Source organism: Hylobates moloch, unplaced genomic scaffold (assembly GCF_009828535.3).
Source record: "Hylobates moloch isolate HMO894 unplaced genomic scaffold, HMol_V3 SCAFFOLD_19, whole genome shotgun sequence".
NCBI classification, from domain to species: domain Eukaryota; kingdom Metazoa; phylum Chordata; class Mammalia; order Primates; family Hylobatidae; genus Hylobates; species Hylobates moloch.
Genome location: NW_026652294.1, coordinates 36,223,928 through 36,286,389, shown reverse-complemented (window position 1 = coordinate 36,286,389; position 62,462 = coordinate 36,223,928). Strand labels below are relative to the sequence as shown.

Genomic DNA, 62,462 nt, shown 5'->3' with positions numbered 1-62,462 from the left:
CCTCGGCCTCCCAAAGTGCTGGGATTACAAGCGTGAGCCACCGCTCCCGGCCTAATTTTTGTATTTTTAGTAGAGACGGGGTTTCACCATGTTGACCAGGCTGGTCTCAAACTCCTGACCTCAAGTGATCTGCCTGCCTCGGCCTCCCAAAGTTCTGGGATTACAGGTGTGAGCCACCATGCTCAGCCACAATGTTTATTTTTTTATGTCTGGCTTGCTTCACTTTAGCGTCGCCTCCTCAAGGTTCATTCCTGGTGTAGGATGTACCAGAATTTCCTCTCTTATTAAGGCTGAATAATATTCCGCTGTATTTTTTTTTTTAATTGAGACAGAGTCTCACTCTGTCACCCAGGGTGGAGTGCAGTGGCACGATCTCGGTTCACTGCAAGCTCTGTCTCCTGGGTTCAAGTGATTCTCCTGCCTTAGCCTCCCGAGTAGCTGGAATTAAAGGCGCCCACCACCATGCCAAGCTAATTTTTGTATTTTTAGTAGAGACGAAGTTTCACCATGTTGGCCAGGCTGGTCTCGAACTCGACTTCAGGGTGATCCACCCGCCTCGGGCTCCCAAAGTGCTGGGATTACAGGTGTGAGCCACCACGCTCAGCCTCCATTGTACTTCTATAACCACATTTTGTGTCTCCATTCACTCATTGGTGGATACTTGGGTTGCTTCCACATTTTGGCTATTGTGAATAACACTGCTATGAACATGGATGTACAAATATCTCTTTGAGCTCCTGCTTTCAATTCTTTGGAGTACTGACCCAGAAGTGGAATTGCTGCTGGATCACATGGAATCCTAATTTTTGAGGAACTTCCATACTGTTTTCCATAGCAGTTGTGCCATCTTACATGCCCACCAGGAGTGCACAGGCAGATTCTCTGTCTCTGTCTCTGTCTCTCTCTCTCTCTCTCTCTGTCTGTGTGTGTGTACGTTTGGTAGCCATCCTAATGGGTGTGAGATGCGGGCATAAGGGCCTCTTGTCTGGTTTAACAATTAGCCGATGAAGGGATGATGGCCGCCATCTGGTGGTAGAAGTCAGAATGTTTCCAACCTTTTGGCAATTTATAATTTGTACTGAGCATCCCAGGACGACTCTGGATGAAGGTAGAGGCACGGTTTGGCAGCACCAGCCAGGCTGTAACTTTTTGAAACTCTCTTCAGTTCAGTGGGTACTGAAGTGGGTACTTTTTTTTTTTTTTTTTTTTTGAGACGGAGTCTTGCTGTGTCCCCCAGGCTGGGGCGCAGTGGTGCAATCTCGGCTCACTGCAAGCTCCGCCTCCCGGGTTCAAGCGATTCTCCTGCCTCAGCCTCCCCAGTAGTTGGGATTACAGGCGCGCCTCCACGCCCAGCTAATTTTTAGTAGAGACAGGGTTTCACCATATTGGCCAGGCTGGTCTCGAACTCCTGACCTCGTGATCCACCCGCCTCGGCCTCCCAAAGTGCTGGGATTACAGGCGTGAGACACCGCGCCCGGTTGAAGTGGGTTCTTCTCCCCACTCAGCTTTGGGAGTGACAGGGCAGAGACCGTGGGCAGAGCTCCCCAGACCTTTGTTCATAAGGCCCTCAGGGCCTCCCTGGCCTGGAGAATATCAAAGGCTGCTCCCGCTCTAGGGGGGCCCTACCTTGTGGCTTTGCCTTCATCTCAAAAGCCAAGAGGCTTCCTGCCCACAGAGTCCCTGGGATCCAGCCTTGCTTTCTGCCTCCTCCCTTCCTGGCTGTCCCTGACGCAAGCCCTGAGATCTCTCACATCAAAGAAGTTCATTGCCAAATTCATCAGGAAACCCAGGTTATAGGTAACAATCTAGCAGTGGAAGCTCTAGTATCTCTCAGAAATATGAGGGCTCTTGTTCTTGGTCTACAAACTGCTCCTGAAGCCCCTTTTCTATCAGAAGTTCTACTGACCTGGCCAGGCAGGGTGGCTCATGGCTATAGTGCTAGCTATTGGGAGGCTATGGTGGGAGGCTCGTTTGAGGGCAGGAGTTTGAGGCCATGATCATGCCACTCCACTCCAGCCTGGGCAACAGAGTGAGACCATCTCAAAAAAAAAAAAAGGTGTGAGCAGTGGCTCACACCTGTAATCCCAGCACTTTGGGAGGCCGACGCGGGCAGATACAAGGTCAGGAGATCAAGACCATCCTGGCCAACATGGTGAAACCCCGTCTCTACTAAAAATACAAAAAAATTAGTCAGGTGTGGTGGTGCACACCTATAGTCCCAGCTTCTCGGGAGGCTGAGGCTGGAGAATCGCTTGAACACAGGAGGCAGAGGTTGCAGTGAGCCAAGATCTCACCACTGCACTCTAGCCTGGGCAACAGAGTGAGACTCTGTCTCAAAAAAAAAAAAAAAAGTTCACTGACCTGCACTTCTTTCGAATTTCTCAGCCTCAGCCATCTCTCATAGAGAGAGAAGTTTGTGTTTCGTCGGAAAGCTGTGCAGTATATAAACTCTAGGGCAGCATCAGGGACTGGTTTTGTGGCACCAGGGACTGACTTCATGGAAGACAATTTTTCCATGGACCAGGGGCCAGGAGCAGCAGAGTATGGTTTCAGGATCATTCATGCACATTATATTTATTCTGCCCTTTATTTCTATTATTATTACATTGTAATTATAATGAAATAATTATACAACTCACCGTAACGTAGAATCAGTGGGAGCCCTGAACTTGTTTTCCTTCAACTAGACAGTCCTATCTGGGGATGATGGGAGATAGTGACAGATCATCAGGCATCAGATTCTCATAAGGAGCGCAGAACCTAGATCCCTGGCATGCGCAGTCCACAATGGTGTTCGCACTCCTATCATAATCCAATGCCCCTGCTGACCTGACAGGAGGCAGATTTCAGGTAGTCATGCAAACGATGGGGAGAAGCTGTAAATACAGATGAGGCTTCGCTCACTCACCCAACACTCACCTCCTGCTATGCAGCCCAGTTCCTAACAGGCCCTGGACCCCTGTTCTAGAGGGTATCTTTCTGGGTTATCTGATCTCAATTCTCTGTAAAGTATGGATGACTGATAGCAATGCAAAAATAATTCTTGTTTATAGAGATGAATATTCTGTCTGGTCCTATAGAAGTTGCATTGATTTTCTTCCCCACCCCCTTTGTTAAAAAACAATCCGCTTAACATTTGCTCGTCCTGTTACCCAAATGAACTTGGGTCGGCCTGCCTGACCCAGCAAAGCTAAAACACTGGCATGAGGATCGCAGGCAGAGAAAGTGGGGCATTTATTACAGGGTGCCAAGCAAGGAGAATCTGGCAGATCCTGCTTAAGATTTGAACTCTCTGATGGCTTACAGACAAAGGTTTTTATTTTTTATATTTATTTATTTTTGAGGCAGGGTCTTGCTCTGTCACCCAGGCTGGAATGCAGTGGCACGATCTCGGCTCACTGCAACCTCTGCTTCCCGGGTTCAAGTGATTCTCCTGCCTCAACCTCCTAAGTAGCTGGGATTATAGGCATGCGCCACCACACCTGGCTAATTTTTGTATTTTTAGTAGAGATGGGGTTTCATCATGTTGGCCAGGCTAGACTTGAACTCCTGATCTCAGGTGATCCACCCGCCTCAGCCTCCCAAAGTGCTGGGATTACGGGTGTGAGCCACCATGCCCGGCCAGGCAAGGGTTTTTAAAGGCAGAGAGGCAGAGGTTACAGGCAAAGTTGTAAATCAATACATACAGGCTATATATTGATTTTCCCTAAAAAGGAGGGACATCTCAAAGGGAGGGAGACCACAGGTCATAGGTAGGTTCAAAGATTTTCTGATTTGCAATTGGTTCAGGAGGCGAAGCTTTATCTAAAAATTTGGGGTCAGCAGGAAAGAATGTTAGCTTTGGCTCCTGGACACGACTTCCTCTAGGCCCCTCAGGAAGAAATTTAGAACAAAGACCAGAAGTGAGAGTTCAGTTCTCAGCTGCCCTTATCTGAAGTCTACGGGTGAGCAGATCCATTTGGTGGGTGTCCGGATTTCAGAAAAACAACTCAGGGACATGGGTAACAAAACATCTCCTCACTCTAACTTCCTTGGCTATTTTTTGTTTGTTTCTTGTTTTGTTTTGTTTTGTTTTTTGAGACAGAGTCTCGCCCTGTCGCCCAGGCTGGACTGCAATGGTGCGATCTTGGCTCACTTCAACCTCCGCCTCCCAGGTTCAAGCAATTCTCCTGCCTCAGCCTCCCAAGTAGCTGGGATCACAGGCGCCCACCACCACACCTAGCTAACTTTTTTTGTATTTTTAGTAGAGACAGGGTTTACCCCGTGTTGGCCAGGTTGGTCTTGAACTCCTGAACTCAGGTGATCTGCCCTCTTTGGCCTTCCAAAATGCTGGGATTACAGGCGTGAGTCACCGCACCTGGCCTTGGCTATTGTTTTAAGCTATTACCTTCTTATCAAGTTACTCATTTACTTCTCAGGGCTAGGCTAGGTGCCTGGAATTTTCTTTGAAGGAACTCAAGATTTTCCTTTATTTCCATGCTTAAAAGGGCTCTCAGGCCCCTAAAACAGGTCCTTGCTCTATCTCAATTCGTTTCAATCACCTTGATTTATAAATGTTACCTGGTTTTTGGATTTTCTTTTAAACCTCTTAAAACATTGGCCTTCTTTTTTTTTTGGACAGGATCTCCCTCCGTTGCCCAGACTGGGGCAGCTTTCTTCCCTCATTGATTAATAAGTGGAATAAAATTTTTTTTTTTTGAGACAAAGTCTTGCTCTGTTGCCCAAGCTAGAGCACAGTGGCTCGGTCTCGGCTCACTGTTCAAGTGATTTTCCTGCCTCAGCCTCCTGAGTAGCTGGGATTACAGGCGCCCACCACTGCGTCTAGCTAATTTTTGTATTTTTAGTAGAGACAGAGTTTTACCATGTTGTCCAGGTTGGTCTCGAACTCCTGATCTCAGGTGATCCACCCGCCTCAGCCTCCCTAAGTGCTGGGATTACAGGCGTGAGCCACCATGCCTGGCCTACTTTAGTTTTTTTCTTTAGACGGAGTTTTCGCTCTTGTTGCCCGGGGTGGAATACAATGGCGCAATCTCGGCTCACCGCAACCTCTGCCTCCCAGGTTCAAGCAATTCTCCTGCCTCAGCCTTCCCGAGTAGCTGGGAATACAGGCGCCCGCCACTGCGCCCGGCTAATTTTTTGTATTTTTAGTAGAGACGGGGTTTCACCGTGGTCTCGATCTCTTGACCTCGTGATCCGCCCGCCTCGGCCTCCCAAAGTGCTGGGATTACAAGCGTGAGCCACCGCGCCCGGCCGAGACGGGGTTTCTCTATGTTGGTCAGGCTGGTCTTGAACTCCCGACCTCAGGTGATCCACCCGCCTCGGCCTCCCAAAGTGCTGGGACTATAGGCGTGAGCCACGGCACCTGGCCTACTTTAGCCTTTTTCAAGAAAGAATTGGTACCAGGGGCAGGAGAGAGGGGACAATGGTTACGGTGTTTCACTTTAGGAAGATGAAAAAGTTCTGGGCTGAGCACAGTGGCTCACACCTGTAATCCCAGCACTTTGGGAGGCCAAGGCGGGTGGATCACGAGGTCAGGAGTTGGAGACCAGCCTGACCAACATAGTGAAACCCCGTCTCTACTAAAAATACAAAAATTAGCCAGCCACGGTGGTGGGGACCTTTAGCCCCAGCTACTCGGAAGGCCGAGGCAGGAGAATTGCTTGAACCTGGGAGGCGGAGGTTGCGGTGAACCGAGATCGCGCCATTGCACTCCAGCCTGGGCAATAAGAGCGAAACTCCGTCTCAAAAAAAAAAAAAAAAAAAAAAAAAAGATTAAAATAAGCCTTATGGTACGTACATTTTACCATGATTTTTTTTTTAAAAAGAAAACAATTTGCTAATTTTGTCATGAGCGGTACAAGGTTACAGATAACCAGGTCCATGTGTGTTTGTGTCTTTCCACAGTGTCAGGCTTTTACTGATGCTACTTAAATCACAAAAGCCACAGGCTACATGGAGTTCCCAAGGAGGCAATTCTCCTTAGTACTTCCCATCACTCAGTAGTCAGCTGCGGGCACACAGGCTCCAGCCAGTCCACAATAAATAAGTCAATATTGCAAACCGTACAGAATAACATACTTAATTGATATATAAGTGTTACGTAGTAAACATCCCACGACAAACAAAGTAACATTTAACATCAAGAGGAAAAAGAGGAGAAAGGATTAAGGAACCAGTCCAGGGGGAGCAGGAAGACCAAAGCAGTCCCGGTCTGGTGGTCTGGTGGTCTCTGGGCCCCATTAGATGTTGCAAGGAAGAGTCTTTAATGTGGCCGAGCTTTGGGGGTCAAATGCTGAGTTCTTTTGGTTTGTTTTTTGAGACGGAGTTTCACTCTTGTTGCCCAGGCTGGAGTGCAATGGCGTCATCTCGGCTCACCGCAACCTCTGCCTCTCGAGTTCAAGTGATTCTTCTGCCTCAGCCTCCCAAGTAGCTGGGATTACAGGCGCCCACCACCAAGCCCAGCTAATTTTTGTGTTTTTAGTAGAGATGGGGTTTCACCATGTTGGCCAGACTGGTCTCAAACTCCTGGCCTTGGGTGATCTGCCGCCGCCTCGGCCTCCCAAAGTGCTGGGATTACAGGCATGAGCCACCACGCCCAGCCAAATGCTGAGTTCTTATCATCAGTGATGATGATGAGTTATGGCTATTTAGAGCTGCTAGAGGCCTGCTTTGTTTTCTTCTTTTCTCTTTTTTTTTTTTTTTTGAGATGGAGTCTTGCTCTGTCGCCCAGGCTGGAGTGCAGTGGCATGATCTTGGCTCACCACAACCTCCACTTCCCGGGTTCAAGCAATTCTCCTGCCTCAGCCTCCCAAGTAGCTGGAACTACAGGCGAACGCCACCACACCTGGCTAATTTTTGTATTTTTAGTAGAGATGGGGTTTCACTATGTTGGTCAGGCTGGTCTCCAACTCCTGACCCTGTGATCCACCTGCCTCGGCCTCCCAAAGTGCTAGGCTTACAGGCATGAGCCACTGCACCCAGCCAACCGAGGCCTGTTGTTTTATAGTTAGAGTCCTCTGATGAGAACTGATGGTGGAAGAGTGTGCTTGTTTGCATCTTTATCTGGTTGGATGCAGTCTTTTTTTTTTTTTTTAATTTTTTTCTTAAGCAAAACATCTTATCCTAGTTGGCAAAGTGCTCTATGAAATATAAAATGGAATATTTTTCTTTTTTTTTTTTTTTGAGACGGAGTCTCGCTCTGTCGCCCAGGCTGGAGTGCAGTAGTGCAATCTCGGCTCGCTGCAAGCTCCACCTCCTGGGTTCACGCCATTCTCCTGCCTCAGCCTCTCCAAGTAGCTGGACTACAGGCGCCCGCCACCACGCCCGGCTAATTTTTTGTATTTTTAGTAGAGACGGGGTTTCACCGTGGTCTCGATCTCCTGACTTCATGATCCGCCTGCCTCGGCCTCCCAAAGTGCTGGGATTACAAACGTGAGCCACCGCGCCCGGCCAAAATGGAATATTTTTCTAAGATGGAGTTAGTTACGTCAAAGGTGCTCTATACAAGTTTGAATACTTTTCTGGTGGGTTCCCACGGGGAAAGCCAAAATTAGGCAAGATTTCACAGGTTCTCAGAGCCTGAACCTTTTTTAGGGTGTGTGATTTTTAAAAATAGACCTTCTTCCTCCTACCCCACCCACTCAGTTCTCAACCAAACAACAAACAATGACTGTGACCTCACCATTGATAAGGTTTCAAGGACCAGAATAGAGGAGATGGAAGGAGACTTGCTACTGTTGTGTAAGGATTGTTTTCGTAGCAAATGGTGGCAGCCTTCCTGGAACTGGCTTAGACATAAACAAAAAGTACTGAGGCCAGGCGTGGTGGCTCACACCTGTAATCCCAGCACTTTGGGAGGCCAAGGTGAGCGGATCACCTGAGGTCAGGAGTTCGAGACCAGCCTGGCCAACGTGGTGATATCCTGTCTCTACTAAAAACTACAAAAATTAGCCAGGCATGGTGGCTCACACTACTATCTGAGTAGTCCCAGATACTCGGGAGTCTGAGGCAGGAGAATCGCTTGAACTCGGGATGGGGAGGTTGCAGTGAGCCAAGACTGCACCACTGCACTCCAGCCTGGGCAACAGAGTGAGACTCTGTCTCAAAAAAAAAAAAAAAAAAAGGTACTGGGAGGATCCTGCAGGTGTTGAAGGGTGTATTCACTTCCTGTTTCTGCTGTAGCAAAATATCACACGTTTGATATTCTCTTACAGATCTGGAGGTGCTAAAGCTCAGCAGTCTGAAATGTGTTTGCAGGCAGGTTCTTTCTGTGGGCTCTGGGGAAGAACCTATTTCCTTGCCTTCTTCACCTCCTAGAGGCCGCCTGCATTCCCATGTGGCAGTGGGGAGTGAAAATCGCAAAGTGGCAGCTCTGACTGAAAACAATGTGATTGGTAAAGAGAGTGGGCAATGCGGGGGACATTTTCTCAAAGGAAAGGATTGCTTTTCACCAAAGAGGGAGTGAAGGCCTGGGAAGGCAAGATAACAGGTGTGCACTCAGCTGTGATAGAGAGGCCGACCAGGTACGCTGTTTGCAGCAAAATGGGTGTCATGCTTTGCCCCTGGAGGCGTGGAAGTGGGGCAAGAGGGTAGAGAAAAAGTTGTTCCAGCCACCACGGATGTGTAACAAGTTACTCCAAATCTTGTTGACTTAAAATAGCCACTTGGTTTGCTCATGATTTTGTGGGCCAGGAATTTAGACAGGACTGAGCCCAGCAGGTCTCACTCAGCGTTTCCCTAGCAGCTGCTCAGATGTCATCTGAAGGCCCCACAGGGCTGGACGTCCAAGCTGGCTCACTCACACGGCTGGCACGGGCTGTGTCCTGGTAGCTCAGCTGGGGCTGCCAACCCAGGGCTCTACGTGGCTTCTCCAGCATGGCGGGGTCTCAGAGTAGCTGAACTTCTTATGTCGTGGCTGGCTGGCTTCCCCCTGCCCACTGAGTGGGAGTCTTAAGAGGACGAAGTAGAAGCTTCATAATTTTTTTTTTTTTTTTTTTTTTGAGACGGAGTCTCACTCTGTCGCCCAGGCTGGAGTGCAGTGTCGCAATCTCGGCTCACTGCAAGCTCTGCCTCCCGGGTTCACGCCATTCTCCTGCCTCAGCCTCTCCGAGTAGCTGGGACTACAGGCGCCCGCCACCACGCCTGGCTAATTTTTTGTATTTTTAGTAGAGACGGGGTTTCACCGTGGTCTCGATCTCCTGACCTCGTGATCCACCCGCCTCGGCCTCCCAAAGTGCTGGGATTACAAGTGTGAGCCACCACGCCTGGCCAATTTTTTTTTTTTTTTTTTGAGACGGAGTCTCACTCTGTTGCCCAGGCTGCAGTGCAGTGGCCTGATCTCGGCTCACTGAAACCTCCAAACCCTGGGTTCAAGTGATTCTCCTGCCAGCCTCCCGAGTAGCTGGGGTTACAGGTGCCCGCCACCGCGCCCAGCTAATTTTTGTATTTTTAGTAGAGACAGGGTTTCACCATCTTGGTTGTTACACGCCTCTGTATAAGAGACCACCTGAGCAGGCTTAGTATGAGCAACAAGGCTTTTTATTCACCTGGGTGCAAGTGGGCTGAGTCAGAGAAAGGGTCAGCGAAGGGTGGTGGGAGTGGAACTGGTTTTATAGGTTTGGGGTAGGTAGTGGAAAGTTACAGTTAGGGGCAGTTTTTTTGGGCAGGGGAAGAATGTCACAAAGTGCATAGTCACAAACTGGGAGGAAGTCACAAGGCAGGATATCACAAGGTGGATGGATTAGTTAGGGTAGGGCAGGAACATATCACAATGGTGGAATGTTGCAAGGTCGGTTAATCATTAAGGCAGGAACTAGCTGTTTCGTCTTCTTTGGTGGTTCTCCTGTTCTCCAGGCTTTGTGACTCCAGGAGGCCTGTAACGTGTGGGTCACAGGGGTCACAATGGCTTGACCATGGTGTAGCCCGTTCAGAGGACCTTCCATTGGCCAGGTTGGTCTTGAACTCGTGACCTCATGATCCACCCACCTCGGCCTCCCAAAGTGCTGGAATTACAGGCGTGAGCCACCGTGCCCCGCCCAAAGCTGTGTAATTTTTTATCCTCAAAAGTTAAGCAGCTTTCCTTCCCCTACAGTCTGTGTTATAAGTGAGTCACTAACGTCAGCCTACTTTCGAGTAGAGGGGACATAGATTCCCACGGCTCAATGGGAGGAGTGTCAAAAAATGTATGAGCATATTTTAAAACCACTGCAAAGTATGTCATGGGGAGAATGTCCAGAGGAGAGATGACTGAGTTGGGTTAAATTGCCAGGCCAGGCACAGTGGCTCATGTCTGTAATCCCAGCGTTTTGGGAGGCCGAAGCAGTAAAATCTCTTGAGGCCAGGAGTTTGAGACCAGCTTGGGAAACATAGAGAGACCCCCATCTCTACAAAAAATTTAAAAATTAGCCAGGCGTGGTGGTGCATGTCTATGGTCCCAGCTCCTTGGGAGGCTTAGGTGAGAGGATCGCTTGAGCCCAGGAGTTCGAGGCTGCGTTGGGCCATGACTGCACCACTGCACTCCAGCCCGAGTGACAGGGTGAGACAGTCTCAAAAATAAATGAATAAATAAATAAATTGCCAGGCCACAGAAAATGGTTAAGTATTACAATTGGTAAATCATAAGAGTTATGGTTGATGTGGCTCCCAGTCGTTGAGTGGTAGTGGGGCTAGTGGACTCATGTTTGGGAACGAAGAGAGAAGGTTCAAGAGTGAGAACTGAAATCACTGCTGTCTCCCCATCCCTGTCCCAGGGGAAAATCCATTGCCAGCCGTTACTAGCTCCTCGAGACTGCCTGCATTTGTTGGCTTGAGACCCCTTCTTCGGATCTCCCCAGTCTCTTGCTTCTGCCAGCACATCCCCTGCCACTGACCCTGACTCTCCTGCATCCCTCTCAGAAGGATCTTGTGATTACATGAGGTCCACGTGGATAATCCTGCATGACTTCCCCACTTCAAAATCCTCAGTCATATCTGCAAAGTCCCTTTCACCATATAAAATAACATATTCATGGGTTCTGGGGATTAGGGGCCCAATGCTCCTAGTACCTTTCATGGGAATCTTTACCTCCAGAAACGGGGAGAAGTGGGCAGGGACTCCCTCCATACACAACAGATGGCTGCCTCCTGCCACACCCCCAAATACTTACACACTTGCTTTTTTACATCTGAGCTGGAACGACCCCACCTCAATGTCATGGGGGCCAAGGTGGGAGACAGAGGAGCTGCAACATCTGCTTGGCTATTGTTAGGGACAAACAAAGCAGCCACGGTCACTTAGTGATGACTCCCGGTTCCACCTGAGTGCTTTGGCCACCCATACTGCTCTTAGAGCTCTTTAAAAATGAGTTCTTGTGCTGGGAGTGGTGGCTGACACCTGTAATCCCAGGACTTTGGGAGGCCGAGGTGGACAGATCACCTGATGTTGGGAGTTCGAGACCAGCCTAACCAACGTGGAGAAACCCCGTCTCTACTAAAAGTACGAAATTAGTAGGGCATGGTGGCACACACCTGTAATCCCAGCTACTCAGGAGGCTGAGGCAGGAGAATTGCTTGAACCCAGAAGGCAGAGGTTGCAGTGAGCCGAGATCACGCCATTGTACTCCAGCCTGGGCAATAAGAGCGAAACTCTGTCTCAAAAACAAAAACAAAAACAAACAAAACTTTTTAAAAACTGCAATAAAATCTATTAATGTTCTAATTAATGTTCTATTTTATGATTTCTCTTTCTTCAGTTTTTTTCTCATGATGGGGATTAATTGACACCTGTGAGTGGCACAAAGAATAACACCTCATTTTACACATGACTTGGATGACTGAGAAGAAACAAAACGGCAGAAGCTGGGTGCCACCCGGATGTTGACCAAAAGGTTGAGTCATGAGATGAGGGGTGGACTAGAATCCCTTCTGAGTGTCCTCTAGCCTGATGGTCTCTGTAGCTTTAAGAGGTGAACATCTTGTGTGTCCAGCCATCCCTATGGGGAAGTCAGAGGGACCAGAATCCTGAGGAGAAAGCACCACAGATGACCACTAGAGGGTGCCCTTCATTCTCCTTGACCCCCTCTGGTCCAATTGCTAACCTAGGGCCCCCAGGGACCTCTTTAGCTGCCCAGACCAGCAGGTGGCATTTCAGATGTGCAGAAAGAACACAACTGCCCCAACTTCCCGCCCTCCTCTTGTGGTGGAAAGACAAATGGTGGAGTCGGGGAAGAATGTAGATAGCGAGGAAGTGGGTAGATCCAGATGCTGTGGTGTGTGTCCCTAAACTTTGCTCTCAAGCCTCTGCCTGCCCAACACATTCACTCTTTTTTTTTTTTTTTTGCGACGGAGTCTCGCTCTGTCGCCCAGGCTGGAGTGCAGTGGCTTGATCTCGGCTCACTGCAACCTCCACCTCCCAGGTTCAAGCGATTCTTCTGCCTCAGCCTCCCAAGTAGCTGGGACTACAGGCGCCTACCACCATGCCTGGCTAATTTTTGTATTTTTAGTAGAGACGGGATTTCACCATGTTGGCCAGGCTGGTCTCAAACTCCTGACCTCATGATCCACCTGCCTTGGCCTCCCAAAGTGCTAGGATTTCAGGCGTGAGCCACTGTGCCCGGCCTAGAAGAAAATTTTAAATTGGCTTTTAGGAAGGTTTTTTAGCAGCTAAACTTTGGATGAGCCTAATAAGAAAGAGTTCAGGCCTTGGCCAGGTGCAGTGGCTCATCCCTGTAATCCCAGCACCTTGGGAGGCTGAGGCAGGCGGATCACTTGAGGTCAGGAGTTCGAGACCAGCCTGGCCAACATGGTGAAACCCCGTCTCTACTAAAAATACAAAAAATTAGCTGGGCATGGTGGTGCATGCCCGTAGTCCCAGCTACTCAGGAGGCTGAAGCAGAATTGCTTGAAGCCGGGAAGCAGAGGTTGCAGTGAGCCGAGATCACACCACTGCACTCTAGCCTGGGCAACAGAGCGTGACTCCGACTCAAAAAAAAAAAGATTAGACAGGCATGGTACTGCATATGAGTTGTCCAGCTACTTGGGAGGCTGAGGCAGGAGGATTACTTGAGCCCAGGAGTTGGAGGCTGCAGTGAGCTGTGGTCACGCCATTGCACTCCAGCCTAGGTCACAGAGAGAGACTCTGTCTCAACCTCCCCGCCTCCCCATAACCTCAGTTTAAAGTCCTCTTCTTGGCTGTGCAAACTTGATTCAGTGATGTAACCTCGCTGAGCTTTGATGTTCTCACCTGTAAAATGGTGATGATAATCTTCAGGGTCAGTGAAGATGAAGTGAGATGTAAGAAAAGGGATGTAAAACACTGGTTTCAGGCTCTAGTCCCAGTCCCAGCAGATGCTTCACAATGGGATCTATCAATTCAAATCAATTCAGTGGCTTGCTGAAACTGGCCCAGACAGGCCCATGGAAGCCAGCTGAGGGTGTATGTCTCTTCCCAATTCCAAGCCTCCCGATGCCCTTCTTGGTAGCTTGAAATCGGCCACGGAGGGAAGATTTACATCATAGAAATTAGTGGCCAGGCACAGTGGCTCACGCCTGTAATCCCAGCACTTTGGCAGGTGGAGGAGGGGAGATCACGGGGTCAAGAGATCGAGACCAGCCTGGTCAACATGGCGAAACCCTGTCTCTACTAAAAATACAAAAATTAGCCAGATGTGGTGGCACACACCTGCAGTCCCAGCTACTTGGGAGCTACTTGGGAGGCTGAGGCAGGAGAATTGCTTGAACCTGGGAGTCGGAGGTTGCAGTGAGCCGAGATTGCGCCACTGCACTCCAGCCTGGTGACAGAGCAAGACTGCATCTCAAAAAAAAAAAAAAAAAAAAAAAAGGAAAAAGAAAAAAGAAATTAGTAAACACTGCAAATCTGGAATCTTCTGAGCCATATGTTTTGTTTTGTTTTGTTTGAGATGGAGTCTTGCTCTGTTGCCCAGGCTGGAGTGCAATGGTGTGATCTTGGCTCACTGCAACCTCCGCCTCGGGGGTCCAAGCAATTCTCCTGCCTCAGACTCTTGAGTAGCTGGGACTACAGGCGCACACCAAAATGCCCGGCTAATTTTTGTATTTTTAGTAGAGATGGGGTTTCACCATGCTGGCCAGGCTGGTCTTGAACTACTGACTTCAGGTGATCCGCCTCCTTGGCCTCCCAAAGTGCTGGGATTACAGGCGTGAGCCACCGCACCCGGCCAGAGCCAGGTGTTTGTTAAATTTACCAGACATATATCAGACATTATCAGATATTTATCAGACATATCTGGTTATTATAATTATTACTGAAATGAATAACAACTCATTTGTTCTGGGCAGATACAATGCACATCTGTTTGCCTATTTTTACTGTGACTGCTCATTTGAGTCAGAACCAGCCAATTCAACAAAATGGTTAATTGGTTTCCCCACCCCAACCCCCATGTTCAGAGGCCGTGGGCCTCGCTGGGAGTTCTGTCTCACAGTGTTGTAAGAGGGGACCCAACTCAGTCAAAATGCTCCACTGGCCACATTTCTCAAGGTCGTCACTCACCCGCCTTTAGAAACAGGAAGGCTGTCCCTTGCTTCCTCCAAGCAGAAGATGTGTCAGCAGTTCCAAGGTGCACAGGAGGTTTCAAGAGTCACCCTCGTGGTGAGATGGTGAGTTTGTCACACATGAGCTGGTTTCTTACCTGGATCTGTCTCTGCATGGGAGCTGGCGTCCTGTCGCTCTTCTTGAGACTGAGTTGCCACATCCAGGAATGCTCAGGGCAAACTCATCTGTGGGGACACCAAACCCACCCCCACTGCCAAGTCTCCACCCTGGCCCCTGCCAGGACCCCCTACCACACCATGAGGGTCCTCTGGTAGGCCTTGCGGGAGCGACACGGGGCAGTGAGAAGATTCTGGCTTCTGGACAGCCGTGGGTCGTGAGCTTCCCTGGAAAAGGGATGGTTGCCTAGAGATGACGCCAGGGTCTCTGCCCCATGGGCTGACTAGAAAGGGGAAGTGGTCAGGATGGGGCTTACTGTCTCTAGCAGTGGGTGAGGGCCTGTGAGTGAGGAATGCCTCTCACCAGCTGTGCCTGAGCCGCAGCACTCCAGCCACTGCTGTCTCCTTAGCTGCTCACATATGGATACTTTCACAGTTCAGGTAAGCATCTCGGCTTTCCAAGGGACAGTTTCCTGCTCTCTTCACAGCAGACATCTGCCAGCACCGGCATCAGGGCATGTGTCCCTGGGAGCCACCGATTGGCACTGGGCCAGGGGATTGCAGCCTGGGGCCCTGGTACGACTGCTGTGTAGGGTTGGAGAAAAACTTGCATTGAAGGATCTGCTCTACCGGTAACTGGCTGAGTGACCTGAGGCATCACTTCACCTCTCCGGGCCTTTTCCTCATGTGTGTGTCAGGGGCGATGAAGAAGTCTACCTCTTGGACTGAAATGAGATAATGACTGGGAGTGAGAGGTCTCAACTGTAACGAGTTACTCTCACTTTCTGGATGCCGATAGTGTGTTTTGGGACTTGATATGTGAGAAGACTGTCATGGTGCTATGCTGGAGGTGGGGGTGGGAGCGAGGCACTGACTGTGTCAATTTATTTATTTTTATTTTGAGATGGAGTTTCACTCTTGTCGCCCAGGCTGGAGTGCAGTGACGCAATCTCGGCTCACTGCAACCACCGCCTCCTGGGTTCAAGCGATTCTCCTGCCTCAGCCTCCTGAGTAGCTGGGATTACAGGCACCCGCCACCACACCTGGCTAATTTCTGTATTTTTAGTAGAGATGGAGTTTCACCATGTTGGCCCGGCTGCTCTCGAACTCCTGACCTCAGGTGATCTGCCCGCCTCGGCCTCCCAAAGTGCTGGGATTACCATGGTGTGAATTTAGGCTACGTCTTGGGGCTCTTGGATGAAAGACCTGGAACACCTCCAGTCTTGGTAGCTTTGTCATTGCATCTCTGGCTTTCAGCAGTTCATTAGGCACCTTCCCTTCCAGAAGCCTCGAGATCAAAGTGTGTCGGGCTGGCGTGAGTTCTCGGTGGAGCCATCTGCTTTCGCCCTCTGGAAAATTATTTCAAGAAGAGATCTGGGTTTGGCTTTGCCATATCCACTCCCACTGCCCAGTGTATCCACTTGTCCCCGAGGTCTTGGCCATGAAGCAATGCGGAGCGCAGGCTTCACTCTGCTTCGGTGGTAAATAACTACTGAGACGCAGGCGGGGCGCGGTGGCTTACGCCTGTAATCCCAGCACTTTGGGAGGCCAAGGCGGGCAGATCACGAGGTCAAGAGATCGAGAACAGCCTGGCCAACATGGTGAAACCCCGTCTCTACTAAAAATACAAAAATTAGCTGGGTGTGGTGGTGGGTGCCTATAGTCCCAGCTACTCGGGAGGCTGAGGCAGGAGAATTGTTTGAGCCCAGGAGGTGGAGGTTGCAATGAGCCGAGATTATGCCACTGCACTCCAGCCTGGTGACAGAGCAAGACTCCATCTCAAAAAAAAAAAAAAAAAAAACTACTGAGAGGCTTAAAGCAAGGAAGGGACAGGGTAACACTGGTATTTGGCAGCCAGTGGGGAGCCAGGTGGGGGCTAGGGGCCAGCGAAAATGGAATGGTCCAGGTACAGAGATGAGGACTTGGACTACATTTGGAGGCTGACAGGCTGAAGCAGGGTGGGGATGGGGCCATGGGAGATAGAGGAATGAGGCGAGGCTTCCGGTCTTTTCCAGAAATGAAAGTATAGAGAAGGGGAGAAGAGAGGCTGGACTCCTTTTAATGACCCTGCCCTGCACTTCCCCATGCACACTTAGGTTTTAAGTTGCCAGTGACTATCCACATGGCCATTTCTGGTGCTGACATCAGCGAGAAGGACAAGTGGAGCGAGGCTCAGTGGCTCACGCCTATAATCCTAGCACTTTGGGAGGCCGAGGCAGGTGGATCACTTGAGGTCAGGAGTTTGAGACCAGCCAGGCCAACATGGCAAAACCCCATCTCTACTAAAAATACACAAAAATTAGCCAGGTATGGTGGTGCGTGTCGGTAATCCCAGCTACTCAGGAGGCTGAGGCAGGAGAATAGCTTGAACCGGGAAGTAGAGGTTGCAGTGAGCTGAGATTGCACCAGTGGAGTCTAGCCTGGGCGACAGAGCAAGACTCCACCTCAAAAAAAAAAAAAAAAAAAAAAAAAAAGAAGAAGAATGAGTGGGAACAAGGCCTCACTGAGCATGAACAGAAACAGTCTGGGAATTAGAGACGAACTAGGGCAAGAACTGCTCATGCCAACTGGCCTAAATTTCTCTACAGCCTCTCAGACTCTCGAGATCTAGGCTGGGATTAGTTCGAACCCTCATTCCAGGCCTGCCAAAGTCCAAAGCCCTCCTCAGGACTTCTGTGGACTCCTGAGGAGCCCACCTCTTTTTCCGTGGTCAGTAATGGGCCTGCAGCCTCTGTGGGTAAAACTGTTTATACTGCACTGTTTATATTCCACCCCTTTCTTAGTTCCCCACACCCCCAGAACAAATCTGCTCACAAAAGCATTGGCAGATGCAGCAGACTTTAACAAAGACTCAGCGGGAGGCCACCAGAGGGGCTTGTAACACATCAGTGCAAACAACTGTACACAGAACGTAACACGGCCCTGCTCTGAAAATGTCTTTGCCGCCCCGTCCCTGCGCACTTTCTATCAGTTCCTCATCTTGATACCAAATGACGCCCATTCTGCTCATCACACAGTAAGCCAATCACTGAGGTGACCAGTTTTTTTTTGTTTTTTTTTTTGAGATGAGTCTCGCTCTGCCACCCAGGCTGGAGTGCAGTGGCGTGATCTCGGCTCACTGCAAGCTCCGCCTCCTGGGTTCAAGCCATTCTCCTGCCTCAGCCTCCCGAGTAGCTGGGACTACAGGCGCCCACCACCATGCCCGGCTAATTTTTTGTATTTTTTTAGTAGAGACGGGGTTTCACCGTGTTAGCCAGGGTGGTCTTGATCTCCTGACCTCGTGATCCGCCCACCTCAGCCTCCCGAAATGCAGGGATTACAGGTGTGAGCCACCACGCCCCGCCGAGATGACCGGTTTTGCAGCAGAGAATGCGTTTATTCATGAGGCAGCCAAGTGAGGAGATGGGAAAACAGGTCTCAAACCCACTTCCTCAAAGATGGGGTTTAGAGACGTTGATGGGACAAAGAAGCAGGTGGCCTAAGGTGTGGGGAAGGTGATTGGAGGGAAAAGTAGGACATCGGCGACCTGTGCAAGCCTAGTCAAGCTTCGTGGTTCTTCACAGGATGCAGGTTCACAAAATGGTGGCATTAGCATGATTAAGGATGGAGTTTTTGGCGCTCTGACATCAAATGTCACCTACTGGACACTCACACAGACCAAGCTGAAGGATTGATGGTCATAAGTGGCTTGAACTGGATAAGAGCTGACCCCAAGTTCCTGAAAAACAACTTTCCTTTTCTTTTCTTTTTTTTTTTCACTCTCGTCACTCAGGCTGTAGTGCAATGGCGTGATCTTGGAGACTCACTGCACCCTCCACCTCCCGGGTTCAAACGATTCTCCTCCCTCCGCCTTCGAGTGGCTGGGATTACAGGTGCCCACCACCACACCAGGCTAATTTCTGTATTTTTAGTAGAAACGGGGTTTCACCATGTTGCCCAGGCTGGTCTCAAACTCCTGACCTCAGGTGATCTGCCCACCTTGGCCTCCCGAAGTGCTGGGATTACAGGCATGAGCCACCGTGCCCAGCCCCTGAAAAACAACTTAAACAACCATTACTATGATGACCTATATGTCAGAGATGTTATCCAGCAGGAAGCTAGTGGAAGTCCAGTTAAATATTGCTAAGCTACATGACTTTTAGCTATATAGGTGTTTTTTTTTTTTTTTAAAGACAGGGTCTCACTCTGTAACCTAGGCTAGAGTGCACTGATGGTGATCACGGCTCACTGCAGCCTCAACCTCCTAGAGTCAAGCCATCCTCCCACCTCAGCCTCCTGAGTATCTGGGACTACAGGCACATGCCGCCACATCCGTTTTTTTTTTGTTTTTTTTTTTTTAATTTTTAGTAGAGAGAATGTCTTGCCGTGTTGCCTAGGCTGGTCTTGAACTCCTGGGCTCAAGTGATCCTCCAGCCTCGGCCTCCAAAAGTGCTGGGATTACAGGTGTGAGCCACTGCCCCCAGCAGCTATATAGGTTTTAAGATTAACTAGAAGCAAGTGACTAAAATCAAGTAAGGTAGGTTAAGTTCTGCAGGCCTAATCTAGCCCTCGGGTTCACTCCCACCTTTGCACCATCCTGCTGCCTTCCCTTCTCATCTTTCCATCCCTTCTTCTCATCACCTTCCCTCCCAGAACTCCAAATTCTCCCCCTCTATAACCCAGAGGAATTCAACATTCCCCAGTTCCTACCAGCAAACTTCATTCGTAGCCCAGCCAGCGTTGCAGATCTGCAGATCCTCTGCAGGGAGAATAGGGGGCTCTCCTGGTCGGTAGCTGCCCTTCTTAGAAGACACTTGCGATTGTAAATAGAACTTGGTTGGTTTGCCCTTAATAATGCCTCATGCTTGGTGATCTTCTGCACACAGAGCTCTTTTGCATGCATCATCTCTTGGAAGCTGTTCAGAAGCCTGCAAGGAGATGTTAAGCGTCTTATTCCAAGTGCAACAGCTAAGTGGGAACAGGAAACCTATTCCCCCTGGCCAGGTGCAGTGGCTCATGCCTGTAATCCTGGTACTGTGGGATGCTGGGGCGGAGGATCACTTGGGGCCCAGAGTTTGAGACCAGCCTAGGCAATATTTTTTGTGTGTCTACAACATTTTTTTGTCTCTACGAAAAGGAAAGGAAGGGAAAGGAGAGGAAAGGAGAGGAGAGAGGAAAGGAGAGGAGAACGGAAAGGAGAAAAAGAGGAGAGAAGAAAGGAGAGAAGAGGAGAGGAGAAAGGAGAGAGGAGTGGAGAGGAGAGGAGTGGAGAGGAGAGGAGCGGACAGGAGAAAGGAGAAGAGAGGAGAAAGGAGATGGGGGGAGGGGAGTGGAGGGGAACTTGTTCCCTCGATGGCCAGCCTAGGGCCCTTCAATGCTTCATTTATGTGAATACGTGTATACCTATCACAATGTAAACTATATTTCTTACTGAAGATCTTCTTTTAAAAATGCTAAATAGGCTGGACGTGGTGGCTCATGCCTGTAATCCCAGCACTTTGGGAGGCCAAGGCGGGTGGATCACCTGAAGTCAGGAGTTCAAGAGCAGCCTGACCAGTATGGTGAAACCCCATCTCTACTAAAAATATAAAAATTAGCTGGGCATGGTGGCGTGCGACTGTAGTCCCAGCTACTTGGGAGGCTAAGACGGGAGAATTGCTTGAACCGGGGAGATGGAGGTTGCAGTGAGCCGAGATCGTGACACTGCACTCCAGCCTGGGCGACAGAGCAAGACTCCGTCTCAAAAAAAAAAAAAAAGAAAAAAGAAAGCTAAATAAACCCACAGTCTCAGAAATTCCTGGTGAAGGAAAATGTGATTTCTGTCCCTGACACCCTGGAAATGCCCTTTGGAGAAATGAAAGTGAAGCTGACGTGGTGACTGCCTTCAGCTGCTCTCCCACTCACCTGCCCTCTTCCCCGTGGAAGGTCTTGCCAAATCCTTTCCACTGAAACCACCCAGAACTGCAACAGGCTTACTCATTTTCCTTGAAAATGTCATGGACAACTAGAGGAATGGGGAGAAACAAAGGGGAAGCTGGAACTCCACCTCCCCAGCATTGCATTGCCACTGCTTCCCAGCCAGCCTCTTGACCCCAGTAGCCAATGGCCAGTGCAGGACGGGGAGCCTGCCCAGGGTCGCGTGTCCAGATGAGGCTTTGGAATTAGACTGCACAGCACAGGAATTTCAGGTACTGGACCCAAAGTGACTTCTGCCTGCATTCTCCGGTGGGAGGTCTATCTATAGCAGGGGAAAGAGACTGGGGCATCATCCATTCATTCGTATATTCACAGATATGTATGGTACGTCCTGCCCCAGGTGATGTTCTAGGCGCTAGAAACACAGTGGTAATTACAGACAAAGCCTCTGCTCTTACGGTGCTTGCCCATCAGTGTGGGAGACAGACAAGGAAAAAAGAGAACAAATACACCAAGAGACAATTGTCACTGTCACAGGCTCAGTTGGAAGAAAAATGCATTTCACTTTTTTTTTTTTTTTGAGACAGGGTCTTGCTCTGTCACTCAGGCTGGAGTGCAGTGGCACTCCAGTCATGGCCCAATGTAGCCTCGAACCCCTGGGCTCAAGCAACCCTCTCACCTAAGCTTCTTGAGTAGCTGGGACTATAGGCATGCACCACCTTGCCTGGCAAATTTTTAAATTTTTTTGTAGAGACAAGGTCTTGCTATGTTGCCCAGGCTGGTTGCTAACTCCTGGCCTTCAGTGATCCTCCTGCCTCAGCCTCCAAAAGTGTTGCGATTACAGGTGTGAGCCACTGTGCTCAATGCATTTCATTTTTGTTTCTTTGTCTGTTTTGAGACAAGATTTGGCTCTGTCACCCAGGCTGCAGTGCAGTGGCGTGATTGCAGCTCACTACAACCTCAACTTCCTGGGCTCCAACAATCCTCCCACTTCAACCTCCCATGTAGCTGGGGCCACAGGCACGTGCCACCATGCCCAACTTATTTTTCATTTTTTAAATTTTTTTTGGAGAAGGAACCTAGCTCTGTCGCCCAGGCTGGAGTGCAGTGGCATGATCTAGGCTCATCACAACCTCCGCCTCCCAGTGTCAAACAATTCTCCTGCCTCAGCCTCCCAAGTAGCTGAGATTAGAGGTGCACACCACCATATCTGGCTAATTTTTGTATTTTAGTAGAGACGGGGTTTCACCATGTTGACCAGGCTGGTTTTGAACTCCTGACCTTATGATCCGCCTGCCTCGGCCTCCCAAAGTGCTGGGATTACAGGCATGAGCCACTGCGCCCAACATATTTCACACATACGTATTGCAGGGGTAGTGATACCCCTTCACGTAGCTGAGGAGTTCTTGGGATGCGGTAGGCAAGGAGAAAGGATGGCCTCAGGAGAGAGGCTCCACCAGCTGAAATTGTGAAGAAAGTGCCATGGGAATGGGGGCTGGGGGCTGGGCTGGAAGGTGGAGGAGTTGGTGCGTGCTGTTGGACTGCTCTGTTCAAGCCCGACCCCTCCCACCTCAACCCCCACACTGTTGACTTTGCCTCCCACCTCAGAGGAAATGGAAACTTAGGTGTGAGCTCTCAACTTCCTGCACCCAAGCCCCTTCTCTCTGGTTCTATTCGGTGTCACTCCCTTCTCTAATCCTTGTTCCCTTTTGAAAGTTCATTCTGGGTGGGCAGGGTGGCTCACGCCTGTAATCCCAGCACTTTGGGAGGCCGAGACGTGTGGGTCACTTGAGGTTAGGAGTTCAAGACCACCCTGGCCAACATGGTGAAACCGCTGAGTAGCTGAGGAGGAGCTTAACCTCCTGAGTAGCTGTGACTACAGGTGCATGCCACCACGCCCGGCTAAGTGTAAGAGTGTGTGTGTGTGTGTGTGTGTGCACGTGTGTGTATAGAGACAGGGTCTTGCTATGTTGCCCAAGCTGATCATGAACTCCTGGACTCAAGTGATCCGCCTGCCTTGGCCTCCTGAAGTGCTAGGATTACAGGCATGAGCTACTGCACTCGGCCAGTGCAAACACTTCTTTGCGATCCTTCAGTAGCCCTCAGTAGTCCTGTACTCAAAATCTTTTCGGCCCTCTGTGGCCACAACTCCAGGCCTGCTAACACAGGTAGGATCCAGCTTCCATACCTTCCCAGGGCCTGAACTCGGTCATGCAGCCATTGCGTACTCCCTGTTTTCTGTACTCTCTATCATCCTTCCCCAGGGCTTCCCCTCTCTGGAAGCACCTTGGCCATTAAACCAGCCTGGTGGCCTAGAGGACAATCTACTGGAACTAGGATGTGATTCTCTTAGGGCCCCTCTCTCAGCTGCCCTCTCTCAAAAAGCAAGCTCTCCTTGGTTCTATTGAAAATGTGTCGGCTGGGCGTGGTGGCTCACGCCTGTAATTCCAACACTTTGGGAGGCTGAGGCAGGCAGATCACCTGAGGTAGGCAGATCACCTGAGGTCAGGAGTTCGAGACCTGCCTGGCCAAAATGGTGAAACCCCATCTCTACTAAAAATACAAAAAAAAATAGCCGGGCATGGGGGTACACACCTGTAATCGCAGCTACTCGAGAGGCTGAGGCAGAAGAATCGCTTGAACTGGGGAGGCGGAGGTTGCAGTGAGCCGAGATCGCGCCATCGCACTCCAGCCTGGGGGACAAGAGCGAGACTTCATCTCAAAAAACAAAAGAAAAGAAAAAGTGTCTCTCTGCGGTCCATTTCATTTGTAAGAACAAAACTAACAAAAAATATTTACTACTCTGAGTAGTTCTGAAAATGACCCGTGGTTTCACTTTCTGACATCATTCCACTTCCTCTTTCCCAAGAAACTGATGATAATGAAATTTCCTTGACCTTGAAACCTAAGCAATAGTTTTCCTTGGAAGCTACACTACATGGTCAATTTATTCTTTTCAGTGTCATCAAAGTAAATGTACGTAGTGCAAAAATCAAGTAATGCAGAGAGTTTATAACAAAAAGCAACAGCCCCTGTCTTCCCGCCTCGTCCTTCCACGCAGTCACAATCCAGATACAACAGCTTTGAATGCGCAGGTTGTGGTATTTATCTCTATCGCTCTAAAGAGTATTGTTTCAGGAAAAAACTCTGCAAACGGTGTTTTTTCTCTGTTCTCACAGCACCACAACAATCATCAACACAGAAAAGGGCTTCTGTGATCAAATGTGTGAGGGTTTTTCCGCCACACACCAAGCAGTGAACAGCAGCTGGGTGTTCTCCAATTCAATGCCAGCACTATAGACCCGGAGATAGTATCAGATCTCACAGCTCAGTCCCTAAGACTGCTGCCCCCAACTCCCCAGATGTCGGTCGCAAGTCTGGGCCTCTGGAACTTGAGAGCAACCAGCTTCAAGTTGGGGTTCTCACGACTCCCTCTTTGAGATCAGTGTTTTTTTTTTTTTGAGATGGAATCTCGCTCTTGTTGCCCAGGCTAGAGTGCAATGGCACAAGCTCGGCTCACCGCAACCTCTGCCTCCTGGGTTCAAGCAATTCTCTTGCCTCAGTCTCTAAAGTAGCTGGGATTACAGGCATGCACCACCATGCCCAGCTAATTTTTTGTATTTTTTAGCAGAGATGGGGTTTCACCATGATGGCCAAGCTGGTTTTGAACCCCTGACTTCAAGTGATCCGCCTGCCTCAGCCTCCCAAAGTGCTGAGACTACAGGCGTGAGCCACTGCACCTAGGCTTTGTTTTTGTTTTGAGATGGAGTCTTGCTCTGTTGTCCAGGCTGGAATGTAGTGGCATGATCTCAGCTCACTGCAACCTCTGCTTCCTGGCTTTAAGCAATTCTCCCGCCTCAGCCTCCCAAGTAGCTGGGGCTACAGGCGTGTGCCACCACACCCAGCTAATTTTTGTATTTTTAGTAGAGACAGGGTTTCGCCATGTTGGCCAGGTTGGTCTTGAACTCCTGACCTGAAGTGATCTGCCCGCCTCAGCCTCCCAAAGTGCTGGGATTACAGGCGTGAGCCCCCGCGCCTGGCCGTGTTATGCAGTTTTATTGGAGGTTTGATGGTAACAAAAGGCGACACCACGGCATAACCTAGGTAGCAATTTAAGGCTGGACATGAGGTATTACTGTCCTAGAAACGCCTTGGTCATTTGCCACTACAGCAGCTTCCTAACCAGGCTCTGACTTGCCGCTCTCTTCTTGACCTCTCTCTCTGCTGCTAACCTTTTCCAAGACTTTCCCCCTCTCTGGTCTGTCAGCTTCCAGCCCTCAAATGCCTGTTAACTCTCATGCAGATCAACTCAGTTTGCCCTATATCTTCAGCTTCACCCTTCTGACCATATCTCACTCAAAGAGACCCATCCAGCTATTTTTCTAACCCTCACCTCAAACAAAAGCTCTCAAAATTTCTCTCCCCTGCTATGCATTAAGTCTGACTTGTCCTTGTGATTAAAAACAACTGGCTGGGCACAGTGGCTTGTGCCTATAATCCTAGCACTTTGGGAGGCCGAGGCAGGCGGATCACGAGGTCAGGAGTTCGAGACCAGCTTGGCCAACATGGTGAAATCCCATCTCTACTAAAAATACAAAAATTAGCCAGGCGTGGTGGCACACACCTTTAATCCCAGCTACTCAGGGGGCTGAGGCTGAGGCAGGAGAATTGCTTGGGAGGCAGAGGTTGCAGTGAGCCGAGATCATGCCACTGCACTCCAGCCTGGGCAACAGAGTGAGACTCCATCTCAAAAAACAAACAAACAAACAAAAAAAACCGGCCTAGTGCAGTGGCTCACGCCTGTAATCCCAGCACTTTGGGAGGCCAAGGCGGGCGGATCACGAGGTCAAGAGATCGAGACTATCCTGGCTAACACGGTGAAACCCCGTCTCTACTAAAAAAATACAAAAAAATCAGCCGGGCATGGTGGCGGGCACCTGTAGTCCCAGCTACTTGGGAGGCTGAGGCAGGAGAATGGCGTGAACCCAGGAGGCAGAGCTTGCAGAGAGCCCAGATCGCGCCACTGCACTCCAGCCTGGGTGACAGAGCGAGACTCCGTCTCAAGAAAAAAAACAACAACCCTGCAGTCAATTACTGCTTTAAATGGCACCTTGCCCCTCCTGCTGCATGTCTGAAAGAGCAGTGATGATGTCTACCATTTCTAGAGGGTCCAGTAGGTACATGCTTGATCTCCCGTCCTCACAAACCTCAGTGAAGTAGGAGGTACCATTCCCATATTACAGATAAGGCTCACAGAAGGTCGAGTGACATGCCTGAGGTCCCCCAGGTGTTAATGAGTAGGGTATGGCTGTGAACCAGTGCCTGATTCCTAAGCAGATGTCTGCATCTCTACACAACACAGTAGATTAGCTGGGCGTGGTGGCTGATGTCTGTAATTCCAGTACTTTGGGAGGCCAAGGCAAGTGGATCACCTGAGGTCAGGAGTTCAAGACCAGCCTGGCCAACGTGGCGAAACCCCATCTCTACTAAAAATACAAAAATTAGCCAGGCGTGGTGGTGGGTGCCTGTAGTCCCAGTTGCTCTGGAGGCTGAGGCAGGAGAATCACTCGAACCCGGGAGGAGGAGGTTGCAGTGAGCTGAGAGCTGAAATCACGTCATTGCACTCCAGCCTGGGCGACAGAGTGAGACTCCAACTCAGAAAAAAAAAAACAACCCACAGTAGATAACTGCCCCACTCCACCCAACCCCAGGATGTCTTTCATTCATGCCTCATTCTTCTCTCTCCATTCTTCTCAGGATTCCACTGCAATGAGTTGGTGGAGGAATAATTTCTGGATCATCTTAGCTGTGGCCATCATCGTTGTCTCTGTGGGCCTGGGCCTCATCCTGTACTGTGTCTGTAAGTGGCAGCTTAGACGAGGTAATGGCCATCTTACCTAGGCAGGTGGAGGGAGGAGCCAGGTGGTAATTGGTGCAGTAGAGCTCCTTTAGGGCAAGCAAATCAATCCTGGGCCTGAATGAGCTGAATTTTGGATTAAGCATCTTGCATTCTGGGTTTGAGTCCTAGCTCTGCCACTACATTATGTCTCTAGGCCTCAGTTTCCTCATCCACGTGGTGAAAGGAGGGATGTCAACTAATCTGCAAGAGCCCTTCTAGCCCTAATCATCTGGGTGAAAGCAGAATCTGTTTCAAGGCACAGTATGCTCAAGTGCTTTTTCTTCCCTATGTGGCTACTGATCACAGCACCTTGCAAGAACACAAGTATATGGAATATTAAGAACTGTCTTGGCTGGGTGCGGTGGCTCATGCCTGTAATCCCAGCACTTTGGGAAGCCCAGGCGGTGGGATCATCTGAGGTCAGGAGTTCAAGACTAGCCTGGCCAAAATGGTGAAACCCCGTCTCTACTAAAAATACAAAAATTAGCGGGGTGTGGTGACGGGTGCCTGTAATCACAGCTACTCAGGAGGCTGAGGCAGGAGAATCACTTGAATACGGGAGGCGGAGGTTGCAGTGAGCCGAGATCGTGCCACTGCACACCAGCCTGGATGACAAGAGTGAGACTCCATCTCAAAAAAAAAAAAAAAAAAAAAAAAAAAGAACTGTCTTGAGGAATAAAATACGGACTCAACCCACAGCCAACATGTTTGGCCACCATGATTGCCTTCTCTGAGGCCATACTCTGAATTTTCTGGTATTACCTAGACCAGAAACCTCTTGGCACCCTCAGACATAAATAAGTAGCCTAGGGATTAACACTAACTTTAGATTATCTGTAAGTGGGGTTTCCACTTTCCTGTTCATCTCCAGAAACATGAAAGCCTTGATCCAATGGTGTGTTATCTTGACTTCTCGTTCTTTTAAATAACGACCTGGCCGGGCACGGTGGCCCACGCCTGTAATCCCAGCACTTTGGGAGGCCAAGGCGGGCAGATCACAAGGTGAGGAGATCAAGACCATCCTGGCTAACATGGTGAAACCCCGTTTCTACTAAAAATACAAAAAAAATTAGCCGGGTGTGGTGGCGGGCGCCTGTAGTCCCAGCTACTTGGGAGGCTGAGGCAGGAGAATGGCATGAACCTGGGAGGCAGAGCTTGCAGTGAGCCGAGATCGCATCACTGCACTCCAGTCTGGGCGACAGTGTGAGACTCCATCTTAAACAAAAAAAAAAGGTGCAGTGGCCCACGCCTGTAATCTCAGCACAGCACTTTGGGAGGCTGAGGCGGGTGGATCACTTGAGGTCGGGAGTTCAAGACCAGCCTGGCCAACGTGGCGAAACCCCCACCTCTACTAAAGATACAAAAATTAGCCAGGTGTGGTGGCAGGCGCCTGTAATGTCAGCTACTCAGGAGGCTAAGGCAGGAGAATCACTTGAACCCAGGGAGAAGAGGTTGCAGTGGGTCGAGATTGCACCACTGCACCCAGCCTGGGCAACAAGAGTGAGGCTCTGTCTGGGGGGAAAAAAAAGTTTCCATTCTCAAATATGGACAAAAGAATGACCCTGAACTAAAACTTTACCTACTTTCTTTTTATGCTCAACCACTCCTATTAACAAGCAGGCTATAATTTATAACAACTTATATGTCCAGCACATTACAGGATACAAACTGCTTTTCCGATGCTTTATCTGATTTCCTCCCAACCACACTTTTGATTATTCATTCAACCAGCATTTCTAAGTGCCACCTGAGTGCCAGGCACAGAGGAAATAAACACCACCCACGCTGTGGCTGCCCTCGCTGGGTTAGTGCAGAGGCTCTGTGGTCAGACAGTCTGGGTTCAAAGTCCAGCCCTATCATTTATTAACTCTGTGTCCCTAAGTGTGTTTTCTCTGGGTTACATTCGAAAATCACAACTTTTGCTAATTCTTCTTCTATGAACATGCTTTTCCCCCTCTTAGGCAAGAAATGGGAAATTGCCAAGCCCCTGAAATACAAGCAAGACGAAGAAAAGACGTATGAGTAAGTGGGGGGGGGAATCCTTCCGCTTTTTACTGTTGAGAACTGCCTGTTCCCTTCCACCCTTGCCCCTCCACTACTGTACCAGTATGACTGAGACATCCGCATTTCCTGTAGAGCTGGTGAGACGTCACACCTGCCAAATCTCTCCACATAAGGGCAGAGACTCAGGACATTGTCGATGCAGGGCAAGTCCTCCCTCCTCTCATCTCTCTCTCTCTCTCTCTTTTTTTTTTTTGAGATGGAGTCTTGCTCTGTCACCCAGGCTGGAGTGCATTGGCGCGATCTCGGCTTACTGCAGCCTCTGCCTCCTGGGTTCAAGCAGTTCTCCTGCCTCAGCCTCCCAAGTAGCTGGGATTACAGGCACCCACCATCACGCCTGCCTAATTTTTGTATTTTTAGTAGAAATGGGGTTTCGCCATGTTGGCCAGGCTGGTCTCAAACTCCTGACCTCAGGTGATCCACCCGCCTTGGCCTCTCAAAGTGCTGGGATTATAGGCGTGAGCCACCAGGCCTGCCTGGTAGTTCTATTTTTTTTATTTTTATTTTTTGAGATGGAGTCTCGCTCTGTCACCCAGGCTGGAATGCAGTGGCGCAATCTTGGCTCACCACAACCTCTGCCTCCCGGTTTCAAGCAATTCTCCTGCCTCAGCCTTCCAAGTAGCTGAGATTACAGGCACACGACAGCATATCCAGCTAATTTTTTGTATTTTTAGTAGAGCATATCCAGCTAATTTTATTTTGTATTTTTAGTAGAGACGGGGTTTCACCATGTTGGCCAGGCTGGTCTCAAACTCCTGACCTCGTGATCCACCCACCTTGGCCTCCCAGAGCGCTGGGATTATAGACGTGAGCCACTGCACCTGGCCTCTTTTTTTTTTTTGGAGACAAGGTCTTGCTATGTTGCCTAGGCAGCTCTAAAACTCCTGTGGGTCTCAAACTCCTAGGCTCAAGCAATTCCCCCACCTTAGCTTCCCAAGTAGCTGGGATTACAAGCACATGCCACCGTACCCAGCCTACTCTCATCTATTCCGACAAAGGTCACAGGTTGGGCTCTGTGTTCTGGGCCCAATGCCTGGTCTATACTTCTTTTCTTTTGATGGATTCCAAATATAGTCCTCCAAAAGCTACTGTGCTGAAGAAAAATATGCCATCCACTTTACTTTTGTGTTTTGTGATCTATTTGGGGCTTTATGACCAATATCTGCGTTGGGGATCTCCAAGGCCACTCTTAGGCTTGAGAATTCACTAGAAGAACACACGGGACCCAGAAAAGCTATTTCACTGAACAATTACAGTACATTATGGCGAAAGAATACAGATTCAAATCAGCAAATGAAAAAGTGTCTGGGCCGGGCACAGTGGCTCAAGCCTGTAATCCCAGCACTTTGGGAGGCCGAGGCAGGCGGATCACAAGGTCAGGAGATCAAGACCATCCTGGCTAACACAGTGAAACCCCGTCTCTACTAAAAATACAAAAAATTAGCCGGGCGTGGTGGCGGGTGCCTGTAGTCCCAGCTGCTCGGGAGGCTGAGGCAGGAGAATGGCGTGAACCTGGGAGGCAGAGCTTGCAGTGAGCCCAGATTGCGCTACTGCACTCCAGCCTGGGAGACAGAGCAAGACTCCGTCTCAAAAAAAAAGAAAAAGTGACGGAGTGTGGGGTCTAGCGGAAAGCCAGCAAAGCTTGCAGTTGTCCTCTCCCAGTGAAGTCGCACAGAGAGCCCCAGTTCTCCCAGTAACAATGTGTGGCAACAGACGTGAAGCACTGCTGACTGGAGAAGCTCACCTGAGCCTTGGAGTAGAGTTTTTCTTTTACTGGGGGTTAGTCACGTGGGCATGGAATACCTGCATTTAGCTTTATCAAATTGAGAAAACATGGCCCAGGGCCCCAGGCAAACAAAAACAGGCATTCACCATAAACCACATTATTAACATAAACTATCTGGTGTGGCTCAAGGCTCCCAGATATACAAAGACACTCTTTATTTACTTACGAGATGGAGTCCCACTCTGTCGCCCAGGCTGGAGAGCAATGGCGTGATTTCCGCTCCCTGCAACCTCTGCCTCCCAGGTTCAAGTGCTTCTCCTGCCTCAGCTTCCTAAGTAGCTGGGATTACAGGCACCTGCCACCACGCCCGGCTAATTTTTGTATTTTTAGTAGAGACGGTGTTTCACCATGTTGGCCAGGCTGGTCTGGAACTCCTGACCTCAAGTGATCCACCCACCTTGGCCTCTCAAAGTGCTGGGATCACAAGTGTGAGCCACTATTCCCGGCCTCAAAGACACTTCTTTTTTTTTCTTGAGACAGAGTCTCACTCTGTTACCCAGGCTGGAGTGCAATAGCGCGATCTCGGCTCACCACAACCTCTGCCTCCCAGGTACAAGCGACTCTCCTGCCTCAGTCTCCTGAGTAGCTGCGATTACAGGCACGCGCCACCACACCCGGCTCATTTTTTGTATTTTTAGTATTGACGGGGTTTCACTATGTTGGCCAGGCTGGTCTCGAACTCCTAACCTTGTGATCTGCCCATCTCGGCCTCCCAAAGTGCTGGGATTACAGGCGTAAGCCACCGCGCCCGGCTGGAGACACTATTATTAGGGAGGATATTCCAAGGGTTTAGAGATTATTTCCCAGGAGCCAGTCAAGAGCCAGTCCTTTCTTTGGAGTATACACACTATCTAAAACAAAACTTACACTTGGGGTGAGGTGCAGTGGCTCATGCCTGTAATCTCAGCACTTTGAGAGGCCAAGGTGGGAGTATCACTTGAGGCCAGGAGTTCAAGACCAGCCTGGACAACATAGTGAGGCCCTGTATACAAAACATTTTTAAATCTATGCTTTTCTAAAATGGCTTTTGTTGTAGCTTCAGGGATCCAGCAAATAAGACTCCCCCTGTCTCCATCAATTCTGATCCCTTTCAAGAATAAGACAAATGTGTCAGGTAGCCAGGTGACTAAAATATTGCCTTTTTTAAGAATAAAACTGCAGGGTGCGGTGGCTCACGCTTGTAATCCCAGCACTTTGGGAGGCCAAGGCGGGCGGATCACGAGGTCAGGAGATCGAGACCACAGTGAAACCCCGTCTCTACTAAAAATACAAAAAATTAGCTGGGCGTGGTGGCGGGCGCCTGTAGTCCCAGCTACTCGGAGAGGCTGAGGCAGGAGAATGGCGTGAGCCCGGGAGGCAGAGCTTGCAGTGAGCCGAGATTGCACCACTGCACTCCAGCCTAGGTGATAGAGCGAGACGCCGTCTCAAAAAAAAAAAAAAAAAAAAAAAAAAAAAAAAAAAGATGCAGGTGGATCACCTGAGGTCAGGAGTTCGAGACCAGTCTGGCCAACATGGTGAAACCCTGTCTCTACTAAAAATACAGAAATTAGCCGGGCGTGGTGGTGTGTGCCTGTAATCCCAGCTACTTGGGAGGCTGAGGCAGGAGAATCGCTTGAACCCAGGAGGTGGAGACTGCAGTGAGCCAAGATCATGCCACTGCACTCCAGCCTGGGTGACGAGTGAAACTCAGTCTCAAAAAAAAAGCAAAAAAATAAAACTGGTATTGGCCAGGGGCAGTGGTTCATGCCTATAATCCCAGCACTTTGGTAGGCCCAAGTGGGAGGATGGCTTGAGGCCAGGAGTTTGAGACCAGCCTGGGCAACATAGTGGGGTCCCATATCTGAAAAAAATACCAAAATTAGCCAGGTGTGGTGGTGTCTGCTTGTAGTCCCAGCTACTTGGTAGGCGGAGGTGGGAGGATTGCTTGAACCCATGAGGTTGGGGCAGCAGTGAGTTGTGATGGTGCCACTGCACTCCAGCCTGGGTGTCAAAGTGGGACTCTGTCTCAAAAAAAAGAAAACAAAAAAAACACACAAGCAAACAAAAAAGAATAAAACTGGGATTGCAGAATGTGGCTCTTTTCTGTGAACTAGTGAGTTTCCTAATTTGGAACTGGGTGACTTTCCTGCCCAGTTCACAGGCAGCTCCGGAAAACCTCAGGTCTCCCCCACCAAGTAGACCCCTCTCTCTGAATGGCAAAGACCAGAGCAGGATTTGTGAATTCTGCAGTCAGGCCAGCTCTGGAGGAGAAAGTGAGAGGAGCTAGACTTTTCCCAAATTTAGCAGTCAGATGAGTTGCTTTCTTCTCTTAGGAAGAGCTACAGAGGGGTGGTGAGAGCCGCCAGTGGAACTCTACCCCCATGTCCCTGTCTGCGCTCAACCCAACAACCTAAAAATGTTCATTCATTCCCAGGGGGACTTTATAGCATATAGGAGTCAAATCAGTGTACCTAGGGGGATGGAGGCCCAAGTAAGGAAGTTTTCTTAGAGTTTATCTTTTAGTTAAAACTTTGTACCAAAGTATAATATAAATACAGAAAAATGGAAATACTAAGTGTACAACCTGATGAATTTCCGTGAACTGAACAGACCCAGGTAACTGGCACCCAGATCAAGAAATAGGATATTACCGGCACTTCAGAGGCTTACCGTATACAGCCTTTCAACCATTACATCCCAAAGGTAATCACTGTCTGTGATAGTATAAATTAGCTTTTTGGGTTTTTTTGTTTGTTTGTTTGTTTTTGAGATGGAGTCTCACTCTGTCGCCCAGGCTAGAGTGCAGTGGCGCAATCTTGGCTCTCTGTAACCTCTGCCTCCTGGGTTCAAGCGATTCTTCTGACTCAGCCTCCTGCGTAGCTGGGACTATAGGTACGTGCCACCACACCTGGCTAATTTTTGTATTTTTAGTAGAGACTGGATTTCATCATGTTGGCCAGGCTGGTTTCGATCTCCTGACCTCGTGATCTGCCTGCCTTGGCCTCCCAAAGTGCTGGGATTATAGGCGTGCGCCACCATGCCCGGCAGCTTTTTGGTTTTTATGCAATCTATTAATGGCATCATACAGTATATATTATGTGGTGTTTGGCTTTTTTGCTCAACATCATTTTTATGAGATTCATTGTGTGTAGTTGGAGATTGTTCATTCTTTTTTTTTTTTTTTTTTTTGAGACGGAGTCTCGCTCTGTCACCCAGGCTGGAGTGCAGTGGCACAATCTCGGCTCACTGCAAGCTCCGCCTCTCGGGTTCACGCCATTCTCCTGCCTCAGCCTCTCTGAGTAGCTGGGACTACAGGCGCCCGCCACCACGCCTGGCTACTTTTTTGTATTTTTAGTAGAGACAGGGTTTCACCATGGTCTCAATCTCCTGACCTCGTGATTCGCCCGCCTTGGCCTCCCAAAGTGCTGGGATTACAAGCGTGAGCCACCGCGCCCGGCCTGATTGTTCATTCTTGTTGCTATAGAACATTCCACCGTGGGAGTACACCACTATTTATTTATTTATTTATTTAGAGACAGGGTCTCACTCTTAACCAGGCTGGAGTACAGTGGTGCAATCACAGCTCACTGTAACCTCAAATTTTGGGCTCAAGTGATCCTCCTGCTTCAGTCTCCTGAGTAGCTGGGACTACAGGTGTATGCCACCACAACCAGCTAATTATGTTGATTGTTTGTAGAGACTGGGTCTCCCTGTGTTGCCCAGGGTCTCCCTATATTACCCTCAAACCCCTGGGCTCAAGCCATCCTCCCTCTTTCGCCTCCCAAAGTGCTGGGATTACCGATGTCAGCCACCTTGCCCAGTCACTTTACCATAATTAATCTATCCATTCTACTGCTGATGGGCATTTGGGTTGTGTGATGGCAAATTTTATGTGTCTGTGCTTCTCTGGACAACCCAGACTAACACAGGTCATGTCCAATTTGGAGCTGTTATGAATAGTGTTGCTCTGAACATCCTAATGCATGTTTTGGTGAACAGATGCAAGCATTTCGATAGGCTGTAGACCCAGTAGTGGAAATGCTGCCTCAAGGTGTGTGTACATTCTGCTTTAGGAGTTCATCTGCTTTTGTTTTTTGGGTTTTTTTGTTTGTTTGTTTTGAGGCAGAGTCTTGCTCTGTTGCCTAGGCTGGAGGGCAGTAGCACGATCTCGGCTCACTGCAACCTCCGCTTCCCAGGTTCAAGAGATTCCCCTGCCTCAGCCTCCTGAGTAGGTGGGATTACAGGTGAGCATCATCATGCCCGGCTAATTTTTGTATTTTTAAGTAGAGACAGGGTTTCACCATGTTGGCCAGGCTGGTCTTGAACTCCTTGACCTCAGGTGATCCACCTGCCTTGGCCTCCCAAAGTGCTGGGATTACAGGCGTGAGCCACCATGCCTGGCTCATCTGTTTTGCAAATAGAAATACATCTGGTGCCTACCTCTCCTAATCCAGCTCAGGTGAACCAGGAAGGTGTGCTCCATGCTCTGAATTATAGCACTTTATTTCCCTCCCCTCAGTTTCAGCCATTTCCTGCGCTAGAGAAAACGGTTTCATTAGGGTGCCAGTTACAAATGGGATCCAGACCTACAAAGGAAAGGAAATGCTCCCAATTCGTAGAGACCAAGATTTGAATGTTCAACCCATTGACTTTCCTTGACGTTTTCTCTTAAATCTGCTGGGAGCAGGCATGACCCAAACCAAACACTGATTCTCTCTCTCTAGGAATGTGCTTAATGAGTCGCCAGTTCAATTACCGCCTCTGCCACCGAGGAATTGGCCTTCTCTAGAAGACTCTTGTAAGTATATTTTACTGGTAGCAGTTTCATTAGGGTAAGATAACAAGTTTATTAAGGTGTCTTTTTTTTTTTTTTGAGATGAAGTCTTGAAGTCTCACTCTGTCGCCCAGGCTGCAGTGCAGTGGCACAATCTCAGCTCACTGCAAGCTCCACCTCCCGGGTTCACGCCTGTTAGCCAGGATGGTCTCTATCTCCTGACCTCGTGATCTGTCCACCTCAGCCTCCCAAAGTGCTGGGATTACAGGCGTGAGCTACCGCGCCTGGCCCCTATCAAGGTGTCTTAGATAGCTCAGGCTGCTGTAACAAAAATACCATAGACTGGGGTGCTTACGCAACAGAAATTTGTTTTCTCGTTGTTCTGAGGCTGGAAGCCCGAGATGAGGCTGCTGGCCGATTTCTGTGAGGTTTCTGGTGAGGGCTCTCCTCCTGGCTTGCAGACAGCTGCCTTCTTGCTATGTCCCCACAAATGGACTTTCCTTGGTGCATTCAAGCTGGGGAAGAGCATCAGGGAGTCAGATTTCTGGTGTTTCTTCTTACAAGGACACTGATCCTGTTGGATCAAGGCGTCATTCCTATGGCCACATATAGCCTCACTGGGGGTTAAGGCTTGAACACGTGAATTTTGGGGGGACACAAACATTCAGTCTGTAACACTAGGATGTATAGATGCAGCATCCTGATTATTTTATTTTTGAGGCAGAGTCTTGCTTTCTCACCCAGGCTGGAGTGCAGTGGCATGATTTCAGTTCACTGCAATCTCCACCTCCTAGGTTCAAGCTATTTTCCTGCCTCAGCCTCCTGAGTAACTGGGATTATAGGCACGCACCACCACACCCAGCTAACTTTTTATATGTTTAGTAGAGACGGGGTTTCACCATATTTACCAGGCTGGTCTTGAACTCCTGACCTCAAGTGATCCACCCGCCTCGACCTCCCAAAGTGCTGAGATTACAGGCATGAGCCACCACACACAGCCAGCATCCTGTTTAAAAGAGACAGCCAGAGGCTGGGCACAGTGGCATATGCTTGTAATCCCAACACTTTGGAAGGCCAGGGCGGGCAGATGACTTGAGCTCGGGAGTCTGAGAACAGCCTGGGCAACATGGCAAAATCCTATCTTTACTAAAATTAGCCAGCGTGATGGTATACACCTATAGTCCCAGCTACTTGGAAGGCTGAGGTGGGGGGATCGCTTGAGCCTGGGAGGTCTGCAGTGAGCCATGATACCATCACTGCACTCCAGCCTAGACGACAGAGTGAGAGCCTGTCTCAAAAAAAAAAAAAAAAAGGGATGAAAAGGCAAAAAGGGAGCAGAATAAGTACCGACGCACCCAACAGCCTGATATAAGGTGTAAATTCATGTTCAAATCCTGGCTTGGAACATAAACAGAAAGAAACATGGGGTGTCCCTAGGCCTCTCACTTCCTATCAGAAAAACTCTGCCTGGTTCCTTTGACTGGAATGTTCTTCCTTAAGCTCTTTGCATAGCTGGATTTTCCTCATCCTTCAGATGTCAGCTCAAAAGTCACCACCTCAAAGAGGCCCTCTCTGTCCACTCAACCTAAAGTAGTTCTGCTAATTTCCTTTATGAAACTGACAGTTACCCAAAATTGTCTTATTTACTTATTGTTCATTTGTGTATTATTGATCTCCTCCACTGGAGTATAAACTTCAGGAACACAGGAACCTTTCTTGTCTACCACTATTAATATTTATCCACTACCTAGAACAGGGCATGAGGCTCAGTCAATACTTAAGAAAAATATTTTGATTGGATAGATAAATAATATTAGCTAACATTTACTGAGCGTGCGCTGTGTTTCAGGTCCCAAACTAAGCACTTTACAGGTATTAGCTCATTCACTCCTCACAACAACTCTACAAGCCAGGTACATTTTTTTTTTTTTTTTTTGAGACGGAGTCTTGCTCTGTCGCCCAGGCTGGAGTGCAGTGGCGCGATCTCGGCTCACTGCAAGCTCTGCCTCCCGGGTTCACGCCATTCTCCTGCCTCAGCCTCTCCAGTAGCTGGGACTACAGGCGCCCACCACCAAGCCTGGCTAATTTTTTGTATTTTTAGTAGAGATGGGGTTTCACCGTGTTAGCCAGGATGATCTCGATCTCCTGACCTCGTGATCTGCCTGCCTCGGCCTCTCCCAGAGTGCTGGGATTACAGGCGTGAGCCACCGCGCCCAACCCAAGCCAGGTACATTTTTTTTTTTTTTTTTTTGAGACGGAGTGTCGCTCTGTCGCCCAGGCTGGAGTGCAGTGACGCAATCTCGGCTCACTGCAAGCTCCACCTCCCGGGTTCACGCCATTCTCCTGCCTCAGCCTCCCGAGTAGCTGGGACAGGCGCCTGCCACTGCGCTCAGCTAATTTTTTGTATTTTTAGTAGAGACGGGGTTTCACCATGGTCTCGATCTCCTGACCTCGTGATCCGCCCGCCTCAGCCTCCCAAAGTGCTGGGATTACAGGCTTGAGCCACCGCGCCCGGCCGCCAGGTACATTTTTATTCCCCTTTGACAGATGAGGATGCTGAGTCACAGATAAGTTACTTACCTATAGTCACACAGCTAATGACTGCTGGAACCTGAACATGAACTCGGGTCTGTCAAACTGCAGAGTTCTGCAAATAGTGGCATTTCAGGTTTTCTTAGGAAAAGATGAGATTGTGGGAAAGGCAGTTCCAATCCCCATCAAAGATGGAGCTGAGCTGTTTCATCATCCTTCTATTACTTATGGACCTGTTCTTTTTGTTTGTTTTTTGTTTCTTTTTCTTTTTTCTTTTCTTTTTTTTTTTTTTTTTTTTTGAGACAGAGTCTCGCTCTGTTGCCCAGGCTAGAGTGCAATGGCACAATCTTGGCTCACTGCAACCTTTGCCACCTGGGTTCAAGCAATTCTCCTGTCTCAGCCTCCCGAGTTGCTGGGATTACAGGCACCCACCTTCACGCCCAGCTAATTTTTGTATTTTTGTAGAGACAGGGTTTCACCATGTTGGCCAGGCTGGTCTCGAACTCCCAACCTCAGATGATCTGCCCACTTCAGCCTCCCAAAGTGCTGGGATTACAGGCGTGAGCCACTGCCCCCAGCCTCCTATGAACCTGTTCTGTACTAATTCCACCTTTTGAAAACAACGCCATCCCCTTTCTTCTTAGCAGAGAGATTTGTACATAAGCAATTACAGAGAGTCCTGGAAAACAGTGTAAGTCACTGGAAGGGATGTGCCAAAAAGGAAATACGATTTGTTTCACTTCCTTGTGAAAATTAGGATCTGTAACACAACAGCACTCATATGACTACTGGGCTCTGGTCTGCTTCTTTTCATCCATTCTTTACTTTTTGGAGACAGGGTCTTACTATATTGTCCAAGCTGAAGTGCAGTGGCGTGATTATGGCTCAGTGTAGCCTCAACCTTCTGGGCTCAGGAGATCCTCTTGCCTCAGCCTCCCAATTAGCTGGGACTATAGGCATGCACCACCACATCCAGCTAATTTTTAAATTTTTCTGTAGAGACGAGTCTCCCTGTGTTGCCCAAGCTGGTCTGGAACTCCTAGGCTCAAGTGATCCTCGCACCTTGGCCTCCCAGAGTACTGGGACTACAGGGGTGAGCTCTTGCACCTGACCTGGTCTGTTTCTTTTCTAAGCTTTTGCTTCATGGTTTCCATGCAGTGCAGTCTTAGGCAGAGAGATATGGGAGTCAAGATGTCTGACTAATATTTTCCATTTACTCACTTGGGTGATCCTGAGACTGTGTCAGGTCTGCGTCTAAATTTCCTCTGTAAAATGGGGATCTGGCCCACTAGAAGTGGGAAAATCACTGAAACATGAAAATCACACTGAGCCACTGCATTCAAAAATATAAAAACACACGATAGCTTTGCATCTAAGGAACTTTTTGTGTATTCTAGCCCCACAGGAAACCCCAAGTCAGCCGCCTGCTACATACTCATTGGTAAATAAAGTTAAAAATAAGAAGACTGTTTCCATCCCAAGCTACATTGAGCCTGAAGATGACTACGATGATGTTGAAATCCCTGCAAATACTGAAAAGCATCATTTTGAAACAGCCATTTCTTCTTTTTGGCAAAGCTGAAGAGGGTTCACACGACTTATTTTAAAACAATCAAGAATGGTTGAACTTCAGTAGGTCTCTGGGCCCTGAAAGCCAGTGGTGATTTTATGAAGCTCTGTAAGATAAAGCACTTCCCAAACCTTAGATGAAGACACCCCTGCGATCAGATGACTGCAGCCAGAGGAGAGACATGGGTGCTCGGCTCTGAGGACTGAGAGGGCTCAGCCTTGTGCTGTTGAGGAAAGTTTCCATGGGAAGGACCATGGGGCTCCATGGCTCCCACCTGTGAGAAACTACTCATTTCTTGGCACTCTTTCCCCCTTCATTCCCTTTGGTTTGCATGGTTCTGAGTGATATTAAATCTCAGCATTTGGTTGTGCAGACCCTCCCAGGCTCCCATCCCCAGCAAGGCCCTCATCAAGCATGCTGGTCTTCACCCTCTCACCCCACCCACCTCCTGCACTGTGAGGCTGTGGGTGAGTTATAGCTGAGTGCTCTTGTGCCCAGGTTCCCACACCACATCTCACAAGTTTGCAAGGGCAGGGAGTACCTTTTGTTCCTGCGAACCCTCCCCACCTAGACACCCTGCAAACCCCAATGCCTTTATATGATGTAGGCCAAATTGACCATAGAGATTTGAGTTTTCACCTAGGTTTTTGCCCCATGCTCGCGAGTTGTACTGTAACAATGGACAAAGGACAAAAGTTACCTTCTGATTTACACCTAGAAGCATCATTTTGCAATAGGTGTGTTGGGGGTGCTACAGGAAAAATAGATTTTCCCCAGGAAAAATCATGGGGAACAGGAAAGAAAAGGGGCATGTAACAATGGCATATTTAAGATGAGAGTTCAGGGGGCTTAACATCCCCTGTCCATCATTTTTATCAGTACTTCCTCGAGTTCTAGGAAAACGGCCTCAAGCCCCTTCCTTCCAGATCACTGTCCCTGGGCATCTGGGAGGAGGCAGAAGGTCCAGTGTGATGTGCTGCAGCCAATGAGATGCCAGGGACGTGGGCTGCTGTCTTGTTAAACAAGTGTCCTAATGGGGTCAATGAGGCCCAAGTCAGCTTTGTAGGCTCTTAGACCTCATCAATTCCTGCTAGCTGATCTGCCAGAGCCCTGGGACTTGACTCATTCTAACTATAGTCACAAGATGCTGGTTTCTAAGTAACCTCTGGGAAATCTGGCAAATGAATAGCCTTGCAGAGAGAGCACTGTGAACCTGGAAACGCCTGAGAGTGACTCTCAGACTGAGCTTTCCCTCAAGAGATGGGAAAATGTGTTCCTCCCATTTTCAAGCTTTCTCTCTCAATCAACGCTGGATCCAGCACTGGGGACCTGGGCTTCCTCCCTGGTTCTCTCTTTCTAGACTCTATGAAGGCTTCCACCTTGCTATTAATACCTCCTTGGGAGGCCGAGGTGGGTGGATCACCTGAGGTCGGGAGTTCGAGACCAGCCTGACCAACATGGAGAAACCCCATTTCTACCAAAAATACAAAATTAGTCAGGCATGGTGGCGCATGCCTGTAATCCCAGCTACTTGGGGGGCTGAGGCAGGAGAATCGCTTGAAACCAGGAGGCAGAGGTTGCAGTGAGCCGAGAACATGCCATTGCACTCCAGCCTGGGCAACAAGAGTGGAACTCCATCTCAAAAAATAAAAATAAATAAATAAATAAATCCTCCTTATGTTAGGCCAGTAGTTCTCTAACTATGGCCTTATGGGACTCTGGTATCCCACTAGCCAAAGAGAGGACTCTTCCCAAATTATAGAACAAAAATAAGCCAAAGGATTGGAGTGTTTCAAACACATGCTTTCTTCTTATAAATGTTCTGTAAACCCTCCAAAACGAACAAACAAAAATAATAATAAAATAAAACGACCTTCGCTATGGTCCCTCTTGCCGCTGTGCACAACGCCATTCCTCTGTATGAAACATTCTTCCCCACCTTTGGATCCTTCCCATTTCATCTTGGCTACCCTTTCCTCATGATCCAACTTGGGTTAGTGCCTCCTGGACGCTCTCCTTTCATAGCATTAGCATGTTTATTATCGCTTATCTGTCTCTCTCCTCCACTAGACCCAAAGCAACATGAGGGCAGGGAATGTGTCCTTCTTTCCTCTACTGTTTTCCCTGTTCCTAGCACAGTGCCCAGGCACATCGTAGATGCTCAATAAATATGTTGAATAATCAATTGGATTGAATGAATGAATCAATGAACTCCTCTGAGCTCTCACGGCTCCCATACTTGGCCCTATGGAAATACTTCTCCTTTGTATTATAATTATTATATATTATGATTATAATTACCTGGTTACTTTCCATCCTCCTTTCTAATCTGGGGTCTCCTTTGGGATGGAAATTGTCTCATTGCTCTATTCCCAATGCCCAGCACAAAACCTGGCACATGGTAGGCAATATTTATTGACTGTTGAACATTCATGGAAAATCTACCAATTGGTTTGACAAAACCTTTTTTTTCCTCTGGACATGTGTAATTTGACTGAGATTTTATACTGGGAACATATAATAAAGCCAAGTTTTCTACTAGGGAAATTGTTACCAGTTTGGATGATAGATTTAAATATATCAAGATTTCATAGGATCTTTTTGTATATTCCAGCACCACAGGAAACCCCAAGTCACCTATTGAATACATACTCATCAATAAATAAAGTTAGAAATAAGGGCTGGGTGCAGTGACTCATGCCTGGAATCCCAGCACTTTGGGAGGCCGAGGCGGGTGGATCACCTGAGGTCAGGAGTTCAAGACCAGCCTGGCCAACATGGTGGAACCCCGTGTCTATTAATAATACAAAAAAATTAGTCAGGCGTGGTGGCGGGCACCTGTAATTCCAGCTACTTGGGAAGCTGAGGCAGGAGAATTGCTTGAATCTGGGAGGCGGAGTTGCAGTGAGCCAAGATCACTCCAGCCTGGGCGACAGAGTGAGACTCCATCTCGAAAAAAAAGAAAAAAAAAAGGAAAAAGAAATAAGAAGATAGTTTCCATCCTGAGCTATATTGAACCTGAAGATGACTATGATGATGTTGAAATACCCACAAATATTGAAAATCGTCATTTTGAAAGAACTCCTGTTCTGCCACCTTAACTGTTTTAAGAACTGATGCTTGGCCAGGCACGGTGACTCACACCTATAATCTCAGCACTTTAGGAGGCCGAGGCAGGTGGATCACTTGAGGTCAGGAATTTGAGACCAGCCTGGCCAGCATAGTGAAACCCCATCTTTACTAAAAATACAAAAATTATCCGGGCATGGTGGCAGGCACCTGTAATCCCAGCTACTCAGGAAGCTGAGGCAGGAGAATCGCTTGAAGCTGGGAGACAGAGGTTGCAGTGAGCCGAAATCGCGCCACTGCACTCCAGCCTGGGCAATAGAGTGAGACTCTGTCTTGAAAAAAAAGGAACTGATGCTTCACTCATGCCACAAATCAGTGGATTGTAGTTTTCCTTATAATAATTACTATCTGATCTTCTTTGCAATACAAACAAGATTGTTTTCAGGAAATGCCCTGGTATTACCAGCAACAAATTTTACAAATGATGTGTATCCGTTAGGATGCTTTAGGCTGCAAAGAACAGACTATCCAACTAAAGATAACTTAGACAATGAGGAGTTTATAATTTCACAAAGCAAGAAGTCTACCGGTAAGCACTCCAGAATTCAGCAGCTCCATAACTTAGGAGTGTGGACTAATTTCAGATTGCTTAGCTTTATCTTCATGGTGGCAAAATAGCTGCCATAGCTCCAAGCATCTGTACATGATAACATTGAAAGTTAGAAAGAAAATGGGCATTACTAACACGTATCTTTTTTTTTTTTTTTTTTGAGATGGAGTCTCATTCTGTAGCCAGGCTGGAGAGCAGTGGTGTAATCTTGGCTCACTGCAACCTCCGCCTCCTGGGTTCAAGCGATTCCCCTGCCTAAGCCTCCTGAGTAGCTGGGACTACAGGTGCACACCACCACACCCAGCTAATTTTTGTATTTTTAGTAGAGACAGGGTTTCACCATGTTGGCCAGGATGATCTTGATCTCTTGACCTCATGATCCACCTGCCTCAGCCTTCCAACATGCTGGGATTACAGATGTGAGCCACCGTGCCTGGCTGTATCTCTTTTTATTAGGGAGGGGAGCCCCCAGCAACTTTCCCTAATGTCTCATTGGCCTGGAGTGGTCCACATACCCAGGGTCTTAGTCCATTTGGTCTACTATAACAAAATTCCTTAGACTGGATAATTTGTTAAAAACAGAAATGCTGCTGAGAGTTCTGGAGGCTGGGGAGTCCAAGATCAAGGCACCAGCAGATTTGGTGTTTGGTGAGGGCTCACTCTGTGCTTCACACCTTCTCACTGTGTCTTCACATGATAGAAGGGGAAGGCAGTGCTCTGGGGCTTTTTTATTTTATTTTATTTTATTTTATTTTAAATTTATTTTATTTTATTTTTTGAGACAGAGTCTTACTTTGTCACCCAGGCTGGAGTGCAGCAGCACAATCATAGCTCACTGCAGCCTCAAACTCCTGGGTTCAGGTGATCCTCTCGCCTCAGCCTCCTGAATAGCTGCAACTACAGGCACATGCCACCATGCCTGGCTATTTTTTTTTCTTTTTCTTTCTTTTTTTTTTTTTTGAGATGGAGTCTCACTCTGTCACCCAGCCTGGAGTGCAGTGGCGTGATCTCGGCTCACTGCAAGCTCCGCCTCCCGAGTTCACACCATTCTCCTGCTTCAGCCTCCCAAGTAGCTGGGATTACAGGCACCCGCCACCACACCTGTATCATTTTTTTGTATTTTTTTAGTAGAAACGGGGTTTCACTGTGTTAGCCAGGATGGTCTCGATCTCCTGGCCTCGTGATCCACTCGCCTCAGCCTCCCAAAGTGCCGGGATTACAGGCATGAGTCACTGCGCCCAGCCTATTTTTTCTTTTTTTTTCTTTTTTTTTTTTTTGAGATGGAGTCTCGCTCTGTCGCCCAGGCTGGAGTGCAGTGGCGCAATCTCGGCTCACTGCAAGCTCCGCCTCCCGGGTTCACGCCATTCTCCTGCCTCAGCCTCTCCGAGTAGCTGGGACTACAGGGGCCCGCCACCACGCCCGGCTAATTTTTTGTATTTTTAGTAGAGACGGGGTTTCATTGTGGTCTCGATCTCCTGACCTCGTGATCCGCCCGCCTCGGCCTCCCAAAGTGCTGGGATTACAAGCGTGAGCCACCGTGCCCGGCCGCCCAGCCTATTTTTTCTTTCTTTCTTTCTTTCTTCCTTACTTCCTTCCTTCCTTCCTTCCTTCCTTCCTTCCTTCCTTCCTTTCTTTCTCTTTTTAGTAAAGATGGAGTCTCACTATGGTGCCCAGGCTGGTCTCGAACTCCTGGACTCAAATGATCCTCTTGTCTCAGCCTCCTTAAATGCTGGGATTACAGGTATGAGCCACCGCACCTGGCCTGGGTCCTCTTTCATAAGGGCATTAATCCCATTCATGAGGGCAGGGCCCTCATGATCTAATCACCCCAAAGGCCCCACCTCTTAATACCATCATCTTGGGGGTTAGATTTCAACATATGAATTCTGTGGGGACACAGACATAGACCACAGCATTCTGCCCCTGACCTCACAAAATCCATGTCCTTCTCAAATGCAAAATAGATTTATTCCATCCCAATAGCCCTAAAAGTCTTAACTCATTCCAATATCAGCTTTAAAGTCTAAGTCAACATCTCAACTAAATGTTGACTCATTCCAAGTATGGGCAAAAGTCAAGATATGATTCATCCTGAGGCAAATTGCTCTCCAATTATGAGCCTGTGAAATCAAACTACTTACACAATGTAAGTATGCTTCCAAAATACAATGGTGGGACTGACATAGGATAGAAATTTCCAGTCCAAAAGGGAGAAATAGTAAAGAAGAAAGGGGTAATGGGTCCCAAGTAAGTCCGAAACTCAACAGGGCAAACAACATTAAGTCTTAAGCTTTGGGAATAATTTTTGACTTGATGTCCTATCCCCCAGATATTGGGATGAGGGTTGGGCCCCCAAGGCTCGGGGCAGCCCCACCCCCATGGCTTTGCTGGGCACAGCCCACTCTGCAGCTTTCAGGAGTTGGAGTCTCGGGCCTGCAGCTTTCCCAAGCTGGAGTTGCACGCTGGTGGCCCTAACATTCTGGGGTCTTGGAGGCACCCCCATCCCCATGGCTGTGCTGGGCATTGCCCTAGTGGGGACTCTCTGCAGTGGCCCTGCCCCTTTGGCAGTGCTCTGTCTGGGCCTCAAGCTTCCCCCAGGAATCCTTTAAAATCTAGGTAGAGGTAGCAATGCCCTCACAGCCCATACACTTTGCGCAGCTGTGGAGATAAAACTGCTTGGACACCACCATGCTTTACTGTCTATGCCTCCCAGAGGGATGGCCTGAGCCACAGTTGGTCCCACCTGAGCCATAGTTAGGGTATCCCAGGAGCCCTGCACCAGAATGCGGGAGCAGAGCCTTGAAATCGCTTTGACTTCAAGGTCCTAGTTTTCTGGGCCTGTGATGGGCAGGGCAGCCTCTGGAGATCTTCGGAATGGTTTCAGCGTCCTTCTTCACTGTGATGCTGAGCATCTGGCTTCTATCTCCCCACACTAACCTCCTTATCAAAAGTTTCCTCGGTCACATTCTTGGTGTTTTCTCTTCAACAAGCTTTTTCATTCTTTTGAGACGGAGCTTGTCTGTCCCCAGGTGGGACAGTGGCGACTCGGTCACTTCATGCCATTCTCCTGCCTCAGCCTCTCCGAGTAGCTGGGACTACAGGCGCCCGCCACCACGCCCGGCTAATTTTTTTGTATTTTTAGTAGAGACGGGGTTTCACCGTGGTCTCGATCTCCTGACCTCGTGATCCGCCCGCCTCGGCCTCCCAAAGTGCTGGGATTACAAGCGTGAGCCACCGCGCCCGGCCAGCTTTTTCATTCTTTACAACATGGGCAGGTTGGTAAATTTCTAAATATTTAAATTCTGCTGCTTTTTTAATCATAAATAACAACTTTGGCCGGGGGCGGTGGCTCATGCCTGTCATCCCAGCATTTTGGGAGGCTGAGAAGGGCACATCACCTGAGGTTAGAAGTTCGAGACCAGCCTAGGTAACATGGTGAAACCCCGTCTCTACTAAAAATACAGAATTAGCCGGGCATCGTGGCGCACGCCTGTAATCCCAGCTACTCAGGAAGCTGAGGCAGGAGAATCACTTGAACCCAGGAGGCGGAGGTTGCAGTGAGCCAAGATCGCGCCATTGCACTCCAACCTGGGCAAAATCAGCAAAACTCTGTCTCAGAAAGAAAGAAAGAAAGAGAGAAAGAAAGACCATCTTTGATTGGTTTCTCTCTGTGAGCATTTTACCACAGGCATTCAAGAGAAGCTTTGCCGCACTCTCAACACTTTACTCAAGATATTTTTTCCACCAAATATCTTATTTCATCACTCAGAATTTCTACCTTCCATAAAACACTAGGACACACAATTCAGCCACATTCTTTGCCAGATAATCAGGATCGTTTTTCTGCCAGTTTCCAATAACATGTTCTTCATTTCCATCTGAGACCTCATCAGAATGACCTTTAACATCCATACTTCTACTAGCCTTCTGTTACAACCTCTTAGGTAATCTCTAAGAAAACTGAGGCTTTCTCTGTAGCTCTCCTCTTCTTCTGAGCCCTCACCACAATCACCCTTCACAGTCTATTTACAACAATACCGGCTTATTTTGTGTGTGAGACAGAGTCTCATTCTGTCACTCAGGCTGAGAGTGTAGTGGCTCGATCTCAGCTCACTGCAACCTCCACCTCCCAGGTTCAAGCGATTCTCTTGCCTCAGGCTCCCGAGTAGCTGGGATTACAGGTGCCCACCACCACACCTGGCTAATTGTTGTATTTTAGTAGCGATGGGGTTTCACCATGTTGGCCAGCCTGGTCTTGAGCTCCTGACCTCAAGCGATCCACCTGCCTTGGCCTCCCAAAGTGCTGGGATTACAGGCACAAGCCACTGCGCCCGGCCAGTTTTGACTCTTTAAAGAGATTCAAATAAAGTCAGTAGTTCAAAAGGCTAAGACCAACAATTTTGGTTTATCTTCCCGCTGAAAGGACCCTCCATACAGAACTCCACATCCAAACCTATTCACGTTGTATCAACAACTCTAGAACCCAGTAACTCCAGGAGTCTGGTTATTACGACAAATGAATACAGTTGACCATCTCTTCTGTCAAGGCGACAGTTCCCTCATTTAACCCCACTAATAGCTAGATAATCCCCTAAAGGAAGATTAAAAAAAAAAACAATTTCTTGCTGGGCGCCATGGCTCACGCCTGTAATCCCAGTACTTTAGGAGGCTGAGGCAGGCGGATCATGAGGTCAGGAGATCGAGACCATCCCGGCCAAGATGATGAAACCCCGTCTCTACTAAAAATACAAAAATTAGGGCGTGGTGGCGCACACCTGTAGTCCCAGCTACTCGGGAGGCTGAGGCAGGAGAATCACTTGAACCTGGGAAGTGGAGGTTGCAGTGAGCTGAGATTGTGCCACTGCACTCTGGCCTGGCGAAAGAGCGAGATTCCATCTCAAAAACAAACAAACAAAATTTCCATTTGTTTTTGTGATGTATGTTGCATCAGAGTACTATTTCTGTGTGGACGTGTCTCCTGAATTGGAGTGTGCTTCTGTTTATAACCTATTCCATCTGCTTTCCCTGAGTGCACATGTGTGTGCTCTGCCATGGCTAAGTGGCAGAATGGAATCTCACTTAAATTAACAGTTGGTTGCCAAACACCCTCCAGCATAAATAGGTAACTGTTGACTGTGGTCCCATTTCATTTTACTAGAGCAGAATGCACATATAACTATGTGCCAAACTACCGTCAGAAACAGCCAATTAATATTGCTGCACCTTGCCCCTTCAACTGTAAAACTCAACCTCTCATATTGATCAACATATTTCTTTTTTCTAGCTGGGATTAATAGGCGCCCACCACCACGTCCGGCTAATTTTTGTATTTTTAGTAGAGATCGGGTTTCGCCATGTTGGTCAGGCTGGTCTTGAACTCCTGACCTCAGGTGATCCACCTGTCTCGGCCTCCCAAAGTGTTAGGATTACAGACGTGAGCCACTGCGCCCAGCTTGATCAACATATTCCATTGCCAAAATTTAATGCCATTAAAGTTTTAGATCAGCTACACTTGAACAATTAAATATTCTACGAATAATTTTAAAAAGCCCTAAATTGGTTAAAATAAACTCTCATTTACAAAATGAACTATAAACAGCCTTTAAGTTGTTTTAACATTAGATCCCTCTGTATTTTTTTTTTTTTTTTTTTTTACAAATCAGGTGTTAGTGGAACATGGTTTTAACAAAAATTGCAGAAGGTAGTATTTAAGAATGAAATTCCCCTGATGTTAAAAAAGGTTTATTTGCATAACTTGTACACTTTTATCCCCGATGAGCCACCAAACAAAAATAAATTTTCCGATACATGTAATGTTGATACTGTACAAAGCTATTCTCAGTGACCAAGAAAAACTTCCTCTGAGAACATTTAAGATAAATATGACCCTGCTTTTCACAGTATTGTTTAGAAAAGAAAATGAACATTTCATACAGCAACTCACTGTTGTATTGTATCACTAGTCTACTTTATTTTTTTTTTTTTACTAGCCTACTTTAATAATTTCACAATTCTTTACAATTTGAGATTTGGGAAAAACAAACAAAAACATCAAGGATATATACTTTTTTTTTTTTTTTTTGAGACAGGGTCTTACTCTGTCACCCAGGCTGGAGTGCAGTGGCACAGTCTCAGCTAACTGCAACCTCTGCCTCCCAGGCTGAAGCCATCCTCCCACCTCAGCTTCCCAAGTAACTGGGACCACAGGCATGCCTGGCTAATTTTTTTTTTCCTAAGTTAGTAAAGGCTTCCAACTAATTTTTTAAATTATTTTCTGTAGAGATGGGGTTTTGCCATGTTGCACAGGCTGGTCTCAAATTCCTGGGCTCAAGTGATTTGTCCTCCTCAGCCAGTTTTTTTGTTTGTTTGTTTGGTTGGTTGGTTTTTTCTTTTTTCCTTTTTTTTTTTTTTTTTTTTTTTTGAGAAGGAGTCTCACTCTGTCACTCAGGCTGGAGTACAGTGGCACGATCTTGGCTCACTGCAACCTCTGCCTCCTGGGTTCAAATGAGTCTCCTGCCTCAGCCTCCTGAGTAGCTGGGACTATAGGCGAGCACCACCATGCCCAGCTAATTTTTGTATTTTTAGTAGAGATGGGGTTTCACCATATTGGTTAGTCTGGTCTTGAACTCCTGACCTCGTGATCCACCCACCTCAGCCTCCCTAAGTGCTGGGATTACAGGCATGAGCCACTGCGCCCAGCCTGGTATTTTGGGGGGTTTTTTTGTTTGTTTTTTGTTTTTTAAGATGAGCTTTTGACCCGGCAAGGTGGCTCACGCCTGTAATCCCAGCACTTTGAGAGGCCAGATGGCTTGAGGTCAGGAGTTCGAGACCAGCCTGGCCAACATGATGAAACCCCATCTCTACTAAATATATAAAAAAAAATAGTCAGGTGTGGTGGTGCGTGCCTTATAATCCCAGCTACTCAGCAGGCTGAGACAGGAGAATTGCTTGAACCTGGCAGGTGGAAGTTGCAGTGAACCAAGATTGCACCACTGCACTCCAGCCTGGGTGACAGACTCCTTCTTAAAAAGAAAAAAAAGGCCGGGCGCAGTGGCTCACACCTATAATCCCAGCACTTTGGGAGGTTGAGGCGGGTGGATCACGAGGTCAGGAGTTTGAAACCAGCCTGGCCAACCTGGTGAAACCCCGTCTCTACTAAAATACAAAAAAATTAGCTGGGCGTGAGAGTGCGCACCTGTAATCCCAGCCTCTCGGGAAGCTGAGGCAGGGGAATCACTTGAATCCGGGAGGCGGAGGTTGCAGTGAGCCAAGATCGCGCCACTGCACTCCAGCCTGGCAACAGAGCAAGACACCATCTCAAAATAAATAAATTAAAAAAATAAATTAGCTTCAGCCACTTTGGAGAGCAATTTGGCAACACCTAGTAAAACTGAAATTGTGGACACCGTAAAACACAGCAACTCCACTTCGGGATAGATACCCTAGAACAGCAGTCCCCAACCTTTCTGGCACTAGGGACGGGTTGGGAGGAAAGCGGGGAATGGTTTTGGTATGCAACTGCTCCACTTCAGATCATCAGCCATTACATTCTCGTAAAAGGCGTGCAACCCAGAGTCCTCATGTGTGCAGTTCACAATAAGGTTCGTGCTCCTATGAGAATCTAATACCGCCCCTGATCTAACAGGAGGCAGAGCTCAGGCAGTAATGCTCACTTGCCCTCCACTTACTTCCTGCTGTGCACCCTGGTTCCTAACAGGCCACAGACTGTACTGGTCCAGTCCCGGGCAATGCGGACCCTTGCCCTAGAACAGTGAGTCTCAAACCACTTGGTACCAGGTCTCCACTGCACTTAAAAATGATGGAGGGAGCCAGGCTCAGTGGCGAGAGCTTGTAGATCCACCTACTTGGGAGGTTGAGGTGGGTGGATTGCTTGAGCCCAGGAGTTAGAGGCCAGCCTGGGCAACATAGCAAGACTCAATCTCTACAAAACCTAAAAATAAAAACGTTAGCCAGGCATAGTGGTGAGCACCTGTAGTCCCAGCTACTTGGGAGGCAGAGGAAGGAGGATCACTTGAGCCCACGAGTTTGAGGCTGCAGTGAGCTATGATGATGCCACTGCACTCCAGCCTGGGCATCAGAGTGAGACCCTCTCTCAAAAAAATAATAAAATAACTATATTTTCCCAAACAAAAAAAGTAATGAGAAAAGTGTCACTGTGTATGTTACATTTGTTTTTTCAAATCTCATATCTGGCTTAATAGAAACATCTGAATTCTCATATCTGCTTCCGCCGTCAATTTGTTGCAATATTGTATGTCCTGTAGCCTCATGGAAAGGTCCATTGAACATTCATGAGAAAAGTGAGCATGAAAAAGGCCAAATAACATCTTAATATTATTATGAAAATTGTTTTGGTCTCATGGCCCAGACCACTCTTTGAGAACCACTGCCCTAGAGAAACTCAAGTGTATGTATAAAATGTTCTTTGTAGTATTATTTGTTATAATGAGAAGGTGGAACCAACCTATCTGTCCATCAATAAGGGACCATAAGATCCACAGGGACTACACTGGTGTTGCTTTGCTCACCATTGCATTTCCAGTAACTTAGCATATATTAGCACACAATAGGTGCTCAGTCAACTTTTGTGGAAGTAGAGAAGGAAGGGAGAGAGGCAGAAAAGAAGAAAGTGAGGAGGTACAAATATTGTTCTGCAACCTGCTATTTTAATTTAACTCTACCTCACGGACATCTTTTCACAGATTTAGACTCTTAGTTCACAGGGTAGGAAAGCACAAAGGTCATAGGACTCTTGCATAATGGGAAGCTTATTTTTCTATTATCTAAAAATAAAGGCGTATTTAAGATGTCTCTTTAGGCCGGATGCGGTGGCTCATGCCTGTAATCCCAGCACTTTGGGAGGCCGAGGTGGGTGGATCACCTGAGGCTGGGAGTTTGAGACCAGCCTGACCAACATGGAGAAACCCCGTCTCTACTAAAAATACAAAAATTAGCCAGGCATGGCGGCGCATGCCTGTAATCCCAGCTATGTGGGATGCTGAGGCAGGAGAATCGCTTGAAGCCGGTAGGCAGAGGTTGTGGTGATCCACAATCGGGCCATTGCACTCCATCCAGCCTAGGCAACAAGAGCAAGACTTCGTCTCAAAAAAAAGTCTGTTTAATACAACCACGGGCTGCAAATCACTGCCACCTAGTGGTGTATTAAGAAGTTCACACATGGGGCCCTGGTGCGGTGGCTCAGGCCTGTTAATTCCAGCACTTTGGGAGGCCGACCTGGGCGGATCACCTGAGGTCAGGAGTTTGAGACTAGCCTGGCCAACATGGCGAAACCCCGTCCCTACTAAAAATACAAAAATTAGCTGGGCACGGTGGCGCGCGCCTGTAGTTGCAGCTACTCTGGAGGCTGAAGCAGGAGAATCGCCTGAACCCAGGAAGCAGAGGTTGCAGTGGGCCAAGATTGCGCCACTGCACTCCAGCCTGGGCAACAGAGCAAGACTCCATCTCAAAACAAAAACAAATAAACGGCCAGGCACGGTGGCTTATGCCTGTAATCCCAGCACTTTGGGAGACTGAGGCAGGCGGATCACCTGAGGTCGGGAGTTCGAGACCAGCCTGACCAACAAGGAGAAACCCTGCCTCTACTAAAAATACAAAATTAGCCAGGTGTGGTGGCGCATGCCTGTAATTCCAGCTACTCCAGAAGGCTGAGGCAGGGGACTCGCTTGAACCCGGGAGGCGGAGGTTGCAGTGAGCTGAGATCGCGCCAATATACTCTAGCCTGGGCAACAAGAGTGAAACTCCATCTCAAAAATACAAAAACAAACAGACAAAAACTGTCTTTTGTATGCTGCTGAGATGGCTGACGGCTGGAAGCCCCTAGATAACTTCAGGATGGGGGCTGGTCGCCAAAAAGATCAAGGCAGAATTAGGGGGTTGAGACTTTCAGTCTCACCCCCCAACCTCCGAGGGAGGGGAGGGAGAGGGGTTGAAGGTTGAGTTCATCACCAATAGCCAATGATTTAATCAATCATGCCTATGTAATGAAGCCTTCATAAAAACCCCAAAGGATGTAGTTCTAGGAGCTTCCAGATAGCTGATCACATGGAGGATGGTGGATGGTTCCTGGAGGATGGCACTCAGAGAGGGCATGGAAGTGCCACACCCCTTTCTGCCTACCTTGCCCTATGCATCTCTTCCATCTGGTTATTAACCTATATCCTTTGTAATATCCTTTATAATAAATGGGTAAATATAAGTAAGGTGTTTCCCTGAGTTCTGTGAGCTGTCCTAGCAAACCCTAGGAGGGATTTGTGGGAACCTCACTTTAGAGCCAGTTTGTCAGAAATACAGGTCACAACCAAGGGTTTACAACTGGCATCTGAAGTGGGCAGTAGTCTTGTGGGACTGCGGGATCTAACACTATCTCTAGGTAGACAGTGTCAGATTGAATTGAATTAGAGGACAATTGCTTGGTGTGTGGAGAAAGCCCCCACCCATCTGGTGTCAGAAGTATTGTGTTGAGTGACCGCATAAGACAGTAAAGACGGCCAGGCTTGGTGGCTCATGCCTGTAATCCCAGCATTTTGGGAGGCTGAGGCAGGCAGATCATGAAGTCAAGAGATCGAGACCATCCTGGCCAACATGGTGAAACCCCGTCTCTACTAAAAATACAAAAATTAGCCAGGTGTAGTGGTGCGTGCCTGTAGTCCCAGCTACTCAGGAGGCTGAGGCAGGAGAATCACTTGAACCCAGGAGGCAGAGGTTGCAGTGAGCTGAGATCACGCCACTGCACTCCAGCCTGGTAACAGAGCAAGACTCTGTCTAAAATAAAATAAAATAAAAATAAAATAAAATAAAAATAAAAATAAATAAAATAAAATAATAAAATAAATGAAATAAAATAAAATAAGCTCCAAGACCGGGCATGGTGGCTCATGCCTGAAATCCCAGCAGTTTGGGTTTGGGACGCTGAGATGGGAGGATTGCTTGAGCCCAGGAGTTCGAGACTAGCCTGGGCAACACAGTGAGACTCAGTTTCTCCAAAAGTACAAACGTTTTCTGGGTGTGGTGGTGTGCACCTGTGGTCTCAGCTACTTGGGATGCTGAGGTGGGAGGATTGTTTCAGCCTGGGAGTTTGAAGCTGCCCTGAGCTGTGATTGCACCACCATACTCCAGCGTGGGCCACAGAGCGAAGCCTCCCATCTCATTTAAAAAAAAAAAGAAAAGAAAAGAAATCTGGTAGGCCAGGAGTGGTGGCAGGTTTGGCTCATGCTTGTAATCCCAGCACTCTGGGAGTCTAAGGTGACAGGATTGCTTGAAGCCAGGAGTTCCAGAACAGCCTGGTCAATATAGGCAGACGCCATATCTACAAAAAAAAAAAAAAAAAATTAGCCAGGCATGGTGGCAGTACCTGTAGTCCCAGCCACTTGGGAAGCTGGAGGATCACTTGAGCCCAGGAGATGAGGCTGCAGTGAGCTATGATCATGCCACTGACAGAGTGAGACCTTGTCTCTAAAAAAAAAAAAAAAAAAAAAAATCTGTCAGGGTTAGTTGTCGTCAGAACCATTTTACATGTGTACGAATGTTTTCTTGTAATTCTTATACTACTTTAAAAATAACAAAATATACTTTAAAAAAAATTTATTTTAAGAACCGAGATCTGCATAAGCCAGAAAAATGAAAATGGGAGTTTGTGGGTGTGGGGAAGACAGCAGCTGCATTTTTTTGTTGAGAAATACGTAAGTCTTGCCGAAAGTGGTTATTTTGGCTTTTTAGTCTTAAAAAGAATAGCTCTTCTTTTTGATCTCCTTTAGCGTTCACACGCTACCCCTGACAGCAGCATGGATTCATTATGTAATTTATTTATTCTACAAATATGTATGGAGTGCTGGCTCTGTGCCAGGCACTGGTGATACAGTGAATGTTGAGCAAAACCCAAGGCACTCTCAGGGAACTTGAAGTCATGTGGAGCTCTTTTAAGTCATGCATGTTATCCCTTTTCCTATCATGAATGTTACAAATATTTTCCCTTTTAATACTTTCACAATCTACACCATTTCTTTTTTCTTTTTCCTTTTCTTTTTTTTTGAGAGGAGTCTCGCTCTGTTACCCAGGGTGGAGTGCAGTGGCGCGATCTTGGCTCACTGCAACCTCCGCTTCTCCAGTTCAAGCGATTCTCCTGCCTCAGACTCCCAGGTAGCTGAGACTACAAGCACGCATCACGACATCCAGATAATTTTTTTTTTTTTTTAGTAGAGACAGAGTTTCACCATGTTGGCCAGGCTGGTCTTGAACTCCTAACCTCAAGTGATCCACTCGCCTCAGCCTCCCAAAGTGCTAGGATTACAGGCATGAGCCACCTCACCCAGCCTGTACGATTTTTTTTAAAGCCATTTATTTTATTTTATTTATTTGTTATACTTTAAGTTATAGGGTACATGTGCACAACGTGCAGGTTTGTTACATAGGTATACATGTGCCATGTTGGTTTGCTGCACCCATCAACTCGTCATTTACATTAGGTATTTCTCCTAATGCTATTCCTCCCCCAGCCCCCCACCCCCCGCCAGCCCTGGTATGTGATGTTCCCCACCCTCTATCCATGTGTTCTCTCATTGTTCAACTCCCACTTATGAGTTCTAACTCATTTTTGCCTCCCAGGGGATCCCGGCGTCTTAGCAGTGGATCTCCCAATACTTGCAGGTCACAGGGCCACCGAGGCTAGGTCTCTAGGAGCAGAGGACACAGAACAGTCTATTTTTTAAATTTTTTTGAGACAGTGTCTTGCTCTGTTGCCCAGGCTGGAGTGGAGTGGTTCGATCTCGGCTCACTGCAACCTCCACCTCCCGAGTTCAAGCTATTTTCCTGCCTCATCCTCCCGAGTAGCTGGAACTACAGGCGCCCGCCATCATGCCAGTTAATTGTTTTGTATTTTTAATAGAGACGGGGGTTTCACCATGCTGGCCAGGATGGTCTTGAACTCCTGAGCTCAAGTGATGCGCCCTCCTAGGCCTCCCAAAGTGCTGGGATTACAGGTGTGAGCCACCGTGCCCTGCCTTAAAAACCCATTTCTAAATTCCAAAGAGTAACTTCTATTAGTGCACTATTAAGAGAGGTAAAGCAAAAGGAACTATAAAAGCAACTATAACTGAAGTCTATTTGAGACATGGCTCAGTATTTCAATGAAAATGTAACACAGTCAATGAAATACTATCTCAAATGTAGTTGTGCAAATTAAGGAATAGTTGGTAGTAGCTGCATTTACAAATTCAAGAGTGAAACGTGCATAATTCGTGCAACCCAAAGTTTGGGACAGAGAGATATGAGAAGCCAAAGTGATTAGTGCACTGACATTTTTGCTTGGGAAAGGCTTGGGGTTGGACATCTTACGTCTTTACATACATATATAACCCTCACCACGATCCTCTGCGATGCGAACCAACATCATCTCTATAGTAATAACTAATATGTATCTGGCCTTCGCCACATGCAAACTTCACATACATATGTCAGTGAGGTCGGTCCTATTACTTACCTCACTTTACAAATGAAGCAACGGAGGCGCGAAGAAGCTATTAATAGGTAACTTGTTCAAAGCCACATAGCCCCTAAGTGGTGGGGCAAGGATTCTGAGTGTCTGATTTTCTCACTTCAGAACTTACACTTTTAAACATTATGCTGTCCTTGTGGGGCTCTGTATCGCCTAGCCTTCGCCCGGGCATTGCAAATAGAAGTCATCAATGATTGAGACCACAAATGCACGCAGGGAACAACAACAAAAGATGAAAACAGAACAGGCAGAACAGGAGTTCGAGACCAGCCTGGCCAACATGGCGAAACCCCGTCTCTACTAAAAATACAAAAATTAGCAGGGAGTGGTGGTGGGCGCCTGTAATCCCAGCTACTGGGGAGGCCGAGGCAGGAGAATCGCTTGAACCTGGGAGATGGAGGCTGCAGTGAGCCGAGATCGCGCCATTGCACTCCGGCCTGGGCGACAGAGCGAGACTCTGTCTCAAAAACAAAACAAAAGAGCAGAACAAAAACGTAGTTACTTGGAGGGGTCACTTACCCCGGACCAGACCGTGCCACAGCCCCGACCCCACGCGTGTCTGAAGACTCGGCGTCTCGGTGGTAACCGTGGTAACCAGCCAGCGCGCCGCGGGCCCTCCGGAAGTCAGACTCCGCTGGGCTGAGCCGAGCTACGCCAGCGCCGACTGGCGTCGTGGAGGAGTCTGCGCAGAGGAGACACCTGATCCAGTGGGAGACAGCCAGGGGAGCGCGCGCGGATTGGCTGGAGCCGACAGGGGTCGGCTGGGCCCGGCGCGGACTGGGAGACCGCAGTCCCGGGGAGCGCACCGGCAGTTCTCGCCTGGCCCGGGCGCGGGGTCCAAGATGGTGGTGCTAGGAGCCGCGACGCAGTGATAGCGGCCGTGGAGGGGCCCCCGACCGAGCTGGAGGCTGGCGGTAGCCTGGAGGTGAGACCCCGCTGCGTTCACAAAGCTGGCGGCCGCGGCGCCTGCATCCTCCGGCAAGCGAGGAGTGGAGCAGAGCTCATATGCCTATGGGGAGAAGCCTGGGGGACCTCAGGAGCATGTAGGCGCCGGGTGCGCATGGCTGGGCCTTCTTGCTCTCCGTCGGCTTCTTGGTCTCGGCGTGCCCCATCCGCGGCCCTGTCCCGCTACTGTTGCCTGTTCCAGTTCCCTCCTGTGGGTACCGCTAACGGCATCTTCCCGAGGCCCAGAATCCACCGTCAGGCATAAATTGATTATTCCTCGCCCAAATCTGTGTCAGGTATATTTGTATATGTAACCAAATCTGGTTTCTGCATCCCACGAGTGACCCCGCTGGGGAGACTAGACTAAGCTACAGGAGTGAACTGTATGGTTCAGATACGTTCTACTTTTCAGTCTAAAATATCAGGACTGTTAGAGTTAAGACAAGGGAGGGATTTAGATGGGCTGGTCTCTTTGTAAGGGTCTACATTCCTTTTAGGAGCAGCTTCTGTTGTGACCAAGCGAGTTACAGAGAAACGCCACACTTTGAGACAAATTAGAGTCCTTATTAGCCGGCGACCGAGAGGCAGCTAGCGCCCCAAATTCTCTCGGCCCCGAGGAAGGGGCTAGTTTTGTTTTTATACCGTGGTCTAAATAGGGGAGGGGGGATTTTAGCTGAAGCAATTTTTACAGAAGCAGAACTAGCAAAAAGTTAAAAAATTAATTGATTACAAATGCAGTTACAAAAAATAAACAGTTCCAGTTGCACGGGCTTAAACTATCACAAAGAGATAAATGCAGGGGTTTTGCTTGCCATCCACCAAGCGCGTCCCCAGGAGCTGCTGGTGCAGCTTGCCTCAATATCTTATCAGTAGGTGCATTCCTGGACGTGCTTTGAGTCAGTTTACACTAGTTATGCCTTAAGGGAGGGAGGTGAAAGGGGGCTGCAAGTGAAGAAACTAAAATGGAGTCTGTCCAGCTCTCTCTCTGCTAGGAGAGAGTCACTCAGGTTAAAACAAAGTAGGGTATCACACTTCAAAAGTCATTTCTTTTGGGAAGCCTTCCCGGATTGCCACCGCAGCGCTTTTAGCATCTAAGTCATAGGCTCTTACTACCTTGTTTCCTGTGTGTCTTCCTCTAGGCATAGACTCTTTGTTTAGCTTCACCTAATGCATGCCCATGAATGTGAATTAAAAAGGATTGACGTGGTTAAAAGATACTAAGAACTGGGCATGAAATAGCGGCATTTCTTAAGTTAAAAAATAGTGGCCCCTCGGCCAGCTTTGAATGTAGACACATTTTCTTGGCTCATGCTGTTTGTTTTTATTTGAATTAATGGCCAACTTCCTTTTTATCTTGAGACAGAGTCTCGCTCTGTCACCAGACTGTAGTGCAGTGGTGCGATCTCGGCTCACTGCAACCTCCGCCTCCCGGGTTCAAGCGATTCTCCTGCCTCAGCCTCCCGAGTAGCTGGGGTTACAGGCGCCTGCCACCACGCCCGGCTAATTTTTGTATTTTTAGTAGAGACAAGGTTTCACCATGTTGGCCAGGTGGTCTGGATCTCCTGATCACGTGTCCACCCGCTTTAGCCTCCCAAAGTGCTGGGATTACAGGCATGAGCAACCGTGCCTGGCCCTTTTTTTTTTTTTTGAATCAATTATGCCTACTTAATGAAGCCTCCATTAAAACCCCAAAGGATGGAGTTTGGAGAGCTTCCAGATAGCTGAACACATAGAGGTTCCTGGACAATGGTGTGCCCAGAGAGGGCATGGAAGCTCTGCTCCCCCTCCCACTTGCCTTGCCTTATGCGTCTCTTCATCTGTATCCTTTGTAATATCCTTTAGAATAAATTGATAAATATAATTACATGTTTCCCTGAGTTCAGTGGCAGAGTTTGCCACTCTAGCAAATAATTTAACCCAATAAGGGAGCTTGGGATCCCTGATTTATAGCTGGTTGGTCAGAAGCACAGGTAAAACAACCTGGGACTTGTGATTGGCATCAGAAGTGTGGTGCAGTCTGGTGAATTGAGTCCTCAACCTGTGGGATCTGATGCCATCTCCAGGTAGATAGTGTCCGAATTGAACTGAATTAGAGAACACCTAGCTGATGTTGCTGCAGAATTTATTGCTTGCTTGGTGTGTATGGGAAAACCCCAAAATATTTGGTCACAGGGTATGGTGGCTCTGTAACCGCCCAGTGGGTTCATCTTGCCCACTGCCTAGACAGAGCCAATTTATCAAGACGGGAATTTATCAAGAAAGGGGAATTGCAATGGAAGAAGAGTAATTCAGGCAGAGTCGGCTATGCGGGAGATGGGAGATGACTGTTTTATTAAACAGTCTCCCGGAGCATTTGTGGATCAGAGTTTTTAAGGATAATTTGGTGTATGGGCTCGGAAAGTGGGAAGTGCTGATTGGTCGGGTTAAAGATGAAATCATAGAGGGGTGGAGTGAGTGCTACTTGCTGACTTATGCTCTGGGTGGGATTGCAGAACTGGCTGATCCAGATTATTGGTCTGGGTGGTGTCATTTGCTGCATTGGAAGGCAGGGTCTGCAGAATATCTCAAGCACTGATCTTAGGTTTTGCAACAGTGATGTTATTCCCAGGAGCAATTTGGGGAGGTTCAAACTCTTGCAGCCAGAGGCTGTATGGCCCGTAAATCGTAATGTCTAATCTTGCAGCTAATTTGTTAGTCCTACAAAGGCAGACTGGTCCCCAGGCAAGAAGGTGTTTTTCAGGAAAGGGCTATTATCAATTTTGTTTCAGAGTTTAATCTATAAACTAAATTCCTTCCCAGGGCTAGTTTGACCTATGCCTTTGTTCATACCAGGAATGAACAAAGACAGTTGAGACGTTAGAAGGAAGATGGGGTTAGTTAGATCTGCTCTCTTTCACTGTCATAATTTCCTCAATTATAATTTTGCAAAGGCAGTTTCAGCTCTTGCCTGTAATCCCAGCGATTCAGGAGGCTGAGGCAGGAGGACGGTTTGAGGCCAGGAGTTCAAGGCTGCAATGAGCTATGATGGCACCACTGCACTCCAGCCTGGGTGACAGCAAGACCCCCATCCCTAAAACTAAAAACAATTAAACATTTGGTTACAGAAATCTTCTGTGTTGATTGATTATGGTGTAAGGGCAGAGGGAAAACTTTTTTTTGTTGTTGTTAGACCATTATTTTACAATGCCCTCTTAATTCCTAAGTGTTCATTTTAATTCACTTCTTCATTGGCTATATCTCATTGCAATAATTATTTTCAAAAAGGGCTTATAACTGTCATACTCCCTAAGTTTTTACATAACTGGAAATGTTTGCCTATTGCTTTTAATGCAAGAGAACACTTTGCTGGGTAAAAAAATTATCGGCTCACACTTTGTTTCTCCTTGGAATTATATAGGCATTACTAATTCTGGTGTGGAGTATAACTGTGGGGAAGGGCAAAGTCAACCTGAAATTCTGTCTTGCACATTACTTCCTTTTCTGCCTAGATGCCCATTTGCTCATTTATTCCTGAAATTTAATTACTTCACCAGGACATGTCTCAGTTTTGACTGTTCTGTCTACTTTTTATGAGCTACAGTTTACCTTTCCAATAGATTTAAGTGCTTATTTCAGCAACACTTTCTTCTGTTACATATTGAATTTTTTTTTTTATGTTTGCTTTCTTTTTTTTTTTTTTTTGAGACGGAGTTTTGCTCTTGTTGCCCAGGCTGAAGTGCAATGGCGCGATCTCGGCTCACCACAACCTCCACCTCCCAGGTTCAAGCGATTCTCCTGCCTCAGCCTCCCAAGTAGCTGGGACTACAGGCATGCGCCACCACGCCCAGCTAATTTTGTATTTTTAGCAGACACACGATTTCTCCATGTTGGTCAGGCTGGTCTCGAACTCCCGACCTCTGGTAATCTGCCTGCCTCGGCCTCCCAAAGTGCTGGGATTACAGGCGTGAGCCACTGCGCCTGGCCTATGTTTGCTCTTTTCTTTAGAAACACTAATTATATGTATTTGATTATCTTTCTTTAGTTACTGGTTTTCTCTATAATCACATTTGTATTCATTTCATTTTTTATTATTTCTCCAGGCCTCATTGTGACCTTGTAGTGCTTATTTTTGTTGTTCCTTATGTGAATTACATCTACATAATGCTTTTCATTTGCCCTTCCATTTCTTTTCTCAGCGTCGTCAAGTCACTTCTCACTTCTTTTTATTGTTTTCTAATCTAATTTGTTTTTGGCAAGGCATGGTGGCTCATGTCTGTAATCTCAGCACTTTGGGAGGCTGAAGGATCGCTTGAGGCCAGGAGTTTGAGACCAGCCTGGGCAACATAGCAAGACCTTTTCTCTACAAAAAAATTATTTAAACTAGCTGGGTATGGTGGTGTGCCTATGGTGTCAGGCTGAAGTGGGAGGATTGCTTGAGCCCAGGAGTTTGAGGTTGCAGTGAGCTATGATTGCACCACTGCACTCCAGCCTGGGTGACAGAATGAGAGTGTGTATTAAAAAAACAAAACAAGCTGGGCACAGTGGCTCACGCCTGTAATCCTAGCACTTTGGGAGGCTGAGGCAGGAAGATCCCTTGAGGCCAGGAGTTCCAGAACACCCTGGACAACATGGCAAGCCCCATCTCTACAAAAACTTAGCCATGTGTGCTGCAGCATGCCTGTAATCCCAGCTACTTGGGAGGCTGAGGTGGGAGAATCATCTCAGCCTGGGAGGTCAAGGCTGCAGTGAACCAAGATTACACCACTGCACTCCAGCCTGGGTGACAGAGTGAGACCCTGTCTCAAAAAAAAAAAAAAAGTAAAAAAAAATATGGCCTGGCACAGTGGCTCACATCTATAACCCCAGCACTTTGGGAGGCCAGGGTGGGAGGATCACTTGAAGCCAGGAGTTCAAGACCAGCCTGGGCAGTATACTGAGGCCCCATTGCTATTATTTTTTCCTTTTTCTTTTTTTTCTTTTTTTTTTTTTTGGCTATGTGACTCAAATTTTTTTTTAAATTAAAAATGTCAAATTTTTGGCTGGGCGCGGTGGCTCATGCCTGTAATCCCAGCATTTTGGGAGGCCGAGGCGGGCGGATCACGAGGTCAGGAGATCGAGACCATCCTGGCTAACGCGGTGAAACTCCATCTCTAATAAAAATACAAAAA

The 62,462-nt window shown here is 48.1% G+C and overlaps 2 protein-coding genes across 5 annotated transcripts; one reads left to right on the top strand and one right to left on the bottom strand.

Annotated features, from left to right (window-relative positions):
- Window positions 1–13,897: 13,897 nt before the first annotated feature.
- Window positions 13,898–56,984, bottom strand: LOC116458836 (uncharacterized). Of its 3 annotated transcripts, XM_058431075.1 has the most exons (6): window positions 56,890–56,984; window positions 35,414–35,573; window positions 19,354–19,571; window positions 15,871–16,013; window positions 15,029–15,249; window positions 13,898–14,733 (listed from the first exon to the last, which is right to left on the bottom strand). In XM_058431075.1, the coding sequence occupies exons 2-5, from the start codon at window positions 35,566–35,568 to the stop codon at window positions 15,175–15,177; spliced, it is 591 nt and encodes a 196-aa protein (XP_058287058.1). In that variant the 5' UTR covers window positions 35,569–35,573; window positions 56,890–56,984; the 3' UTR covers window positions 13,898–14,733; window positions 15,029–15,174. The 3 variants fall into 3 exon arrangements, 2 of the variants coding, with proteins under 2 accessions (XP_058287058.1, XP_031994766.1); XR_009210977.1 differs by lacking the exon at window positions 13,898–14,733 and adding an exon at window positions 23,155–23,252 and having other exon boundaries at window positions 15,206–16,013; XM_032138875.2 differs by lacking the exon at window positions 13,898–14,733 and having other exon boundaries at window positions 15,206–16,013.
- SCIMP (SLP adaptor and CSK interacting membrane protein) lies at window positions 14,980–41,371 on the top strand. Of its 2 annotated transcripts, none has more exons than XM_032138874.2 (5): window positions 14,980–15,105; window positions 26,317–26,419; window positions 28,420–28,480; window positions 35,009–35,082; window positions 38,988–41,371. In XM_032138874.2, the coding sequence occupies exons 1-5, from the start codon at window positions 15,085–15,087 to the stop codon at window positions 39,170–39,172; spliced, it is 444 nt and encodes a 147-aa protein (XP_031994765.1). In that variant the 5' UTR covers window positions 14,980–15,084; the 3' UTR covers window positions 39,173–41,371. The 2 variants fall into 2 exon arrangements, with proteins under 2 accessions (XP_031994765.1, XP_031994764.1); XM_032138873.2 differs by having other exon boundaries at window positions 26,317–26,440.
- Window positions 56,985–62,462: the final 5,478 nt, after the last annotated feature.

What these genes read in the sequence shown, in the direction of transcription:
- SCIMP (XM_032138873.2), top strand. Translation starts at nt 15,085, where the DNA reads ATGGATACTTTCACAGTTCAG. An exon ending in TAAGTGGCAGCTTAGACGAG is followed by an intron (nt 26,441 to 28,419) that starts GTAATGGCCATC and finishes TCCCCCTCTTAG; the next exon opens with GCAAGAAATGGGAAATTGCC. An exon ending in GCCTTCTCTAGAAGACTCTT is followed by an intron (nt 35,083 to 38,987) that starts GTAAGTATATTT and finishes TGTGTATTCTAG; the next exon opens with CCCCACAGGAAACCCCAAGT.
- LOC116458836 (XM_032138875.2), bottom strand. Translation starts at nt 35,568, where the DNA reads ATGCACCAAGGAAAGTCCATTTGTGGGGACATAGCAAGAAGGCAGCTG. An exon ending in AGAAAACAAATTTCTGTTGC is followed by an intron (nt 19,572 to 35,413) that starts GTAAGCACCCCA and finishes ATCTCCTTGCAG; the next exon opens with GCTTCTGAACAGCTTCCAAG. An exon ending in GCTACGAATGAAGTTTGCTG is followed by an intron (nt 16,014 to 19,353) that starts GTAGGAACTGGG and finishes ATAATTTTCCAG; the next exon opens with AGGGCGAAAGCAGATGGCTC.